Source organism: Glycine max, chromosome 1 (assembly GCF_000004515.6).
Source record: "Glycine max cultivar Williams 82 chromosome 1, Glycine_max_v4.0, whole genome shotgun sequence".
Classification (NCBI taxonomy): domain Eukaryota; kingdom Viridiplantae; phylum Streptophyta; class Magnoliopsida; order Fabales; family Fabaceae; genus Glycine; species Glycine max.
The window spans coordinates 43,095,249-43,167,337 of record NC_016088.4 but is presented as its reverse complement, the minus strand read 5'-3'; the positions used below and the strand labels follow the sequence as shown (position 1 = coordinate 43,167,337).

Here is a 72,089-nt window from a genome sequence, read left to right as displayed (position 1 = left end):
GTACACGACATGACATCGGTGAAATGAATTTCCCGATAATCAAGTATGCACTCAGAGAACAATTTGAAATGCATTGAACCGAAATTTAATCAAATTAATGAAAATAATAATAACCTTCACGAATGAATCTAACATAAAAATATCAGTCTCCCCAAACTGTCCAAACGGACAATTCAAGACTAAATACAATGACTAATGCAAACTGTCCGCAAGAGTCATTGCATTCAGTCTCAAACGGGAATCTAAGGTTCACTCAGCATGAACAACAGTTGTTTATATAGCAAATTACACTGATCACATACAAGAACATACAAAAGTTAAAATTCAATTACAGGCAAATATAGACATCAGCAGTTGTTTATGTAACTAATTTAAAATGTTGGGTATGAAGGGTGCTTATGCTTTATTATTGTAGTTGGGTATATGTGTGTGTGTGTGTGGGTGTGTCTGTGGTTCCTTCAGGTTTGACACTGCACAAAGTCTTGTGTCAAGGTTCCTTCAGCTTTCTTCTTTTTTCGAGGACGAGGGTGAGAGCCCCGTCGAGTCTGATGAAACAAAAGTCCAAACTTGGAGCAGCCAACACTACAGGAACGAACCTGTGGTTGCTGCTCCATGATTGCAAAAGTATTCTAGTTTTGATGACCAGAGTGGGGAGAAGCCTCTACTTTTGCCCATTCGAAGCTTGAAATCTCGCTTATCTGAAGAAGATATTGATGTTCAATCTCTGAACATCTCAATGAGTTCTAAAAAAAGATTTTCAAGCTATTCGAATAGAAAAGCAGAAGTTGAAGCTATTGATGCTGATGATGTCGATGCTGAAGTTCAGTCTCAAAAAAGGTCAACATCTTCCAAAAGATTTTCAAGCAATTCAAACAGAAACACAAAAGTTGAAGGTTCTAGAGCTGAGAACAAGAAGAAAGAGAGTGTGGTGCTTCCTTCTCCCATTCCATGGCATTCAAGATCAGGAAGATTGGAACATAAGCAAGAAGAATTTGACGAAGCCTCTAACATGATGTTTCCTTCTTCAAAGGAGGAATCTCGCCCTGTGAAGTCTCAACCTTCTTGCGCTTCTTCGCGAGACAATTCCATGTCTTTTTCTCCTTCTTTCTCATTGGAATCTCCTGCGAAGAATGCAGAGGATTCAGTGAGGAAGAAGGGCTTCTACAAGTCTTGTCCTCCACCACCTCTGCCACCGCCACCAACAATGTTTTAGAAATCAATGTTCATGAAGCCAAGGTTCGATGGTTCATCCAACGAAGCACCTTCCTTCAATAAGGAGTTGAAGAGAAGCTTCACAAGTGAGAGAACCACACCAGTGGGAAAGAAAAGTGATGAAGAAAATAAACCCATGCAAGGCACATTGTTTAGAAGTAACAAGTTCATGGGGCATGCAAGCGTGCCTCTTGTGTCACAGCCAGCTGAGAAAGAAAGCCTTCTTGTAGAATTTGACGATGATGATGACGACGATGACACAGAAACCGAGGACCAAGACGTTGAAGGAGAAAGAATCGTTGCTCGGAACAATGACAATGGAAAGGGTCCACCTGTTATTGGTGGAGAAAGTTCAAAACAGATGGTGATGAAGGACCAGATGTGGATAAGAAGGCTGATGAGTTCATTGCTAAGTTTAGAGAGCAAATAAGGCTTCCGAGAATTGAGTCAATCAAGACGAGTACAAGGAGTGCAAGAAACTCTTCAAGGTAATAATATTGAAGATGGATACATATCATATCCTTCTATTTACTACATTAGTTAAATGGAATGTAATTAAATTGACGTGGATGTTTCTGTCCACAGCTTAAGGTTGTAATTGGATTGTTGTCCTCTTCCCCTCCCCATAAATATCTATGGTATAGATAGATTTACTGATTTTACCTGTGCTTTGCTATAACTTCAAAAAAATTTGTGTATTTTCATCTTTTTGCTGTATGTGTGTGGGTGTGTGTGTATCTGTGGTTGTGTATGTGTGTGTGGGTGTGTGTGTACCTGTGGTTGTGTGTGTGTGTGTGTGTGTGTGTGTGTCGTTGTGTGTGTGTGTGGTTATGTATGTGTATGTGTGTGTGTCGCTGTGTGTGTGTGTGGTTATGTATGTGTATGTGTGTGTGGTTGTGTGTGTGTGTGTGTGTGTGTGTGGGTCTGTGGGTGTGTGTGTGTGTGTCTGTCTATGGTTGTGTGTGTGTATGTGGGTGTGTGTGTGGCTGTGTGTGTGTGTCAATAGCACAACCTACATTTCAAAGATAGCTTTAGGGGAGGACTATTGACAGATACTCATTAGCTGTGTGTGTATGTGTCCCTATAGTGTGTGTGTGTGTTTCTGTGTGTGTGTGTGTGTGTGTGTGTGTGTGTGTGTGTGTGTGTGTGTGTGTGTGTGTGTGTGTGTGTGTGTGTGTTTGTGTGTGTGTGTGTGTGTGTTTCTGTGTGTGTGTGTTTCTGTGTGTGTGTGTGTGTCTGTGTGTTTCTGTGTGTGTGTGTGTGTGTGTGTGTGTGTTTCTGTGTGTGTTAAAGATGCACACAAAGCGATGCATTGTGTGTTTGCATAGGATACTGTCTTCCATTGTGTTACTTATTCTAATGACTGTGCCGCGAAGCAAAATAGGGAATGAAAAGAAAGAATCGTGAAGGGAAAGGTTAAACCAAAATCTTCGAAAAGAGAAGGGCAGTGGCAGTCACAACATATATATAGAGAAGGGCAGCAAATAAAATTACAAAAACATTGAACACTAACAATGAACAAGTTCTGAGAGTTAAAATCACAGTAAATACTTCAAAGATATCAGTCCAATGAAAGAAAGGTCATGTAGAGAGGCATGAACATATCAGCCCAATGAAAGAAAGGTCATGTAGACAGGCATAGCATAAGTTACAAATATACCAGTAATGCATACAACAACAATTTCAAATTAGTTTTTGAATCAAAGATATAAATACCTGAGTTCGAGGCTTCAAAGATATAATCAAAGCGCTTCCACAGCAACGCCAATTAGCAGTAGTAAATGATAACCCTAAAAAAAACCATACAGAAATTAGTCACAATGTATTTAAAGCCTTTTATCAACAATATGAGTCTCACTTCATGGTGATACATTGACTCTCAAAAGACATTATACTGAGAGTGTATTTAAAGCCTTTTTCAGCAATGTGCACCTTTTGCCACAAAATGAGGAAAAGACCCCTCTCAATGCACAGTGCTGGCTATGGTGAAGTAGTTAAAGTCTGATGCACAGGTGAGGCACCACTGATGACCTGTTATAGGAGGTAACAGTCGGTTACATGAAAATTATAAAATTTGCAAATGAGGATCTCCTATGTTCATCCTATACTGTTCATTTGTCTTCTTCCAAAGGAATTACCTCTGAATCCTTTCTATCACATTCAACACAAACTACACTAATTTCAAAGTACCAAGTTTGATTTGTAAGAAAAATAAGTTCAGAATACAACTTTCCAAGAAAATTTCAATTCATTCTCAGTCATTCTATCAAACAGTTCATGGACAATTTTTTAAGAATACATATCATACTTCTATCGAGTCAAACTAAAGCAATAACTAATTAATTTAATTAAACAGGGACCAATTTACATGTGAATCATTAAAGGTAGATGATGGCATTCAAAGAATGATAGCGCCAGTTCAAATTTTAAGAAGAAGAAAAAAACAATTATACTATATTTCAATTATAGACAATAACAGAGTAGAAAACAAGAAAGAGGTGTTACTGGATATGGGACTCATGATTTAAATGGGAACACAGAACCACAAGGACCAGAGAGAGTGAATTATTATGCGCAGAAAGACAGGGAAAAGTTAGTAAAAGTTGCTTAGACTTTTCTCCAACTTCCATGAATCGCCATGTGGCTTAACTTACCACCTGCACCTCACACTGAAACTCAAACGCAGAATTATAAATTGTAAATAATAAATATTTTAATTTCGCGCATGAATTCTTTAGACCCTCTCTTCTCTCTCTCTAACACAGTGACGCAGACAAATATTCTAGTTTTCTTAAAAGCATATAACATCTGTTTTCGTTATTCTTTAGCCCATAAAAAGCTTAAATGCAAGAAACAACAAATAAACAAAATGATCCAAACAAACAATAATTATTAATAATAATATTGAATCATGAACTTTAGAGATTTAAATCTGCTGGGAGAAGACAAAGTGAAAGGCTAAGAGTTAAGAGAAGAGACGAGGGTAGTAGTGGCCACTAGGAAAGGACAATGTCACAGTTTCAAGTTGTATATACTTTTGTTTATTGAGCCTTGAATGTTTTGTAAATTATTGTAACTAACGCAAGCGCTTCCCACTTTTTCACAGTGAAAAGCGTTTCTGGTGTGCTCTTATGTATTAATCGTAAGTAAGAAAAGGTTCCCAAACGAATATACGTTTTTCCAATTGCTGCTTTATGGCTATGCTCCACTGCTTTTCAAGGTCTGTTCATTGAGGGTGGGTGGGTCCACGAGCCTAGCAGTGTTAAGATTGCAGTCTTCAATCATTTTAAACATACATTCTCAGAGCAGAATCCCTCTAGGCCAACCCTGGATGGGGTCCAGTTTCCTTCCCTTGGCCAAGGGCAGAAGGAAAGCCTTGTTGCTAGATTCTCTGAAGTGGAAATGAAATCAGCAGTATGGACAGTGTCCCCTCTGTTCAGCCAGCTGGTGGTTTACTTTCTTTATGGAACAATTCAGCTTTTCATGTGGAAAGGAGAATTAAAGGCCATAGCTTTTTATTTTTAGATGGGAGATGGGTTAGTGAAGACCTCAGACTTTTCATAGTCAATGTCTATGCCCCTTGTGATCTAGCTGGGAAAAGAATTATGTGGGAGGAGTTAAGACAGCTGAATCAAACAGAGGGGATCACTTCCCCTTTTTCTGACCAAGAGATTAAAGAGGTTGTTTGGAATTGTGGTGGAGACAAATGCCCGGCACCTGATGGATTTAATTTCAATTTTATTAAGGCTTTTTGGAGGGTTTTGAAACCTGAATTCAGGAGATTTGTAGATGAAACCAACTTTCATGGAAGGTTTCATAGAGGCAGCAATGCTTCCTTCATAGCCCTTATTCCTAACTAAGCATATCAGAGGGTTGGGTAAGATCAGTAGTTTTAAATTGGCTATTGGGAAGCAACCGCAGCAATTCAGATAATGGCTTAATATCTGAATTCAATGATTGGTTTGCTGTAATGGAGGTTCATGATATTCCTTGTGTGGGTAAACCCTTTACTTGGGTTAGGCCTAATGGTTCCTGCAAAAGCAAACTGGACAGAGTGTGTGTTTCTTATGGCTGGTTGTCCAAATGGCCTGACAGCTCCCAATTTAACCTTGAGAGGAATTACTCTGATTAGGATGATGAGGAACTGATTAATTATGACTAGGTTACCACCAAAGCTAGCCTTTTCATTTTCTAGAAGGGTGTTCCTTGATGTTTAGGGGGGCATGGTCTTTTGCTAGTGTTGTATATATAATGAATGTCATGAAGAAAAACTGGTCATAACTGATAATAAGCCTAAAGTTTAAACTAAGCATTAGGCTTTTTTCTGTTTGTGGATTCAATCCAAAAGAAAATTAATTTTTTGCAGCCTAGCTAGCTGAGTCTATTTCTATCTAATATATAAAATATTTTTGGCCGTTCAAAAATAAAAATCTTAAGTGGACTGTTGGTGTCTTGTAGGGGATTTTAATTGTATTAGACATCCCTCTGAGAGAATGGGTAGCAATCACAGTAATTCAGACTCTCAGAATTATGGACTGGTGGCTAAAGGATAAAGGGTTCCAGAATTTGGTCAAACTTGAATGGGGTAATTATCACCCTCAGGGATGGGGGGGTTTAGTTCTGAAACAGAAAATCAAGTTCACAAACAGAGAATAAGGCAGTGGAGTATATCTCAGGGTCATATCAATACTAGAAAAGTCCTTAACCTAAAGAGGGAGCTGAATGCTTTGGAGGATGGTCTCACCAACAAAATTTTATCTCAACATGAAGTCAAAATTAAGAAATCACTCCAGGAACAACTCTGGAATGTAGCCTATGCAGTTGAATCTATGTTGAGACAAAAGGCTAGAGTGAAACATGCTACAAATCTAGGAACAACTCTGGAATGCACCAAAGACTCTAGGGTTCACTCTATGCTAGAAATCTACCAAAACATGCACACAAAATTTCGTTGAAAACAAAAATCCACGCCTACAAACAACAAAAACTGGATACAAACTTAAACCAACAAAAATTGGATACAGAAAGAACACTGTACTTACCTAGGATAAGCTCCAGACAAGGATAGATAAACCCACCCAGTTGGCCTCACGAGTTCCACGGTCTTAATCTCCTAAAAATGTTCCCAAAGTCAACACCAAATAATTAAGCATAATCATCCCAATCAAACCCAAACCAATAAAATAAAAATTTACCTTCAAGTTGTGAAAACCACCACAAGCAAGGATGGAAACTTTGCTCGGCGTGTAACTCTCGTCAAGCTTGAAAACCACATAAAGCACAATCAACTGCCACAACAATGCCACCGCACTGATTAAGAACTTAATAAGAAGAGCAACAAACTAAGGTAGAGCTCATACCTTGTTAACTGGCAGCGTAGAAAGCTTTGAGCTTTGAGCACCCACGACTATTCCAAGAGCAGTGTAGGGTTTTCTTCGACCCACAGTTCCAACAGCAATGTAAAGTTTTCTTCGACTTTTCTTCGATAGAAGGTTCTGTGGGTTCAAGCGAGCGGTTTTCGACAGTATTGAAATGAATGTGGGTGTCGACCGAGCGGTTTCCGGCAGATTTCGGGTGGGAGGAGAAAGAGAAGAGAGAGTGCAGCAGGGTTTTCGAGTGCGCGAGTTGTGAAATTTCAACACGTTTTAACATATTAACATAACAACATCAACATCGGTTTTTTAAGGATAACCGATGTTAGGATGAATCTGTTAACATCGGTTTTGTAAAAATCGATGTTAACTTCAACAAGGTAACATCGGTTTCTCAAAAAACCGATGTTCAGTTCAACTCCTTAACATCGGTTTTGTCAAAACTGATGTTAACACTATGAAGTTAACATCGGTAAAAACCGATGTTAACATATTCATCTTAACATCATTTTAGCATCGGTTATTTAAATAACCGATGTTAACATTAAGTAGTTAACATTGGTTTTTAAAGTAACTCCATTTATTTACAAAAATGCCACCGCGCTTTCGTTAACATCGGTTTTAACAATAACCGATGTTAATTGACCGATGTAGAAAGCCTTTTTTTTAGTAGTGTTTACATTTTTTACAATTGTTGTTTCATTTTAACATTGAATATTCTTTAATGATTGTTATTAATAAATTATTTATTCTTAGTTATAAATTCATTTTTTACAATTGATAGTTTACTAGCTAGTTTCTGCTAAAAATTGTTTGAAAGCTGAATGCAAATGATATACATTGTAGTGTGTGTGGTCTGATTTGAAATTTATAAGTTAAATTTTGGAATTTTTATAAAAACAGAAATTGTATTTAAAAAAAATTCTTAATAACATCGGTTTTTTAAAAAATATGATGTTAATATACACAAATAACAAAAACCGATGTTGTTTGTGTATATTAACATCGATTTTCTTAAAAAACCAATGTTAATATCCAAAAATGTTAACATTGGTTTTTGTAAAAAAACCGATGTTAACTTATACGTTAACATCAATTTTTGTTAAAAATCGATGTTAACGTTTGGATGTTAGGATCGGTAAAAACCAATGTTAGCTTATACATTAACATCGGTTTTTATAAGTTAACATCGATTTTCTATAAAAATCGATGTTAATGTATAAGTTAACATCAATTTTGTACAAAAACCGATGTGAACTGTTAACATTCATACTTTTTTGTGGAATTTTTATTATATAACATTGATTATTTGACTAACCGATGTTGTCAATTTTATGTTAACATCGGGTTTAGAAAACTGATGTTAATGATAGTACTTTCAACTTCAGTTAAAAACCGATGTAAAAAGTCATAAATAACCGATGTAAAAAGCATATTTTCTAATAGTGACATGAGTACCCCATTCCCAAGTTAAAATTTATGGCTTAGTTGTATTTTTTTACTTCTAATTTTTTTAATGAATTTCATTTCTAACAAGTTTTACCTTCTGTTTAACTTTCTAAAATTTATAAGAATTTATGGCTTAGTTGTATCAAATCATCCATTAGTTTAGCTTTCTTGTTTTTTCAATTGGGTTTGAGTATCTATTCTCCAAACTCCATATAAATATAAGCTTTTTTGTTTGTCTAATATATAATCTGAATTATGGGTTAGCCAATGTTTCAAAATTTTCTTTAGAGTTTGACTCACTCAAATGTTTCCTCTTTTATCTTCGGTTAGAGATTAATTGATAATTATGGCTCTTGAGCATTGGAAAATTAGAGATTTTGATCAAGGGGCCACTAATCCACGTTCTAACTAAGGCTTTTTGGGGTGTTTGAAGACAACACTGCACTGCACTAGTGCATGTTACAAATATATATAGATAACAACACAAAAAAAATTAATGGGGCACCCTTTGAGTAGGTACTTTTAAAAAAAAACACATTCTAAGACGATTCTTTGAAAAATTGGCTTAGAATGCTCAATATATTTTTTAAAAAAAATTACATTCAAAACGGTTCTTCAGAGAACCGTCCTAAAAAGTGTATCACCGTCTTAGAAAGATATCTTTTTTTAAGACAGTTCTTTATAGAACCATCGTAGGAAAAACAGACTTTCTATGACGTCTCCTACAATGACGGTTAATAACTGATGTAGAATGTGCAAATTAACCAACGTAGAAATTGTTTTTTGTAGTAGTGACTGGCTCTACAATAAAAAAGGCTATTCAGAGCGACATTTGTTATTGACATATATAAAATGATGTTGCAAAACCAACTTTTGCCAGCAAACCTATTTTTGTTACATGTCAGTGCAAAAATTTTACAGTGACATTACTTATGTTTTATCAACAATTATTGTTGCTGAATTTTTGCACATTTGATGTTGCCATAATTATTTGTAGTAACTATTGTTCTCATATTTTAAATATTTTAACAATTTTTGTATGCTAAAAAAAATTATTTCTAAACAACTAAAGTGATTATGATAAAATATTTTTTTAGTCACATTAATTATTATAATTTTTTTCTTAATAACAAAATGTCGTCATCGTAAATTACCATTTCTTAGCTATTTGTACTATTGCAAACATTTATTTCAATATTAAATTTTATTTTAATAATAATAATATATCATTTTAAAAATTAATATTGACAATTTAAAATTAGATCAAATTAAAATTAATGGCCAATTCCACCTGAGCAATATTGTTCATTACTACCAAAACAAGCCCTAATACAACTTGTAACTACGGACCAAAACAACCACTAAGTTCTACCAAAGCTTTTATACACATTGCATCCTTCTCACCTAAAACTGAAAATTAGTCTAAACAATGTTAACTGCAACATATCATTCTAAAGTCCAAACACACACCAATCCAAACTGCATAAAAGAAAATCTTGCATCTTTCGGATAGCTTGTTGGAATTGCACAAAAAACCCTACACAATACTGCACTTGTGCCAAATTCTGATCACCAATATTTGATGGTAGTCAACCGCTTCATGCAGATTCCATGTACATAGTTTACACATACTTTTTATGTCTCCCTACACCACACTATGTTTGCTAAGCAATGTTGTTGATAGTCATGCCTATTATTAGTTCTTGGTTTGCACATTCTCGAGAGTGATTCAAATGCTTTCTTGAGTCTTCACGGAGTTGTGGGGGGACACAAGGCCTGGGAAGCCACCTCTTCTCTTCTTGCCACTGAATTATTCCTGAAAAGGAGATTGAACCATCTGCATCTAGCTACATATATACCAGAACTCTATAACAGTGAAACTAACTAAAATTTATTGTTATAAAAGAAAATGTACATTAAGGTCTCAAATGTCTTGGCCAATTACCACTGAACCATGAAAGAAGAATAATACTCACTAGAAGCATGTCATCAAGATTACAAAGAGCTGGAAGTTGATAAAAAATACTTGTCCTAGGCCTGGAAGTCATTACTTGCAGAATTCACCCTATTAAAAACATCATAACTACCCAGTTGAATAAAATCAAACTTCAGTTGCGAGCTTAAAATTTGATCCAACATCAAAAACCTCATATACCTGTCATTGTTTGCTCACTAGCAAACATTTCCACTGCAAAAGAAAAGAAAAAATAAGAGAAAAGAGAGAAGGAAATGAATCTCACCTTTAGGATTCCATAATATGGTTTCACGTCTATTTGGTTCAACTTGGTTTTCTTCAGTATTGAATTTATTTCCCTACAAATGAATGAGCAGAAATCAACAGAGGGAATTGAAAGATAAGGAAATAAACGATAAGAGATTACAATTGAGGGGTGAGAGGAGGGAATCAACATTGTGGGGTTGTTAGGTGAACAAAAGGGGATCAGGAGAGAATGAACAAATTTATATATGACGATTAACATAGTTCAATTCATGGTGAAAAACTTAGCGTGTATTAGAAATATGAAAATGTGATTTCAGAGCCAATAAAAAGGAAAACTTGGCACCTATTGGCATAGCATTTTAGCATTCCCTCTCGTGAAGAATTTTTTGGTACAGTTCTCGTCAAGATTGTGAAATAATGTTGAGTATTTTCCAAATCAAAAATATATTTAAGAAAATTAATTATCTATATATATTTAACATTAGTTTATTTTCTTTTATTTGATTTCCATTCTTATTATATAAAATATACAATACATAACATCATAACATATAAAAGATTAAAATATATAATTTATAAATAGATGATATATTTACTTTATATATGAGCCCAAATTATATTTTCGGATGACAATAACTAATATAAATTAATTAAAATTTAAAATATTAGTGATGGTTATAATTTGAAATAAAAAATTATTTAATTTACATTTAATAATAATAATAATAATAATAATAATAATAAATTCTTTTTTCCTAATAGATAGTAACAAATTCTTAATATCAATAATTTGAATTTCAAAAATATATAATCTTGAAAAATTAATCCAACACTTTGTCATAACAAATTCTTAACTTATTATCTATTTAAAATTAAACATAATCTTATATCATAATTTAAAATATATATTTAAAATTTATTTCCATGTACCAACAAAAACTATATGTTGAAAATCTAAAATACGATTTTTAAATTTAAAAATATCAAATTATTATGAATTTTAATTATTTTTTTTAATGGAAATGAATTTTAATTATAATATAAGCTATAAAATTATAAATACTTATTCTGTTATTCGTTATGAATATAAAGGATAACATGTTTTTATCCCTCTAAAATTACTATATAAAGTTTGATTTTAATCTTTCTAAAAAAACTTATTTGTCCATAGTTACTCTAAACTTGAAATGTACATTTTTTTGGGTACTTTCTAAACAATTTTTACTAACATATGAAAGTGTTATTTAAAGCACTTTAACAATAATAAAAAAGTGATACATTTTAAGTTTAGAGGACAAAAACATTATATTTTCGAATTAGAGGGAATCAAAATAGACTATAAAAATCAAACGTTAATAATTTTAGAGCGACAAAAACATACCTAATTATAAATTAAAATGGATATCTTGAGTGAGAATATTGTTAGGACTGATATACTTATAACTAAAATGTGTGACGTGTGTCATGAACGGATAAATACTATCTATGAATATTTTAATAAAATATTTTAAATGTATAAATATTTTCTTAAATTTATATTAGGAATTATTCATATTTTAAATTCTTTTTGATATATTTAAATAATGGACTATTAATAAAATATTTTAAGTTATTAATTATTGTTGTCAATTATAATTATATAGTCAATTAAATATTTGGTACACTATAGTTTTTTAAATACAATTAATAGAAGAGGATGATTCAGATGAGGGTCATCTCTCTCCTACATTAATCTGCACCTCTTGTTGTTCTCTCCTTTGTGCAGCATTGTTCCTTCTGCAAGTTGCTTTGATCTCTAGATTCAAGGGAAAAAGGTTTTCTCCTGCAAGTGTACCTTGCATACAAGAAAGAGAAACACTACCGTGTAGGTTATCAAGGTAAACGAATCAAACAAAAATTAAATAAAGAATTAAAGGATAAAGAAACATTTCCCTCAAATTGGTATTTGTAACAACCAAGTACGAAGGACAAAGTCCTCGACAACGGCGCCAAAAACTTGTTAACTCATTCGTAAGTACACCAAATTGTCACGAGTAGTAAAGTTACTCGGAAGTCTGAGTGTCGAATCTACAAGAACTTTATCTGTACATAAAGTGATGCAAACCCAATTTTTAAACAATTATAAGAAGTAGAAGAGATAAATAATTGTAAGTGTGAAATTGGAAGATAAAAGTAAGAGAAAAGAAAATAGGAAAAATAACAATAATTGAATGCAAAAGATGGATTTAGAATGCAAATGTGTTGGGGCATAGCATGTCAAAACTACTTGTGATGCAATGTTAATAATTTTCTGTATCTAATGTTATCCTAGTTTCCACTCATATCTACTAAGACATTTTATCTTTGGTTTCCTGCATGAAGAGCCTAATTTATTTATTTTTCTCTCCCAAATTTCTTTGCAAAAATAAAAACAATAAATTGCATTAAGATTAGATATGCATAAAATAGGATAAACAAATATCAATTTATTTCTAGCAATGATTTCATTTAGATGTCTTTTCCTATTTCTTAGAAAATAACCATTTTTCAAAGCATTATCCTCTAAGCACTACATGAACATGGATGATCATACAATAATCAATAAACAAATAAGCACAGAAAAGAGCAACAGAAATTGGATTGTATTAAATAAATAATAAGAAAAAGCTACATTACAAAAGTTGGTCTGCCAGACTCCCAACAATGGGGGTTTAGCCTCTCATTATCATGAGAGGCTTTACACTTTAGGGCTAATGTAGATAGAAGAAGGGATGAGATGGATAAAAGAAAGGAAGGAAAGAATGGTTGGAGAAGGAGGATTTCCCCTATTAGAGTTGCTCAAGCTTTGGATATATTCAATAGAGAGCTCTAAGACTCGATGTGTATTTCCCTTCTGCTTCCTACTCCTTTTATAGGCCTAAGGTAGCTTAAAGTCCATGTGACCTCACGCTGATCGCATACTCCTAGGCTTAGCTGAAATGGCGGTGTAATCACGCACTGAACGCAACAACGTTTGGGCTTAGTGGGAATGGCGATGATCATGCGCTTAGCGCGGAATTTGCGCTAAGCACGCCTTTGGGGTTTCTCGTGGGCCTTTTTCGCGCTAAGCGTAAGCTGACCGCTAAACGAGAAGGCGCGTTGGGTCTATCTTGTGCGTTAAGTGAGCTTTCCCAATCAACAACTTTTCTTCAAGGTTTTCTTCAAGTTTTTGCATTAATTTTCCTTCAAAGTACATGAAAATTTCTTCTTTTTAATCCTGTTGGTAAAAAATTACAATGATATTAAATTCTTTATTATTTCATTAAAAATAACAGTAAAGTGAAGAAATTCTAATCATTCTTAACCAAAATTGACTATCAATTAAACTCAAATTTTGTAGTTATCAAACTCCCCCAAATTAAAATCTTTGTTTGTCCTCAAATAAAAGACATGTTTTGAATGTACCGACACATGAGATAACTGCAAATCATTTCAAATCCTTCAATGACTGACCCTTGAGCTTGCATTTGTCTTGATCTTATGATAAAAGCATGAAGGGATGCACATGGAGATGGAAAAGCATAGCAAATAAAAACTTTATCAAGGCAAACTTACCATACTTCATTCCTTTCAAGGCTAGTGTTTCCCTCAGCGCGCAAGTGTCTCATTTAAAAGTGTTTTTAAATTCAACAACCGAACTAATGTTTCCAACTTTGCACTTCTTCTCAGTTAAGGTAATCATACATACATATTGTGGATCACTAAGGGCTTTTTAGGCTTGTAACATGACAGAACTAACAAGGAATTCATGGTTTTTCTTTGGATTCAAAGTTAGGTTCTAAGAGAGCACCTACCTCATGTTTTTCTGATAACCCATGATTTTATATTTCACAACCCCAACTTTCATGTCTTCCATTCCTAACAGAACACACAATCTCTTTGGCACTTAGTTGCTATCAGCTCTTTATTTGAAACATACATTTTTTAGACCGGATTACACTGGTACTCTTTGTTTCGTTGTTGCTTTCTCGTCTTGTTCCGAACTCTATTCATATATCGGGTGTTACTCTTCTCCCAGGTAAGCAATACTTAGGGCCTGATGTCTCTTATACTTTGATGATCCTCCATATAACTTGTTTCCATAAGGTTGAAAGTGTTTCTGCTCTTGTGTCTGAGTATAGAAGTCTCCACTTCTATGGTATTTAGGTAGATTCACGTGAAGTTTCTGATGGCCAATACACATGTTGTCGAGTTCATCCTCTAAAATTTTTGGATACTTTATCCCAACAAATCAAACAAACCCTAATCCTTTTACGATTACTCCATGCAGCTATGAAAATCTCCTACATATTATTGTATCAACCAAAAGAAACCCCAAGTTCCTTAGTCTCAAACCCATCAGGAAAGTGGGAGAGGAAATATGTAACAAGATTTTATCTTTTTTATTCCCTACGTTTTACCACCGACCATCTATCCTCCACAACCTGAACATTCCCAACACTTGGATCCACGGTCACTTTGTCACTATGTTTCCCTAAGATTCCAACAAGTTGTTTCCCTTTACCCCTCTCATCACATGCAGGATCCATTCCCTTTACCCAACAACCACAATAATTAGTTTTCACCTGCAAGTGATAGCATGCTCGATACATGTGTTTCTCAACATCTTCGTAGCTTCTGTGAATCTTACTCCTTTCCATTCAAAGATATATCTTAATCTATAACTTGTCTCTAGCCAATTCAATCTCTACAAATAACTTGTTCCTTTTTTATTTTATTTATTCTAGCATGTTCTAAATGATTTGTATATCGTTGAGTGGCTAAAGAAATTAGGAATGCTCTTACGTAATTGGAAGTACGTTGATTATTGAAGTGTCTATTTGTGAAATATGCTCAATATTTTTTAGGTCACCGTGTAATTTTATCGATGATTGCTATGGAGGTAATTTTTTCTTTAATCCTTGAGCAAACATTGCTTATTCTAAACAATAATGACAAGGAGCAACTATTGTGGAGTAAATATTTGCCTTAATCTTTAAGTTTGCATTGATTATATTCTAAGCAACACTGACTTAGGGGAACCTAACTTGGAGGAAATAATGGCCTTAATCCTTAAGTCAGCATTGCATATTCTAAGCAATACTAACATAGGGCAGCCTCGGCTCTTTCTATCTAATCTGGGCTAAAAGCCAAGCTACTTCAAAGAACATCGGGATTAATAGCTTAAATTGGCATCTGCACTCAACCTAAAAATACCTAGATAAGAGTGATCACTTGTTCCCACACATAATGACCTAAAAGCTTTTTTATCAAATGTGCCCATATATAAGAACTCTTCTCCCATATATACATTTGGGACTTCACACATTTTTAGTACTTTCCCATAAACATGCATTCGAACTTAAGCATCAAAGTCTTTACAGGTGCCGTGTCAGCATCAAATTAAAATTAGGTAATGCTCCTATGTATAATTATCATTAAGGAACTGATATCTCCCTTAATTATTTTTTATTAGTTAATCTAGGTAATCTTTCTTTAATAAGTTGTCAAAGATAACATTAGACATATTCGATATTTGGTTAGACCGAGTATTTAACAAGGGATCAGATATTTGATTAGGCCGAGTATCTGATACTATAAGGGGTGTCAAGTATTCGGCTAGACTAAGTACCTGATACTACAAGAGGTATATTTTGGATAGGGCAAGCACCCGATACTATGAGAGGTATATGATATTCTGAATACCTATCTGCGGTATAGTAATTATTGCCGATCTTTCTGATATCCATATTTTATAGTAAACTAATCTTATTATATTCATTGTAGTTAGAATATTATAAAGCATGAGACAAAGCTTGTCCCTAATTGTTGTAATATTAGTATTAAAATTTGTTAAAATAATAGTTAAAACCATTCGACATTCATAAACGCTGCCTACAAAATTTGAAGTTGTTTTAATCAAACATGTCACACTACACTGAGTGATATGCCAATTAAAATACTATAATAGACATTTAATTGCTTGTTTCAGATTTATGGTTGAAGCATTTGTAGAGTTATCTTTTAAAACTCAACGTCAAATGATGCTTATTTTTATTGAAGGAATAAATGTTTAAATCTACTTTTTGAAAGTCATTATCGTGGCTTCTGGATCGCATATAAAAGGGTCGGAGTTTAGTTAATTTGTTAGTTAAACAATGTGCGTGGACTGTAAAGTTATTAGATTCAAATTTTAGGGATCATAAAAAAATGTTGATCAGCGGGTTCAATTAGAAACCAGTCTAGTGGTGATTGATATGTTAACTCCAAAGTATAATAAGAATCAATGTTGAAACCCATTTTATGCTAATGAAAGAGATTCATGAAGAAACATTGGACTTCTCTTCATTCAAATACTAATTACCATCAATATTAATTCCAACACCACTTTAAAAAAAGTTTTCACAGAGGGTTATAATATTATTTTCATGACTCTTCATTACAAGCAATTACATGTCTATTATAGTATTTTAATTGGCATATCACTCGGTGTAGTGTCACATGTTTCACTAAAACAACTTCAAATTTGTAGGCAACTTTTATGAATGTCGAATGGTTTTAACTATTATTTTAACAAACTGTAATACTAATATTACAACAATGAGGATCAAGCTGTCTCGTGCCTTATAATATTCTAACCACAATGAGTATAATAAGATTATTTTACAATAAAATATAAATATCACAATGATTGGCAACAATTATTATACTGGATAGGTATTCAGAATAGCAGATACCCCTATAGTATCAGGTGTTCGTCCTATCAAAAATATGATATCTCTTATAATATTAGGTATTCGGTCTAACCGAATATCTAGTATTTCTTGTAATATTAAGTATTTGACATGACCGAATACTTGATACTTATGTTATATACTCGGTCAGATCCAAGATCAAACATGTCTCATATGATCTTTGACGACTTATTAAAACAAGATTACCTATATTAACTGGTAAAGAATATTTAAGAGAGAAATAAGTTCCTTAATGATAATTATAGGAGTATTACCTAAGCAGACAACCTTACAAAAGGACCATAGATCAAAAGTCCAATATTAAGTGCTTTTTGTATATACCCAATCCCCTACTTGGTCGAGTACTATTTGAAGGAGGAGGAAGAATATCAAGAAGAATATCAAGAAGACATCAACAAGGAAGGAAATTTATATCGTGCAGGTACAATTATTATAATACTTTTGATTAAAAATAAATTGATTCTTAACTCTTTGAAAACACTGAATTAATGGATTTCCTACTGTTCCATTTAAGTGAATAGTCCCAATAACTTCTCCCTCCTCCCCCCTAGTCATATATATAGTATAAACATTCCACTAATTGTCTCACCCTTTATTACCAAATATATAATCTCATTTAGTAGATCTGTTATAGTTTACAATTAATTAAATATGGATTCGAAGACGAAGATAGCATTACTTATCCCAGGCATGCTGGCCATGCTCCTTCTGTTCTCAAAGGTGGCAGCTAGGGATTTTAACGAGGGTAAGCCACATTTAAATTTTCCTTAATTATATATTTTCATGAAGTATTTTAAAGATAATACCAATAAATGCTTTCAAAACAGTGCTTACTGTTTAAAGATTAGAGATATTAAGGGGATTTGTGGGTTTGCAACGTGTATCGATGTCTCAGGACATAGAATACTCGATGTAAGTACTTCTTCATCTAAGTGGGTGCACCTTGTACTACACTTAGTTTGTTAATCATCATTGGTTTATAAAAAAAATGCTTTCAAAACACTAGTTAAACATTTAAAAATATAATTAATTTATGAAAAAATCATATTACTAATATATTTTAATTTGTTCTTAACTTTTATAATTTTTTAATGTCTTAAACATTGTTTGTCCTTTTGTAGTTATACATTTTTTTAAATGGTCCTTCTAAAATTTTCTTTTTTTTGCTTTGGTTCTTACTATTTTGTTCTAGACCTTGTAATATTTCTAGTTTTCTATGTTGTTGTAATACCTAAAAAAATTGGTTTTAGTTTCTATCTATTTTTTTCTTTACAGGAACTAATTCAAAATCAACAAAATATTACACAGGCTAAAAAATAAGATATATGACAAGAGTTAAAACAAAATAATATGATAGGAAAAATGAAAAAAAAAATAAAAATACCATTTGGAAAACAATTGCAGGAACAAAAAAAAAAGCCTAATTGAAGAAACTAACAAGATATTTAACCCTTTTTATTATTTACAAACTGAAACTGTGAATTTAAAGGATTCGTTGGATCATAAAGGAAGGACTTAATCCCCTGCCGGCATTTTGTATCTTATCATTTAACCTTTTCATACTTCAATATTTATGTTCACTTTAATTATTATATATCGTTTTAATTTTATCCTCAATCACATTTATGATTTTCTTTCTATGGTAAATGGTTCATGTGTTTGCAGGTGAGGTTGTCAAAGAGACTAATGAAGAGGGTAATGCCAAATCAGATGGTGGTGGGGGTAACCTTCATTTTATGTCTTGTTCACATCCAACTCCAAGTGGACATTGCCCATGTGGCTGTTGTTCGGGGTTCACAGAGTCGGGAGGTTGCGAAAAGTGCTGTGCTAGCCCTCCAGGTGGTGGTTATCCCTAGACGTGGTTCGATCTGCATACTAAATAATATACTTTTATGCAGTAAAAAAAGTCATGAATAAAATCTCGTCTTGTGAGTGGCATGGAACCACTAGAGATATTTCACAATTAAAAAATAATGATTGTACCTGTGTGATCATAAGTTTAAGAGCTATCTCAAATATATGCTCTTCGAATATAGTCACAAATCGTGGGTTTAAGGGTTTTTATTTACTTCCACCGTTATTTTATAATATAAGTTAAAATATGTTTTTTTTTTATAAATATCGAAAATTTTAAAATTTATTCCAGTAAAATTTTTGTTATATTTTTTATCCTTATAAAATTGAAATGTATTGTTTTTTTCTTGGAGTCGGGACAAATCCAAGTCTACATGACATTTATTAGAAATTAAATTATAGACTAAAATATGTTTTTCGTCACTATAAATGTCAAAATGTTCAAAATGTTATTATGGTTATGAGAGTGGGTGATTTCTGTGAGTTAAAAACGGACACAAAATGCAAAAAAAAAATCCACAAATTTGTAAATCTCTTTCTTAACCTCCTCCTTCTCTAACTTTCTTTATCTTCTTCGAATTTACAAAAACATTTTTTTATTTTTCTTTTTTAAATTCTATATTCAACTACAATGTCTAATGCCACTTTATTGACTTTGCCATCTTCTTCTTCTTTGAATTCCCCTTTGTTTTGAAAATCTAACACCTTTACTCTCAAACTCAACGTTATGAATACTAATTTCAATGTTCTATTGGAATCAAATGTTGTTGACAAACTTAACAACCTGACTTCCATATTCACCTCTCTCTAAGAAAGTTAGGTAAGAATGAGGTTAAGGAAGAGCGATTTACAAATTTGTGTTTTTTTTATTGTTTTTTACCCCCAAAAAATAACTCACTCTCACAATCATCAATAGAACCAATAAAAGAGTAACACATAGGTTCAACGAATACTTGAACCTACATCCTGGCCAAAAAGAAACAAATTTTAATTTTTCAAGGATAAAAAAAGATTCAAAATTTTGCAGGGATGAATTCTAAACATTTTTATATTTATAAGGATAAAAACATATTTTAGCATGTAATTTAATTTTTTAAAAATGCGACATAGGCTCGAATTCGTCCAAGCCTGGCTTCAAGCCAAAAAACAACACATTTCAATTTACGAGGATGAAAATATATCGAAAATTTTGCAGGGACGGATTTTGATCACGCTCTTTGTTGTTAAATTTGTATTTCTATTTGTTGGAGTACAAGTATGATGTGAAGTCTCACATCGAGTAGAAATGGAAAAGTTGAGCAGCACATAAGTGAGAAGAAGACCCATAAACATGAGCTTTAAGGTTTTGAGTTAAAGTATGGTGTTATGTTCACTTATTTGGTTGCTCATGGCTCATTGGTAAAAATCTCCCTAGTTTACCCCCCCTCTCGATTCTCCAAAAATTGGTTTACTCCCTCATATACAACTAAATCCTATATCCACAAAGCTAAAATCAAATTAACAAAAATGATGTGTGGATATGAAAAATCCACTTGATATCTAGTAAGAAAAAGACATAATAAAGAGAGAAGCCCTAGATATATTAGTTGATATGGTTTGATAGGTGATTGGTGAAGAAAGATAGAACAAGAAGTCTATTAATAGTGTTTAAAGTGGATAAGTGTATCATTACTAGAAAACTAATCACCAAGATATGTATGCTATTTGATATGTTTTGCAAAATATTTTTTGTTTTTAAAAATCAAATTACAAAAGCTTCTCAACATCATATTGTTTTTCAAAAGTGTATTTTAATTTTCTGCTTTTGAAACAAAATTCTCAAGACATTTTTAACATGTTTAACTATATTCTTTTGATCTTGTTAGTTGTTTTTTATAAAGAAAAAAGAGGGTGCAACTTGTCTCACAAAAAAACTATACATTAGCTTGGCAACACAATTTCCAAAATCCATGACCAAGATCCTGACGCCTCCAAATTCATTGGAAAAGTCATCTAAATTGTGGTCACCCATAAATAGAGGAGTGTGTTGAAAGTCCTACATGATGGAAAGTCGTAGGCAAAAAGGAAACATGTTGATTGAAGTCCCACGTTGACTAAAAATAGAGTCGAGATAGATTATATAAGTAAGGAGAAATTATTACCTTGCAAGTCATGCAGGTTTGTAGAATTGAGTTAGGTTCATAACTCATTTTCTAGTATGATCGACTTTTATGTTTGTCATGTGAAGTTTTAAAAGACCAGACGAATCTGCCTTACCCTCCATGAGACATGTTTAAAGGTTGGACACATGAGAACTACTTGTGCCTTCACATTTAGAGTTAAATAAATTAGTAGTATTTTTTATATTGATTTGATTATAATATGAGTATTATTTATTTTTCTTTTTAATAGTAATTTTCTTTTATAATCAATTATTTCTATTTTAAAAGCTACAAATGATCGTATTTACAGTTAAATAAATTAGTAGTATCTTTTATATTGATTTGATTATAATTGATTTAATAATTAAATATTGTTTATTAACCTTTAATGGAGGTAACTTGACTACTTGAACATTGAAACACATCAATAAATCTCTTTTTATGTCACTATTATTTATATATGGTCTTTGTTTTTCTCATTTTTTGTTCATTCTTCTTCCTATATTGTTTATGAGATTCTACCGTCTGTTTAGTCTCAAGTGTACGTGCCCGTATATGCCATTGTTATTTGATTCAATACCGGGAAGAAAATAATTGAAAGCTCCAACTTCTGTAGAATGTATAAATTATAAATTCTGTTAGAGATACAAAATAAAAAGTCAGGATTAAACCCATATTTAACATCCCCTACCCCCTCCCAAAAAAATCAAAATCTAGCATTATTTACCATCCAAAAATGGCCTTCAGAACCTAAGAAAATAACCTGATGAGAAATAGGGTAAGCAGTAGATAACATTGGACATAAAGAGCTAACATATCCAACACTAAGAAAGAGGTAATTTTACCAGGCCCAATGACCCCAAGGCTCTATTCTCAGAAACCGCAGAAGACTGTAAATATCCTCGAGGCTGTTCAATAGATTAAAAAGGGCTCCATGTCAGGAAGAATAAAAACTAATTTACAACGCTAGACTACTAGAAAATAATCTAATCTAAATACATGAACAGCAGTTCCATGGAAAAATTTAAGTACATACTCATTTGGAGAAAATCCAAAAACTAATTTTTTAACTTTTCAAAGAAAGTTTTCCATACCAAAATCACTTCCGGAATTTGGATGGAACAATTAAAGTGAGTAAAGTATTTTAACTAAGCTATTAAAATGCTTCTTATATTTTAATTTGTTTGGATAAAGTATTTTAAAAGTAATTAAAATGTCATCATTTTTTTAAAGCATTTTAATAGACTAAATTAGAAGAATTTTAAATTCTCACCAAAACCACAGGAATTAAAATTTCACATCCCTCTCTTCCACGGTCAGCCACTCACTCACGCAACAAACGCTCTCTTCCGCTTTTCCCCTCTCAGCCACTCTCTCTTCCCCTCTCAGTCACTCTCTCACACTCTTCCCCTCTCAGCCACTCTCTCTTCCCCTCTCAGTCACTCTCTCACGCTCTTATCCTCTCAGCCACTCTCTTACACTGCAGACGCAAGTAAGTTTCCTTTGCGATTTCGATCCACACTCTTGTTGTGTCAAGTGTATTCATTTTTTTTTGTTAATTTGTGATTTATTTTTTATTTAGTTGTTTGATTTCATTGATTTTGTACTCTGGGTACTCATTGTTTGATTTCGTTGCTCATTGTTTGATTTCGTTAATTTGTACTGTGTGCATTTTTGCAAATTTATTAGGAACAGACCTTGCACTCTAGGTGCTTGTGTTTATTCTTCAATGAGAACTTTGGTTTCTTCACTTTGTGTTTATTCTTCAATGACAACTTTCTTTTCACAATATGTTTTTCTGGGATAGGGTTTTGGTTTGTAAATTTTTTTGTATTAATTGAAGGGTTTCAATTGTGTGGTTAGAGTTCCAATTACGGTGTATCATTTGCTATTTTGATTTTGATTTATATGCTCTTGCATTGTAATGTTTGATTCTATTCACCTCCATTCATCTTAAACAAAACTTGAATTTCAGTACATTGTATGGAGGGCCTGTACATTTTTCCTTGCTTCAAGCCCAAAGGGCTCTTCCATGAGGGGACATGTTCAAAATAAAACTATTGGAATTAGTAGTTAAATGCCTATTGTTCACCAAAAATAAAGTAGTTAAATGCCTATTGGAATCTGTAGCAACTAGCAATTATTTTTCAGATTCATGTACATAGCTATTCTTATACTAGAGTATATTGTCTAAGGAACTAGGATCATCCTTAATCTCCTTATAATCATTGTCAAATTGTATATAAATACTAGATCAGTTGAATAACTCCCTCAATCTATTCAGAAAATTCATTCTCAGCTGTTAATTTGTGATTTATTTTTTATTTAGTTGTTTTGGATAATTGAAAGATTACCTCATTAGATTCTGTTGGAACAGGGGAATGTCCCAGAGTCAAGTTTAGTAGTCAATCATCATTACCGAGCATCAAAGTTAGAAATTGTTTCACTAAATTGTAAGTATATAAATATTGCCAATACTAAGTTAACAAGAGCTTTAAGATATTAATTTCTCTATTAGTGTACAAACTGATTATAAATAGGTGCTGTGCAGATTAACTATTTCCCTTTTTACTACTTATTTGCTGCATCAAACATAAGTGATAATTTATATTTTATACAATCAATATCACTAGAAGGTAAAGTAAAATGAGCCAAGAAATATACGTACGAATGGTTTTTTGTTTGTTTGTACATATATTAGCTGACCTTAAATGTTGAACCTTATCATTGCTTGAACAATTTATGTGAGGAAGGTGCTGCATATCTAGCAGAGAACCCACGATGTAAAGATTCTTCATCATCCTCTACCCATCCCTCGTCAAAGTTTTGAGCATAGCTTAAAGGGTCATAGTTAAAACCACCAATGGGTTTATAAGAACTTGTTCTCTTCGCCCATGGAAGCTTCAACTTGAGACGCCCCCAACATGAAAGCCTCCCTCCGTTTGTTTTGCTTCTAAGAGATGAACTTTTTTCCATGACTTCGAGATAGCTTCATTCATGGAACGAAACTTTTGTCTAGCTTGTAGTGTTTGTGCCTGGTGGGGGTGTTATCTTAATTCTCAATTTATTTGCTAAGAATTTTAAGTGTGTGGTAGAGAATAATGTATAACTTAAGAAAAAACCCTTTTTGGGTTGGTAGTAGCTAGATGATATGTATGGAGAAGCAATACTATTAACATCTGGATTAACCTCTTGAGGAATAATGTAGTTATCTCTATTCTTTACAATAAATATTACAAAAGAATAGAATATTTTATTAAAATATAAAATGATAAGTAAGACTCAAAAAATATTATTTACATACTTAAATTTCCAAAACAAAATAATTACTTAATATTATTTTTTAAGAATAACCTAATTAAAAAATCTAATGTGGAAAAATCAGGGGACCAAGGCCCCCCTCATGTAGCCGTAGGTCTGCCCCTGATCATGTATGTTTGAAAAGTTGTTTAAAAATATGTTATTTCCAAAATGCAAAGATATATTTAGATTCATATTATTTAATATATTTTTATTTATTTATAAGAATGGAAGATAAATATACTAAAAGAATTACATCAATTTACGCATCTATTAAATAACTGAGCTAGAAGTCCCCTTAGTTCATACTATTTAATATGAACAAATAAATTTGATGTCTTGTAATTAAATCTACACCAACTTGAAGAAAGCCACAAAAAGATGAAACTGAAGAAATAATGCGTACAATGTCATGGGAGGGGGGAAAAGAGTGCAGCTAAAAAGTAATAACAGGAACTATAGTCAACAACCCATGACATGCTCCCTGAAGTCATTGTATCATCATTGTTTAAGACACTATTGATCTATAGTCATACCCAACAAATTTTATAAACCATAAACCAGTAATAATAGGAACTTTATTATTAGCATTCTAGAATCAAAATTTCAACCATTATGCAGTTGTTACTCATATATTGGCCCCTTTTCCATTTCAACTTCCTCAGCTACTTGGTCAATTCATTGTTGTCCAAGTGATATGTTCCTCTAAATAAAGGGAAGGTCTTAGATAGTCTTCTAGTCTGTGTTTGATGAGTTAAAGTTGCACTTTTTTTACTGTTGAATATTGATACTCTGATTTTGAAGTCTGTAGATATGGACATTTATTTTTGTTTTGAAGTCTGTGTTAGTATTTTTTTATAATTTTTTATATATGCTGAATCTAAAGCACTTCATTATAGAATTAATTAATCAATACTTTACTTACATACTTTTAACTCTAACAGATAATTTTAACAAATCTTAAAAGTAGTATATCTAAAACCTGTACAATCATATATACCATATCAATCACATCCCCTTTGCAATTGCCTAAAGTGTATTGGTTGGATCAAAGGGACTAGCAAGTAACAACAGTGATTTATACGTACGGGATAGGGAACCCTGCTAGTATCCGATTTTTATGAATGAAACTTGTATGTGATACATCTATTATCTATCAGCCACAAATATGTAACAAGTTGGTCGATGCTTCCATATGGAAAAGCCACAGATCATTAATATGAGTGGAATTAAACTTGAATTTCTTAAGCTCCCTATGCCTCGAGTTTAATTTTTGATTACAGGGGTCTAATCAAACCCAAAAAGAAAAAAAAAACTTCTTTTTTTGTTGTGTATATATAGTTAAGAGACATTTCTTGTCATCCAATTTATATTCTGCTAAAGTTAACCTCTAGGCTCTTGCTTGTGACAGCCTAATGTAGAAAAATATGGGCATTAAAATTTATAGCTTATTTACATCTTTTCCCTACATATTTGTTTTAAATCTCAAAATATTATCTTATATCATTATCATGCAGTTTGGATTGAGAAGAAATGGATCCTAGCATAGTTGACACTGCAATGACTTCAAGAAAACGTAAAAGAGAAGAGTATAAGAAGATAATCTTATTAGCTGCTGCTTGTGTTGTTCATATGGTCATTGGTGTAGTGACATGGTATCATAATAATTATTTTGTTAAGGAACCAACCCGTAATTGGGAACAAGAACGTCACAGCTTCCTTAATCGTCTTTATAGAGGAACAAATAAAGATTGCATTGAACAATTGAGGCTTAGTAAAAATGCATTTTTTAACCTTTGTAGAATTTTACAAGAAAAGGATGGATTAGTAAGAACAAGAAATGTTCCAACAACTGAAGCAGTAGCAATGTTTTTACATATCCTTGCTCACAACCTAAAGTATAGGGTAGTGCAATTTAGTTATTGTAGATCTAAAGAAACCATAAGTAGGCAATTCAATGATGTCTTGAGAGTGGTAATGAAAGTGAGCAAAGACTATTTGAATTTTCAACCCTGTACTTTAGAAGGTGCGGAAGCAAACAAGTGAAGATGGTTTGAGGTAAGTTTATCAATTGTTAGGAGAGATTAGTTAATTATAAAATTTTCTTAGAATCTAAAAAAATTTTCTTGTTTGTAGAGATGTATTGGAGCACTTGATGGGACTCATATTCCGGTTACAATTTCTCCTGATGAGAGACCTAGATATCGTAATAGAAAGGGTGATGTCTCTACAAATGTGTTAGCTGCTTGTGGTCCAGATTTAAGGTTTATTTATGTGTTACCTGGGTGGGAAGGGTCTGCAGGAGATTCTCGAGTATTACGAGATGCATTACGTCGTCAAAACAAACTTGAAATTCCAACCGGTAATATTTCTTAGAAATAATTTTTTTTCTTTTTTTTTGGTCTAGTTTAATTCTATGTTTTTTATTTTAAACATTGTAGGTAAGTATTTTCTTGTGGATGCGGGATATACCAATGGTCCAGGATTTTTAGCACCATATCGAGGGACTAGATATCATCTCAATGAGTGGATTGGAAACATCCCTCAAAGTTACAATGAGTTATTTAATCTTCGTCATGCAAGTGCCCGAAATGCAATAGAAAGGTCATTTGGGATCTTGAAAAAAAGATGGAGTATATTAAGAACTCCTTCATTTTTTGATATAAAGATACAAATAAGAATTATCAATGCTTGTTTTGTGTTACACAATTTCATAAGAGACGAACAACAAATTGATCAACTTTTAGAAGTTCAAGACTTTGAATTCTTATCTGTTGTTGATGAAGAGTTAGTCCATCAATCAAGGGAAGGAGTTCAAAATAATGTCATAGATGATATCACAACTATTCAAGCTACCGAGGAATAGACAAGATTTCGAGATACATTAGCTATGAATATGTTTGCTAACTATCAAGTTAGGAGAAACTTTGCTTAAGGATAGTTCTTTTTTAAATGTAATTTGCTATTGCAAACAAACTTTGTGTGCTTTGTTACTATTGTACTTTTCTATTGAAGATAGACTTTTATGTACTTTGCTATTGCATAAAAACTTTGCTTGAAATATTTTCTATGATTGTGTAGTGGACTAGTCAAATGAATAAAGTAGGTTATATCTAATATTTGTTATGTGCAGGTTGAATAAGTGACATTAACTTCAATGGAGTCATCTAATGAAAAAATGATGGACAAAAGAAAAGTTTTAGGAAAAAATAATGAGGAAACAAGAAGTTATTTTACATGGAATTTTGAAATGGAACGTGTATTGACTGATGTACTTAGAGATCAAAGGAATTTGGACAACAAGGGTGACGAAGGTTGGAAAAGGTCAGCATTGAATGCTGCAGTCGCAGTGTTGTCTACAAGCTTCATGTTAATGTCACATCAAATAATGTCAAAAACCGTATCAAATTATGGACATCGTGGTATGGTATTGTAAGTGACATCCTTGGCCAAAGTGGATTTGATTGGGATGGCACTAAGCACATGATCACAGTTGAGAATGAAAATGCTTGGAATGAATATTGCACTGTAAGTATTCTTTAATATGTTGCTATTTTTTATTTAAAGTAGATTGGATTTGACTTTTTTTTCAGTTGCATAAATCAGCTAAACCGTTTCGATTCAAGGTGCTTCAAAACTGGGATGATATAGTGGATTTGTGTGCTAAAGATAGAGTCACTGGTCATGGAGCTGAAACTGTTGTGGATGCTGAAAAAGCGAAGAGTAGAGAAACAAATGAAGTGGAATTAATGGGATTAGGTGCTACTGCCATAGATTTAGAAGAACCAAGCTCTAATACAAAAGGAAAAAGACAAGGTTCGACTTCTTCTGGCACACATCCTCACAAGAGAAAGATGGGAGAAAAAGAAGGAATAGCAGCTTCTTTGGATAAAATGGCCAACTCTTTTAACCGAATGGTAGAAAAAAGGGATGGTAAAGTTGATGATGAAGATATTCAAGAAGTATGAAGTGAGACAGCTTTGATACTAGATCTTAATAGACAATAATGGGTTAAAGCTATTAAATGGTTAATTGACGATTTAAAGCAATTAGCTATTGTGAAAGCCCTTCCAATTCACCAAAAGACAGATTATGTTTTAACACATCTTGGAGAATGAAACTTGGTGAGTAACCTTTTGTCTACATTTCCCATTTCAACTTCCAAATTATAAATTTGTGTCTTTTTTATGCCTAATTGAGCTCATATTTTCACTATAGTTATTTGTCTTTCCTCTTGTGACTTATATTATCTTGTTTCTTCTCCCCTAAATGGCAGCATTGGATGTTAATTATTCAGGTTCCTCGACCTTTTACACTTGATGATGAATGAAGATTAAGGAATGAAGAACATTGTTTTTTTTTTAATTTGGACCTTGTAATTCCTGTTTAAGATCTTTGTTTGGAACTTGATTAATTAGGACCTTGTAATGCTTGTGTTGATTCGTGTTTATGCGTTGGTGCATTATTAACAATTTGAATTTTCTTCCCGTACGAACAATGAAATTAATATCATTTAAATTTTGTACGAGATAATTGTCCTTAAATTACATAATTATTTAATTTTAATATGTTTTTTAAAATTATTGCAAGACTAGGTAATTAATTTTTTTTAACAAGAATAAAGAATTACATATCATTCATCTTTTAATTTTGCAGTATTATTTAATCCAAGTTTTTTTTTTTGTGTTACTACAAGAATATTGTATAAGATTCAAAATTGTTTAGCATTAAAATTATTTTGATTATTTAATTATTAAATATTTAAAAAATTTATTATTATATATTTTATAACATTAAATTTATTTTGAATATTTAACTATTTAAAAAATGACTCATGTTTATTTTCATTCAATATTGAAATTTTAATTTTTAAATAAATATTTAAAAATGAAAATTTGAATTTCATTGATATGAATTACTTTGTCCAAGCAAGGAAATTAAAATACAAGAAATTGAATTGCCTTATCCAAACAAAATATTTACAAAATGAAAGGAATTTAAATCAAGGCAATCAAAATGCTATGAATTTGAATTTCCTAGAAATCTTTAAATTCTCCATCCAAACACATAGTAAAGCTTATGCCGACACGCTAAAGGTTTGACAGCATTGCAAGGTACATGAGTATTATAGACCAAGGGTTATCAGCTTAAACACTATGAATAATAATGATACTACAATGTCACAGATAGATTCATGAGCATGAAGCAAACAACACAAATACAATAGGAAGACAAACACACCGCACATATGTATGATATATCAACATAAATACAATAGGAAGACAAATGCACTGCACATATGTATGATATATCAAAACTTATAGGAATCCCTCTTACGGGTAAACATCATTTAGTAATGAGAAACGAAACATTACAAGCAAATTCAACAAAATTAATTAGACACTTTGATGCACCACTGACATCTATCAACATTACAGAGCCAGAGCACACATCATGGACAAAATTTTGTCCCATAAATCATTTTGGGTATCAATTTTTCCTTCATTTACATAATTATTTGAGAGAAGGTAAATGAGATTGTATATAACGGAACTGTAACATATTTCCAATAAATTTTTAAGCTTACAAATCTTCCATCCAGATAGATGAATGTTACAAACCTGTATGCATTCATCAATAGGTAGACCTCATGGTTGCACAAATTTCTACTTCTGGCTCCTGGAAGGCAGCAAAAAGCTGAATCATTTTTATATTATATATGCCAGCATTGCCCTTATAACTGAAATTAAATTCAATCACATATTAAGTTAACACAAGGCCATGACTACATAGAATATTTTGCTGTAGATCTTTTTTGTCTACCACTACTTTGAAGAGGTAGGTGTGCAGAGGAATAGTGAAAGAAGAAAAACAGAATGAAAAGGATAGAGCAGTGATACCTCATCCTATTGTTCCTTTCCTCTACTCTCTCGCGGGCTTCATTTGATATTCTATCTGATTGCCTCCCTTGCATTCGTAATCCTATCCACCTACTTCAGGTTAAGGTGGTTACGATTCAGATATCTAAGATACTCTCTCCTTGCTTTTTACCCTCATCACTGGTACACACTACTAATCTTCAATACTAAAAAAATAGTTTTTTACGATGCACATTCGATGAGGGTTTTGTAAAACTCATCTTAAAAAGTAAGGCGATGACAATTTTGTAAATATGAAGTTTTTCAACGAAGACGCTTTTACAAAAACCGCCCTGGAAATTACCATTCCATGACATTCTAAAACGGTTTTTACAAAAACTATCTTAGAAGGGAGTGTGTTTTTAATGTCTCTCTCCTCTTCTAACTCTTGTTTCCTCTTCTTTCCCTCTCCCTATTTGTTCTCCTTCTTCCTCCTCTTCTTCCTTTTCTTTGTAGTTGTATTTGTCACATAAATACCATCTTTTCTTCTGTCTCTATCCTCGTTATTTCTTTCTTGTTCTTAAAATACCTAGCCCCCTCTCATTTTTGTCTCTTGCCACGTGATTTTTCCATTCAATTTAAAGTTCTTTAGTTTGTGTATTCATATTTTTGATGAATTTGCAGTTTTGGATGTATCGACAGTTGAATTCTGTGTTTCGGTCTTTAGGTATTGTTGATCTGTTCGTTTCTAGATCTTTTGGTCCAGGTTTTGTGGACGACATCGTCATGTCTTCCCTCAGCAGAGAGGTTGTTTTACTCACACTATAGTTTGTTCGATGAAAAGAAAATTAAGGCTTGTTCACAAGTACATTAGTTTACGAAAAATTAAATTTTTATTCCAGGTTTTTGTTTTTTTATATATTTAATTTAATTTATTATTATCTATGTGAATTTGTGAACTTGAAGGAGCAAGAATCGAGATTTTTCTTTTGTCGCAACATGGGTCATGACGGGAGGACGAAATAAAATTAGATAAATAGTTTTCCAAAAAAAGGAAAACTTGGGGAGTCGCCACCAATGTTTATTTAAGGAAAACATCGGGAAAACTTGAGAGTCATTTACGCACGGGAAAAGTATTAGTACTCCACATGCTTGTCATGAAGACAACCACCTTTAATCAAGTGTGCTAAAAAATAAAGGAATTTTATAATTATTATCATCCCTTGAGAACATGAATTATTTTTTTATATTTTTGTTTATTTAAGAAAAAAAACAATTTTTAAGAAGAAATTTTATGTTTTTTTAGTTTTTTAGGTCGACAAGGGGTTTGTCCTTACTCCTACATATCCCCATGTGCAATGAGAAAAATCAGGCTTACATAGTTATTTGTAGAAAAAGAGCTTCTGTGTTGGGTTGATTTTATTTATTTATTTATTTATATTTTTTTTTTGAAAGATTTTGGTTCTGGGATAAACTTTGTGAATTCAAGCAAGTCGGAGACCCAGCATGGAGTGCATGGAATGTAAACCTATACTAAAAAATACAAATGTGGATTTGCAAAAAAAAATTAATAGAATGCAATAATAAAAAGAAAATTGCAATAAAGAATAAAATAAACAACAGAGACGATAAAGAAATACAATAAAATAAAGAGTTATCCAGTAATTTTTATAATTATTCTTACTTTTTTTTCTGTTGTCAAAGTCAAAGGGTTGATTTTGACTTAGAAAACACTGACGGAGTGTTGACATGTCAGGCCTAGTCACCAGGCTAAGTGGCAAGGGTGCATATATAAAGGAAAGAGTATAACTATCAGTATTTATTTTATCTTAGATTTCACAAAAACGAGCTAGACCCAAAATGGAAAAGGGTGCATATGTTAAAAAAATGTGTACATAACCATCTTTATTTTATTTTAGACATAAAAGAAATGGGCTAGGCCCAAAATGAGAAAAGGGTGCATGTGTTGAAAAGGGAGTGTAAATAGCGGTTTGTATTTTATTTTAAACTTCACAAAAACGGGCTAGGCCGAACATATAAAGAAAAAGGGGAATGTGTTAAAAAGGGGGTGCCAGTAGCAGTCTCAATTTTTTCAGTAAAACAAGCTAGGCCCAAAATAAAAAAAGGGGCATGTGTTAAATAAGGGGTGTAAACAACAATACTTTTTTGTTTTGGACTAGGGTTAGAACCGGGTCTAGGCGACCCGACCCAACCCGCAATTAAGCAACAGGGTTGCCTCATCCCCAAAATGGTGTGGAAAAAGGGGAAACCAACAAGGAGGGTGGCGCGCCTCCACAAAGGGTGGCACACCTGCTAAGCGCCACTGGTGCATGCCCCAACAATGCAAGGCCACCACGGGGATGGCAGCGGCAGTGCAGAAGAGGTGTGGCGACCCAAACGAAAAAATGAAGAACTAGAGGAGATGTCAAAATTCGTGAAAACCCAAACCGAAATGCAACAACAAAATTAAAATAGTAATTAAATCAACATAAACCTCGCCAGTGGCCAAGGTGCCCACCATCGAGATAGGACGGAACGAAGTAGTAGATCAAGAAAAGACAGAAAGAAGAAAGAAAGAATGTGGAAGAGAAGAAGGGGAGAGGAAGGGAGGAGAGGGAAACGTGAGAGAATGAGGGAATGAGAGGTTACCTAGTGACCCCTTTCTCTTCTTTGACAGTGTGGCTAAATGGCACGACGTAATTGGTTTGTCTTCGTCCTCGGGATCCATGCCCTCTCTGTGCCATTAATGAAGAGGCTTTCCTCTTTTATTTACTTTTTCTTTTCTTTATTGTTCTTCCTTTTTTGTCTTTTCTTTCTCTCTTTTTTTACTGTTCCTTTTTCGTTTTTTTTGTTCCTTCTTTTCTTTTGTTTTTTTGCGTTTCTTTTTTTTATTGTTCTTTTTTTTCTCTTTTTTGGGGGTCTGGACAGAATTAGGATCTAACAACTGCCTCTCTTTACTTATCTTTTATTGAAAGTAAAAGATAAGTAAAGACAAAGACACTAATTATGTTTAGATGATTCTTTGAAAGATCACAACATGAGAACGAAGAATCTTTGGGAAAAAAGAATTTGGTGTACCAACAAAATAAAGAAACTTGAGTTCAAAGACAAGGCAGGGAAATGAGTCTCATGAAACAAAAAAATATAAGACATTGAGTTCTATGAAACATAAAGACAAAGAACATTGAATCCTATATGGACGTTGAGTCCTATAAAAACATAAAGACAAAGGATGTTGAGTACTATGAAAACACACAGACAAAGGACGTTGAGTCCTATGAAACTTAAAGGCGAGGACGTTAAGTCCTGTGAAAACATAAAGACAAAGGACGTTGAGTCCTATGAAACATAAAGACAGAGGATGTTGAGTCCTATGAAACTTAAAGGCGAGAACATTGAATCCTATGAAAACATAAAGACAAAGGACGTTGAGTCCTATGAAACATAAAGGCAGAAGACGTTGAGTCTAGGGGTAGGGAAACGGGTTGGCACGTCCGCGTAAGCCCGTATTGGCAACGGACCGGACCATCCCACCTCACACTCTTACACGGACCTAATAAATTGGTCCGCTCCCGGCCCGCGGACCCTGCAGAAAAAAATTTATGCCCACCCCACACTTTTACATTCAATTGACACATGACATATTGCAAATATATTTTGTACTAAGTTTATGCCAGAAACTTCTGATGAGCTTGTAGCCTCTGGAGCTGGAGATACTAGAGTAATCCTATGATGATCCTTTCAATATTTTTAGTGGGCAATACAGTTTTAATTCTCTAATTCCAGCTCTTGTAATTACTTGTTGAGTGATTTGAGAAAATTGGTTTTTCCTTCATTTTTTTATAAGTACTTGTTGAGAAATGTTTATCACATTGAGGGGCATTGCTTGCAGAAAAAGAAGTGAAGAGTTTATTGTAAGGGCATATAAAGGTGGTACAAAGAAGGAAACTCATAAATCAACCTTGTGCTATTGGAATTGCTATCTCTCAGTTAAAGAAAGTTTTCAATCCAGGTGGTTCCTCCGTTTCCTTATTGAAAAATTTTAGTGTAAAGATTTTTTTAAAACTTTAATTATATAATTTTTTCATGCATGCTACTACACACTTTTGGAAGACAGATGATATCAACAACAGTGTAATAAATTATGAGTTGTAGTCTTTTTCTTGGTTAGAAGGAAAACTCTAATTAAAATGTGTTGTTCATAATATTTTAATGCTAATACTTTGTCCTTGTTCAGAAAATCTGGTGATGACAATGTTCCACCTCTTGCTCGTTCTCATCCTTTACCTTTATTAGAAAACTCAAAAGGTCACTTTCTTTCCCCTATTCTCCATTTTTAGCATGCTATTTCTCAAGGGCGTGATCTCATTATTTTAGTTTGAATTTGAATTCGGGCTTCATTCTAATATTACACTTGACTCGCTAAGGACCATCCTTTTGTTCATTGTAGTTTTTTAAGCAGCAAAATAAATTTCTTCAAGTAATATTTTCTGACAAATTTGCAATTTACCTCTAATTATATTTGAAAATTTCATTTTATTTTTAAAAATCCACAACAATTTAAAGAATTTAAGGAAAACCAAACAAATATACAAATCGAGCTTCTCTCGGGGAAAAAGGTGGCTCTTTTGGATGCCTCAGGGGTCATTCCCTCCCCAAATTTTTAAAACTCTTTAAATTTTGAACTTTCCCCCCTCGAATAAAATTTCTCATCCAAACCCCTTCACAATTTTCCTCTAACTTTACCTGTGTCAAGATAAATTACAAGCAACAACAAAGTCTAAGCTCATTCCTTAATGTAGTTTTTGGTTCACAATGTCACGAACATATTTGATGCCAAATCATAAAACTAATATATTTCACCTTTTAAAATAGTAAAAAGAAGCCTTTATTGAGTAGAATAAAAATGTTTTACTTGAATCTATAAGTGTAAACTATTTATATAAAGGCCAAGCTTTACAATGTGATATTGAGATTGACAGGCATGTCACAAATGATTTTTTCAAATTCAACTTTAGATAGGATTGTACAAAATGAAGATGGAGTTGATGAGTTCAAGCTTACTATACACGGTTTCATTGAATTTTTTTTAATTTTTTATTACTAAATAGTTGAACTAATAAATACATAAATAAATAAGAAAACATAAACCTAACAGCGGGAAGTAGAGAGTGGGAAATATCTAACTTTTAAAGTCACATTTTTAGCAGCTGAAAATATATATGGGTATAGAATCTGAGATCTCAAAGAACGGCTTGTAAAATGATATTGTGAACATATCATGGCATTGTAAATTTAACCATTTTCAAATTTAATTTGTTTATCACTTTCAAACTTTTCCTTTATATATACAAATTTAATTTGCTTATCACTTTCAAACTATATATATAAATTATTTTTCTTTCTCTAAAGCCATTTTTATTGGACCTAAATTTGGGGTCAATGGTCAAAACCTCAGCTTATTAGTAAAACTACAATGTATCACTATTTTTTTATTCGATGTCTATTTTTTTGCACTGTTTAATTTATTCACTGATCGTTACGTTATATAGTCTCAATTAATTTAGATAACATAATTTATCTATTGCAAGCATGTCTCGAGCTCCCAACACACTATTAAGGTTAGTATATGTAAAGTAATGGATGCTTTTTTGGTTCCATGTGGTGTGTGGCTAATGGTTAGTTCTTGTCTATGTTGTGCAGAGGTGCAAGCACTTTGAGATTAGTGGTGACAAGAATGGCAAGGGAACATCACTCTTATAGTTTAAGAATTAGGATTTAGAGTTTTTATGTTCCATCTAAGGAAGAGATTTCAAAAGCCAGGGTAGATGTCTTCTTTGTGTTTGATATAAACTTTAGGCCCCTACTAACTCTTTTAGAGAATATAATCCTGTCAATAAATTTATAGCAGCTTATGGGTATATAAGACTTGTGGTTTCCATGTTAATTATGCTAGTTTCCGGAAATATATTATACAAGAAGTATTCTTAATACTTTTTTTTAATAAATTTTGGTTACATTTCTGAGATTGAGCTCATTATTCACTGAAATGTTTTTATATAAAAAAAAAAATGACTTATATTGCTTTACAAGTTTATTTTCTTATTCCATGCTATTACTATTTTTTATTGCTAAAGAGCTTTATGCAATAAAAATTAAGATGATAAGAAATTTTATGACAAAAGGGAAAAGGGAAGGAATGTAGGCTCAAACTAATTGACAAAATATGATATTGCTTTCTTATTTCCCTTTCCTATTTCTCACACTATTTCAAGAATGTTTCCTTTGGTGAGTCCTCTTATTTTTCGATTATATGAAGTAATCATAGAAATATACATTTCCCTCTTATGTGATACTTATAATTGACCTTAGTCTATTTGTACATAACAATTGTTGTGTCTTTCATTCATGTTTTGTCTGGCTACTAGCTTTTATATGATTTTCATGAAAATTTAGATAATCACTATATTATCTATAAAGGATATAAAAAAAAAAGACACCAAGGTTTTAATTCCAGGTTGATTCATTTGCTTATTTTCCTCCAAATTTTTAACATTCAATTGAATCCGATACATGCACCTGCTACTATTGTGGTATTTGAACGAAGGTTTGAACTCTGTACTTTATACTTCATTATCATTTGAGCAAAGGTTGATTCATAGCCTTGGATTTGTTAGAAATTAAAGCAAGTTGAATTGTTAGAAATTTTCAATAGTTTCCATGTAGCAATAATGTTTATTTGTTTACTATTATTACTTTGTAAAGTTGATTTTGTGTTATTTTGTGATTGCTTTATTCTTTATTTTTAAATTTTTTATTTTAAAAAAACACATTCTAAGACAATTCTTTAAAAAATCGTCTTAGAATTCTTAACATATTTTAATTTTTAAAAAAAAAATACATTCTAAGAAGGTTCTTTGATGTATTCTATGACTGCTTTCTAAGACGGATTTTTGGAAAAATTATCTTAGAATCCTTAACTTATTTTAATTTTTTTAAAAAAAAAATACATTCTAAGACGGTTCTTTGAATAAGCATCTTAAAATGTTCACATTCTAAGACGGTTTTCTCAATATATATTTTTTTCAAAAAAATAAACTCTAAGACGATTCTTTGAAAAATCGTCTTAGAAAATCTACCCTTCTAAGACAATTTTTAACTAAGAACCATCTTAGGTATCATTCTAAGACGGTTTTTTGTTAAAAATCATCTTTAAATGATACCTTTTTCTAAGAAGGTTTTTTAGGAAACCTTTGTAGAAAGTAAAGACTTTTTATGACATTATTTACGACGATGATTAATAACCGACGTAGAATGTACGAAATAACCATTATAGAAAAGTGCTTTTCTAGTAGTGAAAACTGTCAAAAAATTTATTTACCTTATTTGCGAAGGAGGAAAAGACATTAGTTCACACCTATAAAGTAAAGTAAACTGATTAGAATACACTACGCACTCTCAAAGATACAGTATACCCCTTTTCTCTGTGTTACCTCTAATTTCAACAAAAAACAATTATTTGATTTTATATTTATATGAACTCTCTAACTTTTGCTCCTCTGGATACTATACAAGGTGTTATTTACTTTATTCTTTCCAAAATTAGCTGGGTGCTCCAAAAAACAAGGTATGATTCCAAGCCGTAAATATAAATTTCAATAGTTTTTTAAACACACACTACAAGAAAAATAACCTATGCCTACAGACGTTTTTTTGCTACAGACATACACTAGTGTAGGTAAATCTCAAAAATACTTTTACCTACAACTAACTAATGTAGCTAAAACTCAACCACTTATACCAACCATTATTTGGTGTAGGCAAATTCATTAAAATTAAAAAAATACTTCTACCTACAACTATGTTATGTAGGTAAAACTCCAAAAAACTTGGGCCTATGAGTGATTAGTGTAGATAAAACTCAAAAGAATTACTACCTACAGAAGCACAGTGTAGGCAAAATTTTAAAAAACTTATACCTACAACTACGTGATGTAGATAAAATTTCACAAAATCTATGCCTATAATTAGTTGGTGTAGGTATAACCTCAAAAGCCTTATACCTACGATTGTTGGTGTAGGTAAAACTCTTTAAGACTATTTGAATTTGAATACTAGTCTCTTGTTTTTTTTAGTAAATACTCAATCTCAAAAAATAATCATTCAATTTAAATTAATTTTTAGTTAATAATTGTTCAAAATTTTAAAGAGAAAATATATTAATTAGTAATATTAAATTTTAATTTAGATTAACATCATTTTTATGGATTAATTTAGATTATTTGTGTTGCAGCATAAGAAGACAATCCTAGCATAATTAACGCTTCCCCCACGCGTATAGATCACTCTTGTCCTCTGCTAATCATTATTTAAAGTAAAATAAAAAAATATAGGTCATCATTTGTATTATAAAATAGTAAAATATAATGCATAATAATATAAATAAAATAAACCGTGTCAATTGTATATGTAACAATAAACGAGTACTAGAAATTAAAAAATAATATTAAATTTAGAGGAAAAAAGTAATATATTGGTGGTTGTAGGCTTCCAGTGCATTAGACATTTAGTTATTAGTTAAAATTCTCATAAGAGTCAAAGTTATTGTTTTGGTTCATTAATGCAGAATTAGTACTCTCAATTTGGTTCTTCAAAATTACTTGTCATCATGTTAGGTTTTTTAAATTGTCATTAAATTAATCTTGTTAACATATATATGCTATGCTTGTATTCTTGTGTTTTATTTTTCATATTTTGTTTCCAGCTAGGCAATTAAAATAATTTGTCCTTTTCACTGCTAACATTATTAATTTTATAGTTGCTAACACGGTTGTGATTGACTTATACCTGGATATTTTAGTTATATTAAGCACTAATTTATTATGTCTATTTTATTCTACTTTTTCAGTTTATTTTATCAAATGGATAAGAGTTGGATAGACTACAATTCTCTTAATAAAGAGAAGTATATTAGAGGAGTTTTAAACTTTCTAGATTTTGCATTTGCGAAATCGTCAAAGGATGGAAAAATTTTATGCCCTTGTACCAAATGTGTCAATTGCAAGTGGCGCTCTCGGATGAATGTTTATGAGCACATTATTAGTAATGGATTTCTAAAAGGATATGTTACTTGGATCTTTCATGGTGAACAAGTTGGCCCATCTAGTTCTTTAGATACATCCCAAGTGGAAGGGGAGTTTGATCATGACATGGATACATTGGTTCATGATGCATTCACAATGCATGCAACTAATGAGAGTAATGACACAGATATAAATATGGAGGATGGAGATTCTAGAGAATTTATGAATGGACCTAGTGTTCAACAATCTGAAGACAATAATAATTCAGAAAAGTTCTATCAGATGTTAAGGGAGGCAGAGCAAAGTCTTTATAAAGGTTGTAAGAAGTTTACAAAATTGTCATTCCTTGTACATTTGTATCACTTAAAGTGTCTAAATGGGTGGACTGATAAAAGTTTTTCGATGTTGTTAGAGCTGTTAAGGGATGCATTACCAGAGGAAAATACTTTGCCCAAATCATTTTATGATACAAAGAAGATTATTTCAGGGTTGGGTCTATCTTATGAAAAAATTCATGTTTGTCCCAATGAATGCATATTGTATAGGAAGGATTTGGCTGATGCTGAAATTTGCCCTAAATGCAATTTGTCAAGATGGAAATATAACTCTGATGATGTTGAATGTAGAAAAAAGATACCAGCAAAGATTCTTCGTTGGTTCCCTCTTATACCTAGATTGCAAAGACTTTTTGTATCACCAAAAACAGCTTGTTCTATGATATAACATGAGGTTGGTCGAACTAAAGATGGACTCCTGAGGCATCCAGCTGATTCATTTGCTTGGAAGAATTTTGATTGTCAGTATCCTGATTTTGCTTGTGACGCTCGTAATGTTCGACTAGGTTTGGCTACCGATGGTTTTAATCCTTTCAAAACTATGGCAATTTCCCATAGCACTTGGCCTGTTATCTTGATTCCGTACAATCTTCCTCCATGGATGTGTATGAAGCAACCTAATTTTATACTTTCATTGCTTATTCCTGGTCCAAAAGGTCCAGGTATGAACCTTGATGTTTATATGCAGCCTCTTGTGGAAGAATTAAAGGAATTATGGGAAATTGGGGTAAAAATGTTTGATGCATGTAAAAAAGAGTCATTCCAAATGCGTGCTGCAATTATGTGGACTATTAATGATTTTCCTGCTTATGCAAATTTGTCTGGTTGGAGCACTAGAGGCCAATATGCTTGTCCATGTTGTGGTTTTGAGATTGGCTCAAAGTGGTTGCGTTATGGTAGAAAGTTTTGCTATATGTGTCATCGTCGTTGGTTAGAGCCCGATCATAAGTGGAGATACAATAAAAGAGATTTTGATGGAACCCAGGAGTTTAGAGCTCCACCTGATCTACCTAGTGGAGCTTTTTCTTTGAGACAGATGGAATATCATGGAGTTGGGGATTGGTCACCATGGAAAAAGAGAAGTATTTTGTTCACATTGCCTTATTGGCAACATAGTGTGCTCCGTCATAATCTTGATGTTATGCACATAGAAAAGAATGTGTGTGATAACATTATTGGGATGTTGTTACAATTAGAAGGTAAGTCAAAGGACAATGATAAGGCACGCTATGATCTTGTTGATATGAATATTAGAAGCCAATTACATCCAAAGATGCACCCAAGTAAAGGCAAACAATATTTTCCTAGAGCTTGTTACCAAATGACTTCAAAAGAGAAAGAAACATTTTTGGAAGTTCTCAAAACAATAAAAGCTCCTGATGAATATTTGTCTAATATTTCAAGATGTGTGCAAGTGAAGGAACACAAAATATCCGGTCTCAAAATTTATGATTGTCATCTTTTAATGCAAGAGTTTCTTCCTATAGCTATGAAAGGTTGTTTGCCAGACAAAGTGAGTTTAGCTATATCCGATCTTTGTTGTTTCTTTAAGGAGTTGTGTGGCAAGGTGCTTAATGAGAGTAATTTAGAGCACCTAGAGAATCAAGTAGCTCTAACATTATGCCAATTAGAACAGATTTTTCCTCCATCTTTTTTCACCGTAATGGTACATTTGGTAATCCATTTGGCACATGAAGCAAGAGTTGGAGGACCTGTACATTACCGATGGATGTATCCTATTGAAAGGTATGAATACTTTTTAATCATTTTAAAACATTCTAGAGTTATAAAGTAAAATGATATTATCTTAATTTGTAACCTAAAATTTTCTTTTTAGGTTCCTTTTGACTCTAAAGTCATTTGTTCGTAATCGAGCACATCCAGAAGGATCTATTGCAGAAGGATATTTAGCTCATGAATGCTTGATATTTTGTTCAAGATATCTATCTAGGGTGGAGACTCATTTTAATCAATTTGCTCGAAATGATGACTCATGTTTTGTGGAAAATGTAAGTGTTTTAAATCCTAGAGGTAGACCATTGGGGAGAAAGAAGCAAGTTGGATTCAATGTGAAGAAGAGAAAAAGAGCTTCTCTGATTTCTCTTGATAAGAAAGCATTGGTTCAAGCACATAGATATGTGCTTTTCAATAGCAACAATGTTGACCACTTTCGAAAGTAATACAATTTTTTTCATGTTCATTTATTTATTGAATATTTGTATAATATCTTTCTATCAATGATAATGCTTACTTTTTCTAACCTTTTTTACATAGAGCCCATACTGATCTTATCAAGAGACAAAATCTTCGATTATCTCCATATGAAGTTGACAAAATTCATAGTAAAGAATTTCCAGATTGGTTCCGTGAAAGAGTAAGTTTAGGAAGAATCAATAATATTAAATTTTTCATTCATTTAAAATTTTAACCATTTGAAATAAAATTGTGGTAGGTTGCTCGATTGGAAGAGCAAGACAGCACTCTAGTGACAAATGATATCAAGTGGTTAGCTCGTGGTCCACTAGAAATAGTGAGAAGATATAGCGGGTACATTGTTAATGGAGTTAGATTTCATACAAAGACACGTGAAAGGTGCTAGAAGACTCAAAACAGTGGCATTGTTGTAACTGTTAAGACATTAAGTTATGCCAGTTCAAGAGATAAAAACCCAAAGGAGGGAGAAATCCACTACTATGGTGCACTAACAGATATAATTCAATTGGATTATTCTGGAAAATATAAGGCTATACTTTTCAAGTGTGATTGGGTTGATATAAACAGGGGTTGCAAAATTGATAACTTTGGTATGACATTAGTGAATTTCAATTATTTGCAACACACAGGGAATGATATATGTGACGATCCATTTGTTTTTGCATCTCAAGCTAAGAAAGTATTCTATTTGGAGAATAAAACACAAAATGGTTGGCTTGTTGTTGTGCATGCTAAAATCAGAGATGTATATGATATGGGTGATGAGCAATCCAATGACACGGATCAAGGGAATGAACAAGTCTTACAAGAGATAAATCATAATGATTTGATCAGACCAGAAGCCGATGATAGTGATGATATCATTGAAGTTACAATACCTATGGAGAACATTTTACCACATGACAAGGATGATAATTATATAGATGATGATGAGAGCGATGCAAACTTCTTTTGATTTGTTTTTATTTGTTCTATTTGAACATTTGGTTATAGTTTGAGTATACATGTGTTGAACATTTTGTCACATTTATATACTCTTATTCCTTTCTTTAGTTTTTTGTTCTTATTATTCATTACTCTTGTGTTTATTTTTTGTTATGTATAAAAATCACTCACAATATAATGATGTTATCCGTTTTTTATCAAAATTTGTTTCGTTGTTTCCTCAATAGTTTGATTCTTTGTGATTGGAGATTGGTGAAAAATAGCTTACAAGCAATCTAAATTTGCCTTTTAGGTAATTACTTTATTCTTCTTTTATTTTTTGGCATGGTGTTTAAAAAAATCATAGTCAATAATGTAGTTATATCTAATTTTTATTTTATTTTATTTTTTGGATTGATTTATTCAGCATACTATGGGAAAGCGCAGAAAGTTGAATATCATTCAAAATGATGGTCAATCACAAGCAAAAGAGCAATCAATTGAAAGCTCTACTGAAGTGAACCAAAATAACAACTCTATACTTGAAGAAAATGCACAATTTGAAGGAGGTATAAAGATTTTATTAACTTAATTTCTTTATTTTATATTAAATTATTTATAACACAATTGTTTATTAACTAAATCAACAATCACAAACAGAACAACACATACAAGAAGATAGTCATGTTCAGTCTCATACTTCTCTTGAAAGTGCAAGTGAAAGTTCAACTAAAGGTATTTATACACATATGCTTTTTTGGGTTAGAATTATATGTACAATTCTGTTTGAGTTGAATATCTTTTAGAATATGATAAGATTAAATTTACTAGTGAGTTTCTTTTTTCCATATAGTTCAAATGTGTGTGTGTGTGTGTGTGTTTGATAAATGTCATATCCATGAATGATTTAGATAAAAAGAGAACCAGAGGTTATACACATATGCTAGATGTGTGGGACTTGCCAGATGGAGAATTCATACTTGTTGAAGTAGATCATTGGGGCAATCCTATGGGTTGGGAAGGGAAAACTCTACTGAATGCAATTGGGAGCTTGGTAAGGAGACACCAATGTGCTCCTATCAATTTTCTTAGCTGGAAAGATATGCCTAAGGACTATATTACTGACATGGTTGAATTAATTCAGGTCTGGTATAAAACTTTATAAGTGTTGTTTCATCTTGCTTCTTGTAAAATTTTATGTCTTCTAATGTCTAACAAAATGATCTTTTTTGTTTGTTAATGATACTCATAATAGAGTAAGTTTCGATTTGTTCCTGAATTAACTGAACAAACAAAGAAAATATTGATTGATGACATGAGTCTGAAATGGAGGCAATTTAAATATGAACTGAAATCAAAAGGATATGATGAGAGCAAAACTAAGGAGGAAATGATTGCTCACATCCCAGATCCAAGGGTTGATCCTTCTCAATATCGTGATTTAGTACATTATTGGTGTTCTGAGAAAGGACAGGTATACATGACAATGTCACCAACCTTTTGCTAACATAACAATTATATATTATATGTTTATTTTTATTATTGACTTTTTATATTTGTTGGTTATAGAAAATAAGCAACATCAACAAAAGGAGCCGCTCAAAATATGAGGACTTGCATTGCATGGGAACTAATAATCTTCCAAGACGGATTCATGAGATGGTTTGCCTTTTTTATATTTTTTTATTTTTAAATTGCTTAATACAAATAGGATGATTGATCTTTTTAACTAATGTTAGACTACAAAGGCTAAGGGAGTGCAACCTTCTAGGGCAAAAATTTATATTGACACTCGAACTCGAAAAGATGGAAGCATTGTTACTGAAAAGGCTGCTATTATAATTGTAAGAATTTTAATTTTTATTTCAATACTTTTTCTTTGTTTTGCTCAATTTTCTAATAGAAGGTTATGGGGTGAGGGGGAGTAACTAATGTGGAGATGAGTTTTGTTTAGTGATATTGAAGTATTCAGGATATTGATGTATGATAATAATTTATAAGGTGTATTTATGTAGGATGAACTAAAAAAGAAAATGGTTGAAGCAGAGAGTTCGCAAAATTTACAAAGCACCCAAGATTCTACTGATTTGACAAATGATATATATTCAAAAGTCAAAGGACCTGAAAAAAGAGGACGTGTGCGTTGTCCTGGCAAGCTTCCACATCAAGCAAGTTCATCTCAAAGCTCTTATACAAACAATAGAATTCAAAAGTTGGAGAATTTGCTTGGAAACCTTGTAGCTGTGCTTAAAGTATGATTTGCAGAAGATCCACAAATTAATCAAGTCTTAGAAGCTATAGATCAAGAGGTATGAATTTATAATTCTACTTATTCAACGATTTAACTATGATATGATACTTTACAAAGAAAAAACATTCTTTTAATTTAGGTACCTACAAATGATTCTACCGGTAAAGATCATCAAACTACAAACAATCTTAGCTAGAGGTGAGTTGAAATATAGTACTATATTTTAACTATATATATATATATATATATATATATATATATATATATATATATATATATATATATATAGATAGATAGATAGATAGATAGATAGATAGATATATAGAATATATCATCATTATGTTATTTTAATAGCAGTTGAATGTTATAATTTATGCTTCAGTCTTGTTCCTTTTACTTGAATGATGATTTGGAAAGCCCTCATGCAATTGGACCCTTCTTTAGGCTCTCATGGTCAAGGAAAAGATGATGGCAGCATCAACCACATGATTATTCTGTTTGTGTCCCCACTATAAATATATAATTGGGTCATCTAATTGATCTTTTCTGGATGGGATCACCTAAATGAATTATTGATTAACTGGACCAGCTTGTGATAATATATTGTTAAATTTACACGTCCCATTTTTCTTTTTTGAGGTTTGTTTTCTTGTATATGTTATTGGGTGATATATACTTGTTAAATACATACTTGAAAGACCTATGCTAAAGCAAGAGTATTTTACAATTGGAATGAGGGTGGGAAAAATGTGAAGCAGAAAAGCAACCTTATTTTCATGTGAATGTTTGGCTATTATTGTTGCATACTCATTTTGTTTGACCATTCCATGTCCTTCCTAGGTTTTAATTATTCTCATCTGCATATCAACTTCATAAAATGTAACCCTTCAACAATTTCTAATTAATTATAAGTTGATGTAATTAATTAGTTGTGCAGAAGTATGCTAGATAAAGTAATCTTTTTGAACTTTCAACAGAAAACACAATCAATTTGGCTTTAGGGTCATCTTAATTACAGTTGTCACGTAGCCCTTTGAAGTATGCCATATCTAGTAAAACTAAAAGCTAAGAACAAATATCTTTCTTGCTGTGAAACAGGCTTCATGGAGTTGCTATAATTTGTTGCTTCTGAGAGAAAAAGGTAGGAGCATGCCAAGCTTATGATGGAAGAAACAACTAGTTAAAACAAGATTCCAAATTAATTGCTGCACATGCAACATTTTAATACTACTGGGCTCTTTTTTTGTTCCATGATATTACATATAGAAGAACCATGTTCTAAAAACATTCCCTTTTTTGTTCTTAAATCTTGCCACTGTAACCTTTTTCTAGGCAAAAGTGATGTTAATATGTTAGTCATTAGTCATAACTCCATGTGATTAGCACACAGCATATACATTTAATTTGAATTTCAAATTGAGAGCAAATAAATTCTGAGGTCAACCACTAAAGATATGTTTGGATTTCTTCCATTCAAAGCTCACAATCTAGTTACAACAATCACAAATTAGGCTAACAAAAATTTAATTGTATGTAGCAGGTTGTTGTAACTTTTCAAATTTAATTAAGCTCATGTATATTTAATTAAAAATTATAATAAAAAAATAATGTAATTAGGAACTAGTTTTATTATTATATGACATTTACCTACAGAAGACCGTAGGTACAAGTAAATTGACTTTTACCTACAGTTAGAGATTATAGGTATAAATTAATATCTTTTACCTACACATTTAAAATAGTAGGTGTTACCTATAGTGATAGTTAAATTTGACTGTAGGTAAAAATATATCCGTAGGTAAAGCCTATAGTGACGACTATTAGTTGTCACTGTATACCCCCTCAAAGTTGACGCAAAAAACGTCTGTAGGACAAAGTCCTTTATACATCTACCTACGGATTTTGGACTTCTAGTGACAGATTTTGACTGTAGATATAAGTCATTTTCCTTGTAGTGACACAAGTATGTTAAATGATTTGATTAGTGTGAGCACTTTATTATTCTAAAGATGATGAAGCAAATTAAAATTTAAAAGACCAAACTTCTAAAATGGTTCCCCAATGATTACAGTGTCATTACTTTATTCTTCTAAAGTTTTTGTCACCAAGTTAGTCCCTTAAAGATCTAAATTTGAACTAGCAAAAAAAAAGAGAATGCAATAAACTTCACGTTTCAGTGAAATTAAAACCACAACATCTGTATGAAATACCTTTGAATCGATCTGGCGATATAATAAATATTGTTCATGAGAAATAGATGTGTCAAAGTAAGGTCTCTATACTGCTTTGATTTCCCATCTAAATTGGTTTGAAGAGCTTGCAATATCCACATTGTCACAGATGCTACCTGTGAAGAATCACCTTTACCTTCAATTCCTTGAAAAAGTTGGTGTAAGGTAGATCGATAGCTACAAATATTTATTGAATTCTGGTATGGTTAAATAGGTCAAGATCTCAAATAAATAAAGGCACAATTTACAAACATGAACAAAGGAGAAACTACACAAGGTTTAAGGAGAGTGTCCACTGTTGAATAAGAACATTCTTGTAGCCTAAGTCACTCTCTCACAAAGTACACATCCTTGTAGCCTATTATTTATTTTCCCTTGTTCCCCCTCATCAACATTGTTTCAAAATAAATAAATAAACTTCTACAAGGGACACATGATGTAGAAATGGCCTCTCAATTTAATTTAGAATGAGTCATTCACACCAATATTTTCTCAAAGTTTCTTATTCTTTACTAGTCATCACCACATGGCAATCAAAAGAGGCAGTAACAAGTAACAACAACCAGTGTAAATGTAAACTCTTAAAGCTGAGTAAGTTTGATTGGTGGAAGACGTATTTGAAGTCATCACCTCTTTTTTCTACATAGGAAAACAAATGAAACAATTGGTGAAAATTTAAGCCATAGTGTCATACTATGAGACTAACAATTGTTAGGCATTGAAACACAAGGATTAGAATAGAGTATACACACCACCAATCACTCCCTATGTTCTTCAAGTAAAATAATATCCATAATAAGTATTTATTGAAGATATAGTTCATCCTCAAGAACTTGTTGATACTCTTTTTTTTTCTTGGATGGATAGTTGACTTTGTAACATCCCAATTTTTGTATTCTAGATTAAAAAGGATTGTTATTTATAAATAAATATAATTTTAGAAAAAATAATAAGATTTTATAAATAAATAAATAAGGAGATATAATTATTAATTAAAATAATGATTTGAGAGAAAATAAAAAGGGTATTTCATTTATTTGTTTGATAGAAAATAAAATAGAGTTTGTTTTTATAAAATAAATAAATAAATAAATATAGAGCAAATAATAGGCTGAGTCCCTAAGTATAAATAATTATGTTAAGTCAGATGCCTCTTTTTGGCCTCATTTTCGTTTTTTCCCTTCTCTCAAAACCCTTTCTTTTTCCCGTAGCCCACCAAACCTGTCTCAGAAAAACAACGATCTCAGACTTGTTCACCGTTGGATCGTCGTGAAATTTGAGTACCACGTTCGCAACCCAATTCTGAACATCCTCACCGTTGGGAATTTCAAAATCATATATGAGCTTAGAGGAAAACCCTTCGCATTGTAGCATTTTAATTTCCCGTAGAAACCCAAAACTGTCTCGGTAGAACTACGATTCCGGTTTCGTTAACCGTTGGATTTTCATGAAATTTGGATATGTTGTTCGAAATTCAATTGTGCACACTTCCAACGTTGGGATTATCGAGATAATATTCGTGGAGGGAGAAAAAGGAATCGCATGAAGACAGTACAAGTGGAGGTTTCAATCTCTTCTCCGTCTCTCTGACGTTTGGGAACTCTATCGGAGCAGTCGGAGGAATAACTGAAGGAATCTCAGGGAACCGCTAGAGATGTTGCTATCACTGGCTGAAGACACGTGAGTCCGCTCAGAGGTAAGGGATGAGTTTATCGCAATTGGGGGTTAGAATGAACATGTGTAGGGATCCTTAGAGAACTAAATTTGGGTTTTATTTTGGGATGTTTATTAAATTTCAATTTTTCCTTTATGATTATAAATACAATATTGATGTCCTAATGGAAATTGCATGATAAATTATGCTCTTGATATTTGTATATTTCGACCTATGATTTTGATATAATTGTGTAATATTATTTGAGGGGTTTTAGTCCTCATGTTGTGATAGTCTTTTGTATAAATTGTTATATTGAGGATATGAAATGATGATTCAAATTGTGAGTATGTGATGAATTGTGGAATAACATGTTGCTTTGAGATTATAATATTGTTATTGAGATTGAGTATAAGTGTAAAGTTGAACATGTGTTAATTTGTGAGATACGTGTAAACATGTGATGGTGGATTGTGACACTATGAGATGTGAAATTGTGAATGAGTTTTAGTTGTGGATAAGTGTGTAGTTAACACTTGATGTAAAATTACTTGTGTTGTAAGCTATGAATTGTACAATAACCCGACCAGTGTTATCTTGAGAAAAGCGTTGATGCGCAGTGTTAAAGAGAAAATGTAGGTTTCCTATTTAGGAACCAGTGTTAAATCGTAGCACAATTGTGTTGAACATGTTTAAAACACGAGTGTAAGGTTGTGGGTATTGTATAATTCATGAGCAGTGTCTGCATGCAAAAAAATTATTTTAGGGGTTGGACCTGAATCAGGAGGGAGAGACCCTGACAGACTCTTCGGAGTGTAGGCCTTGGGGGTCACCGGGTTTGAGTGCTCCTTTAAGCTTATGCTGATCTCATATGGTTGGAGCATTCTCGCAAAACATCGTGACCTTGACTGGTCTCCCTATGATCTTACTTAGTGAGAGTGACCTGACAAACCCATTGCGTGGTGTGTCTTGTTATGTACTCCTAAGCGCCCTAGGGTGGTTTTTCACTGACATGGTACCACATTGCATATAGGATTGAGTCTTAGCACAACTGTTGCATATGCTTGCTAATTGATGTGTTATTATTCTTGATCGGAGTGTGGGATTCTTGTGTAATGTTATTGATGATTGAAAAGTGAATTTTGAATGACGAAGTGGTGAAGTTACGTGAGCTATGTTTAAGCAAGTGATATCTCATTTATATAATATGTATATTTAATTGTCTTGTTTCTCTATTAGCTAGGAATGTGATAACTCACTCCCTGTGTGTTGTTGTGTTTGGATCCTGTGATGATCTTGAACTTGTGTTCGGGGGAGCAGATGAATAGGTGGATGACTATGAAGAACCTCATGTTAGAGGACACAGGAACACAACGCTCTGATAGAATGTGACATTAGGATATAGGTTCTATATTAATTGTATGAAGCTTAGACGACCTTGTTGAGTCGAGAATACTTTATCATTTATTTGGACAAGTTTGAATATGATGTAGAAGAAAATGAATGTGATCCTTTTTTCCCTTTGAAAGACTTGTAAAAAAAATGTTTTAAAAATACTTTTAATTAATATTTGAATTTTTTTATTCCTTATTAGTATATATGTGAGGGGTAGAGGGTGTCACATTTAGTGGTATCAGAGCAGGTCGAACCTTTCGACCAGTGTGTTATGTGCTTACCATATTCTTGTGTGCACTCTGTGTGGTTACTTATGACTAGTTTTGTTGAACATGTTTGAATTATTATTTGTATTTCCTCCTACATGATTAAATGAGACTTAATAATAATGCTTGTATGTGTCTTGCATCCTTAATGTTGCTATACCATAAATCCACTGTTGAGTCGTGAGTTATGAGACTGGTCATCTCTATAATTTGCGAAGTGCGGTTGGACATTATGGCAAGCCATTGGGTGATGCAAGTAGTCTTGATATTGATTGATAATGTGTTAATGAACCTTTATCATCCTGTGTGTATGTTGTTAGTTAGCTTATTTCTCCTTTGATGCGTGGATTAGTGTTGCAAGAACCTTTTGGACCATATATATATCTTGGATGAATGTGTCTTTCTTGATGTGTAAATGCATGACTACTTAACTCTCTTTATTTTGTGCGTAGTCGTGAATGTAGTAGTTGAAGTTTATGATTCCTTAATACGTACTTATTAACTATTTAATTCTTACTTCATATATGTACGTTGTATACTTATTATAAGAACCTTATAATTCTATGTATACTTGTAGTATGGTGTTTTACCTTAATTGCATAAAGAGTATGGTTGTTTGAGATTCTTGTTCTTAGCAATGGTGATACTCTATAGTTCAATGACTCATATAAAAAAAAATTATTTCATAAAGAATACTCTTTAGACCGTACCTTCTGATTCTAGTGCAACTTATCCTTTGTGTTGCGTGCTTAAGTCAAGTAATTCGATTACGCTTCCATGCTTGAGTATAATTCATTCTTTGTGTTGTAAGCCTACATCAAACAATTGGATTATTGATGTTTCTGTCACAATCAAGTGATAGTTGATGTCTCCATATGTGCATACACTGTGATTATGTTTTCGTTTCTAGAATTCATTTGGAGTATCGACTGTTGATTCTGGATGAGTGATCCTTCTTGATTTAAAATTATTGTCTCCTAATCAATCGAGTGTTCATCTTGTTATTAGTTGCTCATCTTCCAATCATGTCTAGTTAAACTGCTTGATAATCTTTCTTGTTGTTACTTCTATTACGAATAAAGAAAGACTTCGCCCTTGACAATCACGTTAAGATGTTTTGAGAGGAAACACTTGAGTATGCATTATCCTTGTTATCCATAGACGAAAGTCAAACTTAGTAAGTCATGTATTTGTGTTCCTTGAGGATATGCTTATTTACCACCTAAGTGCAAGATTGAGAATCTTATAAGTGCAGTACCCATAGAAACTTGTAGCCGTAGTTCGTGAGAAATATCTAGTATAGAGTTGTTTGAGAACATAGTGTAGTTGGAAAAGTTATAAAGTATAGTTAAGAGATTTAATGTGGAACCTTAAGAAGAGTGTAAGGTAGTTAGTAAGACATTAATTGTTAAGCATAGAAGGATTCAAGAGTGAGTGTTCTTGCGAAAGGTAGGTGACCTAAAAGATTATTGATGATAGTTGTATGATTAGCGAGATAAATATTAGTTCTTTTTACCTTAATATGGAAAAAGTTTGTGGATGCTTTAAGAAATACCTTAGTACCTATTGTGACCTCTATGTGTACCTGGTCATGTCATAATATGATTGATGTCCATGTGTGTTCGTGGAATGCGTGACAGGATCTCTCACCTTGAGTTAGCTCTTGTTGTGGTTTTGATGATTAGTGTTTAGTATGTTTCCAGTTAAGTTGAATTATGATGTGTATTATAAGGTTGTTATAGACCCTTTGGCATCATGAATTATAATAATAATGCCTGCAAAAGTACAATCTAATTCTTAGTTTTAAACAGCAGAGGCTGATAAGAAAAATATACACGCGATCAAGAAAATGAAAGAAAACAACCACTCAAATGAAAACTTTAAGATCATTGGACAAGGTATGACCAACAAGGATCCTTCCATTTATCAACTCTGTCACTTTCTTCTGAGCAGCCCAAAAATCCTTTGCTACAAATTTTATCATCGTGTTGAAATGTATTAGTTTATTAGCACAAGAATCACAATGGTAATTAGTGATTATAGAAATAAATCTCACAGACCTTGCTTGCAAGCAGAAACGATGGCCACTGAATTATTTTCAAGCTAGGATCTAATGAGTATGGAACCATCAAAAGATCCATCTCCCTGCTGGAGTAATGCAATCATGGTTCAATGATCAAAAGATGAAGGACAAATAATAGAAGCTAGGACTTACGAGAAAAAACAACTAAAGAGTTTGGCTTCGAAGCCTTTCCTATCACTTATGATATCTTCCTCACGGAAACTGCAAATAACTTCATTCCATAATTGAGCAAATTTAGCAGCTTCACTCCTTCTACTTGCAGAAATCTACACAAACACAGAAAATATGAGAAGATAAATAATTACGCAAATAAAAAAAATAAAAGAAACAAATCCAGAATCTCACCTTTGGAATTCCACTTGGGTTTCAAAGCTTTCGGCTTAGCTTGGTTTTCGTCGGCGCCAAATTTGTTCTTCTGCGAATGAAAGAACATAAATCGATTAATTAAAGGAACTAGGGGTGGGTAAGCGGGGCGGCCCGCCCCGTGTAAGGCCCGCCCACATAAGCCCGCATTGGTAGCGGACCGGTCCAATTCGCCCCGCTTCTTACACGGACCAAATAAATTGGTCTGCCCCCGCCCCGCGGATCCCGCGGGTCAAACGGGTCGGTCCGCGGGCCTAGTTTTAAAAGAACTTTAATTTTAGTAAAAATATAATATAATCAAATTAAGTTCAATGCAAATATAAATAAAATCTCAATAATTAGTCAATTACATCAATAAAATAAATAATGTCTTAATAAAAGAAAATCCAAGCAATAAATCTAAAATATGAAATTTAAACATCTCCAACAACAAATGATTTCATATTTGAAGTAGCTTGAGCCTTCTCCATCTCCATATCTTCATCTTCTTTTCCTAAAACTTGAAATAATAATAAATATTAGAATAAAATCAAGTTAAATGATTAAAAGACAATAATTATTACATATTATTTACCCTGCATATCAAATACTAGTAATCAATTTTTAGTATATATTGTCAACAAGAAGCCTAGTTTGATATTTGTTAAGCACACGTGAGGAGAAAAAATGTTCTTAGCCTGCTACAACTACTAAATATGATATGAGCTATTTTTTATAATAAAAATATATTGAAATATCTTTAACAATATTTATTTAACAATTATTTTTGGCTTAAATGATAAGAATTGATATTTTTATTATTTATGACTTTCAGATATGAAAATGACAGATTAAAAGAGAAAAAAGATCGAGAAAATATCAAAAAAGAAGATTTTTAGCAGATTATCACTTATCTTTTTTATCTTAATCTTTTATTTTTGTTATCTTATCCTTTTTTATCTTTTTCATCTTTTAATTTAAATCTTTTATCTTTATCTTATCTAATATATTCTTTTATCTGTTATTTTAAAAAAAAGTTTAAAGTGAAAAAGAGAAAATCAAACCTAATGTAATGGGTCAGGATCACACAAATTAAACCTAATGCGGGCAGCGGGCAACCCACGGACCCCGTGGGCCAAACCCGCATAGTCCGCAGGTTAAGCGGGGCGGGCCCAAAAATATAACATAACCATTGACTGTTTAAAAAAATTGGTCCGTAACCCCCGCGGACCGCGGGCCCCGCGGGTCAGTCCATGGACCTGAGTCCGTTTACCCACCCCTAAAAGGAACTGAACCCAAAAACGAACAGGCCCGACAGGATCCACCCACAGACCCAGCTTCCCTCCATGAGAGCAGATCCAACTCGAGTGGCGTCCTAGTCTAACCTCTCTTCGACGACAGAGACGACAATGGCGACACTCATGATGGCCATGAGGTAGACCTCGAGGGCGGAGGCGAGTAGGAGGAGCCTGGCAACGGGGGAAGGGGCGAGGAAGTGTGGGAGGGGGGAGAAGGCGAAGATTGTGGTGGTAAGGTGAGGAAGAGGGAGCTGCCAGTGGCTAAGTGAGTAGAACAGATAGAACATCGCAAGGTGTGAGTGAGCGAGCATGATAAAAAATTAAACCCTAAATCAAAGAAGATTCTCATGGAATCATCTTTTAAAATATTAATAATAATTATAAAATTGTCACCGCGTTTAAAACTAAGGTGGTTATGAAACAACCATGGTGGAGCACATTTCTTAAAAGACTCCATTTTTAGTGGTGTGAATAGTTAAAGAAGACCTAAATTAAATTTGAGCCAATTAATACAATTCAAATTGAGAATTAAAATGAAATAACTTAGGAAATTAAATCTAACTCACAAAAATTCTTGGTTACATGAATGGAGTTTAAATGATTTCACATTGAACACGGGAGACTGGGGCCGGTCAACTATTAAATATATATGCAAAATATAAAATTTCGTAAAATTGAGAAGTCATGCAAGCCAATTTTACCGAAATCATTAGTCACCACCACCTATACAAAGTACAGTACTAACGGAAGAAAGTACAAGTACGTACCAAACAATGTATAGTCCTGCAATACAAAGTATACTCCTAGTGCCAGGAGCTAGCGAGTGTCGCACTGGTGATACCGTCATACTTATTCAGCGTTACTCCCTTCCAATTGGGAGGCAGCGGCATATCTATATACCTGCTGCAAATGGATTCGTAGTGCCAGGAGGGGTTGTTGGACTTGCGCTACAAGAAAAAAAAGGCTATTCACAGCGGCATTTGTTATTGACATATAATAAATGATGTTGCAAAAACAACTTTTGCCAGCAAACTTTTTTTTTTTTGTTACAGGTCCCTGCAAAAATTTTACAGTGACATTACTTTTGTTTTGTCAACAATTATTGTTGCTGAATTTTTACACATTTGTTGTTGCCATAATTATTTGTAATAACTATTGTTGTCATATTTTAAATATTTTAACAATTGTTGTATGCTAAAAAAACATTATTTCTCAGCTAAAGTGATTATGATAAAATATTTTTTTAGTCACATTAATTATTATAATTTTTTCTTAGTAACAAAATGTCGTCATCGTAAATTACCATTTCTTAGCTAATTATACTATTGCAAAAATTTATTTCAATATTAAATTTTATTTTAATAATAATTATATATTATTTTAAAAATTAATATTGATAATTTAAAATTAGATCAAATTAAAAAATTGGCAAATTCCACCTGAGCAATATTGTTCATTACTACCAAAACAAGGCCTAATACAACTTGTAACTACTGACCGAAACAACCACTAAGTTCTACCAAAGCTTTTAGATACATCTCATCCTTCTCACCTAAAACTGAAAACTAGTCTAAACAATTTTAACTGCAACATATAATTCTAAAGTCCAAACACACACCAATCCAAACCGCATAAAAGAAAATCCTGCATCTTTCAAATAGCTTGTTGGAACTGCACAAACAACCCTACATAATGTCTCCCTACACCACACTATGTTTGCTAAGCAATGTTGTTGATAGTCATGCCTATTATTAGATCTGGGTTTGCACATTCTCGAGAGTGATTCAAATGCTTTCTTGAGTCTTCACGGAGTTGTGGGGGGACACAAGGCCAGGGAAGCCACCTCTTCTCTTCTTGCCACTGAATTATTCCTGAAAAGGAGATCGAACCATCTACATGAAGCTAGATATATACCAGAACTCTATAACAGTGAAACTAACTAAAATTTCTTGTTATAAAAGAAAATGTACATTAAGGTCTCAAATGCATGTCTTGGCCAATCACCATTTAACCATGAAAGAAGAATATCTAATACTCACTAGAAGCATGTCATCAAGATTACAAAGAGCAGGAAGTTGATAAAAAAATACTTGTCCTAGGCCTTGAAGTAATTACTTGCAGAATTCACCCTATTAAAAACATCATAACTACCCATTTGAATAAAATCAAAGTTCAGTTGCGAGCTTAAAATTTGATCCAACATCGAAAACCTCATATACCGGTCATTGTTTGCTCACCGGCAAACATTTCCACGGCAAAAGAAAAAATGTCACTGTTCGCTCACCATCAAACATTTCCACTGCAAAAGAAAAGAAAAAACAAGAGGAAAGAGAGAAGGAAATGAATCTCGCCTGTAGGATTCCATAACATGGTTTCACGTCTGTTGGTTCAACTTGGTTTTCTTCAGTATTGAATTTATTTCCCTACAAATGAATGAGCAGAAATCAACAGAAGGAATTGAAAGATAAGGGAATAAACGATAAGAGGTTACTATTGAGGGGTGAGAGGAGGGAATCAGCATTGTGGGGTTGTTAGGCAAACAAAAGGGAGTCAGGAGAGAGAATGAACAAATGTATATATTACGGTTAACATAGTTCAAATTTGAAAGATTTTTTCATGGTGAAAAACTTGGCGTGTATTAGAAAGATGAAAATGTGATTGTGAAATAATGTTGAGTATTTTCCAAATCAAAAATATATTTAAGAACAATAATTATCTATATTTAACATTAATTTATTTTCTTTTATTTGATTTCCATTCTTATTATATAAAATATACAATACCTAATATATAAAAGATGAAAAATATATAATTTATAAATAGATGATATATTTACTTTATATATGAACCCAAATTATTTCTTTCGGATGACAATAACTAATACAAATTAATTTAAATTTAAAATATTAGTGATGGTTATAATTTGAAATAAAAAATTCTTTAATTTAAATTTAATGATAATAATAATAATAAATTCTTTTTTCCCAATAGATAATAAAAAATTCTTAATATCAATAATTTGAATTTCAAAAATATATAATCTTGAAAAATTAATCCAACACTTTGTCATAACAAATTTTTATATCATAATTTAAAATATATATTTAAAATTTATTTCCATGTACCAAAGAAAACTATATGTTGAAAATCTAAAATACGATTTTTAAATTTAAAAATATCAAATTATTATGAATTTTAATTATTTTTTCATGGAAATTAATTTTAATTATAATATAAGCTATAAAATTATAAATACTTATTCTGTTATTCATTATGAATTATAAAGGATAACATGTTTTTTATCCCTCTAAAATTACTATATAAAGTTTGATTTTAATCTTTCTAAAAAAACTTCTTTGTCCTTAGTTACTCTAAACTTGAAATGTACATTTTTTTTTTTATTTTAGGTACTATCTAAACAATTTTTACTCACATAAGTGTTATTTAAAGCACTTTAACAATATACAAAGTGATACATTTTAAATTTAGAGGACAAAAAATGTGTATTTTCGAATTAGAGGGAATAAAAATAGACTATAAAAATCAAAACTTAATAATTTTAGAGTGACAAAAACATACCTAATTATAAATTAAAATGGATATCTTGAGTGAGAGTATTGTTAGGATTGATATACTCACTACTAAAAATACCATTTTTTACCACAGAGTATTTAAGTCGGTTATAAAAAACCGTTTTTATTTATATCATAGTGGCAAATTTGTAAATATTGTTAATATTTTAAAAACGGTTTTTGAAAACCGCCTTGGAATACTTTAAAACAAGGACGGTTTTCGGAAAACCCGTCTTAAATGTTTAGTATTTTTAATTAATATAATTTATCACTTTCTCTTTCTCTCTTTATCGGGCAGTGTACATGCCGCTCTCTCTCTCATTCTCACATTCGTTGTCGCCTCAGCTGCTTCATCGTGGCGCTGCAGGAGATGAGGGAGCCCAAAAGCCTCACATAACGTGAACAAGGAGCATGAAGAGGTTCTACGCTCCAAACCCTCTATCCTTGCCCTCAGCGATGAGCTCGATAAGCTCCGGCAACCTCTCGCCACCGCTCTCTCCAAAGAGCTCCAAATCAACGGCACATCTTCTTAAAACCCTCACCATGAGACTGAGACCGAAAACGAAACCTTAGTTGAGAGCTCTGACTCGATTGAGCCGAACTCGAACTCGAGGAACGACATCGTTGTGGAGGACCTGCTTAATTTTCTCTATTTTGGTTCATTTTTCGATGTGAAGAGTGACTTTGTGTCCATGATGCTTACCAAAACGCATGAGCGTGGCTGCTGCTTGACCTATGACTACGTCACCAACGACGACACCGATCTGCTCGGCGAGAAGGACTTGGACTCGATCTCTAGACTAAGAGGGTTGCTCGTTTCGCGGCCCGCGGATTCGAGCTTTTCACACAAGAACGCGCTGCACCGCTGCGTGGAACATGCCAAGCTGTGGCTTGCTAAGTCGGAGCAGCCCATTGGGCCTAATGCTGATGTTACTTGTATGGTTCTGTTGAATTGCTCTTTTTTTCTTTCATGTTGAGTTGTTTTTTACTTGTTAACTTGTTATTGAGTGTTTTCTTTTTTTTTTTTTTGTAGATGCTGCATTAAGGGAGAAGTTGAACAATATTATGTCTTCGGAGTACTTTACTACCACACCTGAGATGAAGGCTCCGGTTGAAGTTGATGTGGCGGCTGCTGGGGGCAATTACGTTTCCTTCCATGTGCCGGTGCATGGGTTTGTGGTTCCGGTTGAAGTGGAGCAGCCTGTTTTTCAATCTCAGGAGAAGGTATAATTTATAGTGCTTGTTGGATTGGTTGTTTTTGAAAAGTTAGTGTTTGGAATGTGTTGCTTGTTTTGAATTGGTAAAATGGGAATTCAACTGAGTTAAGTTCATGGCTTGAATGTTGTTGTGTCTTTGTTGGAATAAAGTTTAAATTTTTTGGACTGCTTTGGGACTGAAGTACCGTAGATGTCAACATTACTTTATTTGGTTGGATAAAATGTTGTTGGGAAGTGATAGAACTTTTGTTGAGAGGTGATTTCTGTTTATGGTTGCACAGGTAAGAGTGTGTTTGTAATTTGAATGTTTGTTGGATAGAATGTTGTTGGGAAGAAAGCTTGCTTGATGATGCTATTGCAGACTTCATTATCAATCTTCTCTTTGCGGGAAATGAAACAACCACCAAAACAATGCTCTTTGCAGTCTATTTCCTTACTCAATGTCCTAGAGCCATGAAGCAACTGCTGGTATATATAACAACTACTGTTGAAATTTTTTCCCTATATGTTTATTTGGTACATAAAACATTATCTTAGGGGATTGCTCTGATTTTTATATTTAAACTGAAAAACATTTTTTTTATTAGTTTTTCTCTTGGACAGGATGAACATGATTGCTTTGTGGTTCCATTTCTTTCAGCAGTCCATTTAGATGAGAATGTATACAGTGGAGCTCTAAATATTAATCCTTGGAGATGGATGGAACCTGAAAACGAGGTTAGTCCACATACCAATTTGGTGCATACTATATGTAATTTTTTGTACTTTAATTTCTTTTCTTTCTTAATTCCTATCCTCTGAATGTAGGAAAAGAGAAATTGGAGAACTAGTCCATTCTATGCACCCTTTGGAGGAGGGGCTAGATTCTATCCAGGAGCAGAGTTGGCTTGCCTATAAATTGCTTTTTTTTCTTCATTACTTCGTAACTACCTACAGGTAATGCCCCTCTTTCTCTCTGGTATTTGAGAATGAGAAATGCCTCCTCTTTATTCTTTATTCTTGATGTCATGTGTCCCACTTCTTATCTATTGTGTATTTGGTTCAACTTTGAAATGCATTTTATAACTTTCATGATTTTGTTTGATTTGACATGAAAATTTGAGAATACTTTGTGAAGACATAAGGCTCTCTTAGCAGTGAGAGTATATATTCTTGTTTCCTTGGTCCTAATGAACTACTCCATTTGTTTCATCTCTTCAAAAGTCTTATTTGCTTAGCATTTTTGTATTCAGTTATAAGGTCACAACTCACAAGTAATGACAGATTTTAATTGAAGAGGTGTCATAATTCTAGTGTTTGGCTTTTCAACTTGTACTCCACAAAATAAATTGAAAGGAGTAATAATTAATGCTGTTTTGATACTTAGAAGGTGGTGAAATGCTAACTAGTAACTACTGAAATGATGAATTTGTGTAGAATTTTGTTTGCTTTGTCACTTGTCATGTAGCTTTGGCAAAATTTAATTGCATATGTTCTTATGCTTGGCTTTCTTTGTTAGAATTTCAAGAGGACGTCTTGCACAACTGTGCTTACTCTAGCTTACCAAAGTCTTGGAGTAGTATATGGTGACCTCAGTAGTGCCCTTATTTATGTTTACAAGACCACATTCTCAGGGAAATTAAGCCTCAAAGAAGACAATGAAGGAATTTTTGGGGTGCTTTCATTTATCTTCTGGACATTTACCATTATTGGTCTCTTCAAATATGTTTTCATTGTGATGTCTACTGATGACAATGGGGAAGGTAGAATCTCACTACTTGATTCTTGTGTTTTAGATTATTATGGAATGTGTCTATCCAGCTCCATCCTTTCAAGTCTTAAGGCTACTATTTGGCACTTCCTTCCAGTGAAGCCAAGCCAATGATAACTATTTGGGAAGGATGCACAACTTTGTAATCACAGTGTTTCCCAGGAAAAAAAATCACTCCACTAACTTTTGGATATTTGTCTGTCATGCATGTCACATGAAATCACAGAATGACAAAAGCATAGTCTATAACTATGCTACTATGGTGATATTTTTAGACTTATGAGTTAGTAAGGTGAGTTGATATGTTAAGGTCATAAAATCAATTCTATTGCTCATGCTTTGCCATTTTGTGACAGAGACACCCGCCTGCACCTTTGGCAGGGGAGGGTGTTGCTTGCCTAGTTGCCTTCCTGTGTTATTGGTTTATTCATGGACAACATTCTCAATTTATTATTTGGGATTTTCTTAAATAAATTAGGAAGCATTGTCATTTAACTGCTATGTTATTTCTAAATATCTAATTTTCATTTAAGAAAAAGACAGAGATCTTGGCTAAAGCTAGAAATCTGCTTCTAGAATGTGACTTTTCAATTCCTCAAGTGAGTTTCCAGACTGGGAAAATTATTCTTTTTGCTATTGTGATTTTTAATTATTTATGGAGAATGTTTTTGTAGGAGTATACAAGGGATGGTTCTGTTTGGAAGAGTGATGAAACTTCTGCCGAGTTATCTAGCCATGTGGTAGATTTGCTTTTCTTATCAGAGAGGTTTCTAGTATTCAAAGCAGCCAGGAGCTAGTTCATCAGACATTGAAGGTATACAATCTAGAATAATCAAAATATTTTACACTATGCAGCATATTTTATTTGAAATACAAACTGTGGACTATATATATATATACTGTTTCAATCAGTAGATGTATGCTAGTTTTACCAGGTCTAAAGTTTTGCGTAAATCAATTTTATTTCTTGCTTATGTTCTTCTAATTTGCCTAATTTCGTGATTTTATGTTCTATGCATCTAATACACAAGTAATAAAACAAATTAAATTATTTATATCACTATTGTAAAAAGTAATAAATAGGTAGTGAAAAGAAAAAGAAAAGCTGCCCCTTTCACTGTTGAAAGCAACAAATGCTAGCTGTCTCAACGTGGAGAGAAAACTTAAGTTGAAAAATTGGTTCCAAAAAGGTCACTAGTTACTCTAGATTCTTTTAACTAATTTATATCTTTTTAAAAAAATAATTAATTTAATTAATTATATTAAATTTTTTGGTTATTTATATTATTATTTTAAAACTATTATTTTTATCTCTTTATTCAATTAATTATTTTTTATTAATATTTGGAGAGATATATAAAAAATAATTAATATATTTAAAAATTAGAAAAAAAATTAAATAAAATCTTATAATCAACAATAAAGTAGAGAGTAATGATAAAAAAATTACTTAGTGAGGGGTCGAGAGGACCAAACAAACTATTTAATTAATGGTCATTCAATTTCAAGTGGAGGATAATTTTATAATTTTTGTGCTTGGACTGTAATTATGATGATATGATGTGATGTTAAGTGGTTAGTAAAATAAATAAATAAATAATTTAGGTGGCTTAGACTTTGACTTGTATTAATCAGATTTGTTTCTCTCTTGATATCTTCCTCGCCCAAATTCTTGTCCGCAATGTTTGGAGTAGAGAATGAGCCAGCGTTAATCAAAAGAGGTTAATTTCTATTTGATATATAGTGGAACAGATATTTATCTTATCAATAAAAAAAAATGTAATAATTTAATTTTAAAGATGTTTTTATCAGAAATTGTAATAGATATCATTTTAAAGATGATTTTATAAATATATATATATATATATATATATATATATATATATATATATATATATATATATATATATATATACCTACAGTCAGATTATGCTTTAGTGGAAGGAGATCTACTTGAAGAACAACACCACAAGTCTAATAATCAGTAGATGTATGCTAGTTTTTTTTTTTAATTCCTAGTGTCATCCTTAACACATTTTATTTTAATGTTTGTTTGTATTATTTGCTTAAAACATTACTGGGTTCAATGCCTCAAATGAGTCAAGGAAAACATATCTTGTTGATTTAGCTCCAAGATTTCAGCTGTTGGCCGAAGAAATATTAGAGACAAGTTCACCTTGTTATTTATAATTTGAAGGAGGTACTTTCTTTTAATATAAAATCATGGTTCCATTTCTCTTTTTAGCTAATTAGTTATTGCTTTATCGATAACTAGCCAAAACATACCAACGCCCCTGTGTGCATTTTTATTGCATTATATTATTTTTTTAATTGATGTGTATACTAATTTTAATTTAATATATTTTTTTAATATATCTTGATTTATACAATTTTTATAGATTGTTTGTAGTCTATCGTATTTTAGTGATGTTAAAAAAATACCTAAGTCTAATAATTAGTGAAATAAATAATTATCTTAATTTTTATAAATAAAAAAATTATAAAATAATACAAAGAAGAAGAGCCCGTTAAATGGAACAATTTTTCTCATGTGAGCACTGCACCGGTTGAGAATCCTGAAACTTTTAATATATTTTTTTATTAGTTAAAATTTATTAAAAATAATAAGTTTTATGACTCTTGTATCTTATTTAATTGACTAGTTTCCTCTAAGTCTGTTATTTGCAGATTTGCCGCACCTCTCATTGAGTACCATTGATCTGCTAGATAGTGTTTCGATTATAATGGATAGAGGGTTAATAGGAATGTATCATGATTGGTGTTAGTCCTTTACATTTGATGTCGTGGGCTTGTGACTGTATTTAATTTTCCCTTGTGTGTATTTCTATTTTATTTAACTAAACATTGTAATTCATCATAGGTTTATGTTACATTATATATATATATATATATATATATATATATATATAGAAATCTATTTACTTTAATTGTTAGTCGTTCATTAACTTCGTGCATTAGTGTAGGATTAATATATTCTAATCTGATTTTATGTAATATAAATATTTTTCTAAGATGGTGTTGATATCACGAATGTCTTAGAAAGTCAGGCTTCAAAGACGGTGCTAACATCACGAACGTCTTAGAAAGTCAAGCTTCAAAGACGGTGCTGACATCACGACCGTCTTAGAAAGCCAGGCTTCAAAGACGTTGTTGACATCACGAACGTCTTAGAAAGTCAGGCTTCTAAGACAGTGCTGACGTCGACAACGTCTTAGAAAGCCAACCTTCAAAGACAGCCGTGACGTCAACACCGTCTTTGAAGCCTGGTTTTCTAAGACGGTCGTGATGTCAGCACCGTCTTTGAAAGTTGAGATTTTCTAAGACGGTGTCCTTTCGACCGTCTTTGAAAGTGAGACACTTTCAACGACATTAGATTCAAAGACGGTCAAACACTGTCGTTGTTTGTCTCTTTCCACCGTCGTTGAAACCGCTTTTTCTACCAGTGACTTATAACTAAAATGTGTGATGTGTGTCATGAACGAGTAAATATTATCTACGAATATTTTTATGAAATATTTTAAATGTATAAATATTTTTCTTAAATTTATATTAGGAATTATTCATATTTTAAATTCTTTTTGATATATTTTAATAATGGACTATTAATAAAATATTTTAAGTTATTAATTATTGTTGTCAATTATAATTACATAGTCGATTAAATATTTGGTAGACTATAGTTTTTAAAATACAATTAATAGAATAAACAAAAATTATTTATGAGTCATGTATAATTATGTCAAATAATATTGCTATTAGTCTAAAGTGGGTGCTGAGGTTTTTTATGTGTTGTATCTATTTCAAAAATAACATTTTCCAAAAAAAAATTCTAGAAATAATTTTTAGTTAATCGCTCATGATTTGAGGCTAAGGGTACTTCATATGAACCCTCCTCCCTTGATCCATTGAAACGCTTTTAAGGACAAAATCTTAAGGCTCAAACCAACACTAAAGCAAAACTACCTTGGATGTGGTAAATCTAATGATGCACTAGACTTGAGGTCAGAACATTGACGTTAGAAGCTAGGAGGGCCTAAGCCACATACAAAGGCTGACAAAACCTCTAGTCCTTTGATAACTCATTGGCAAGTGTATCAAATTATCCTACAGTAAAGTAAAATTGAAGTTTGAGTGTCAAGTCCAAAGGGACTTTGTTTGTACTTAGATTGATGTATATCTAATTCTCAAGCAATTAATGTATTAATCTAAATAATTGTAATCAGAAATAGTAAAAATAAATTGACATAAAATTGACTAATTATCTAAAACAGGAAAGAGCAAGAAAAACAAATACTTTGGGGCGATAAAGTGATGATTGATTCATAATGCGAATATGTTGGGGCCTAGCTTACCAAAACTACTCTCAATGTAATGTTAACGATTTTTCTTTATTTAATATTATTTCAACTATCACCTACATCTTCCCATATACTTTAACCATGATCCCTAAAGTGAAATAGTCTAATTTACCTAATCTCTTTCCTAATCCCTTAAGAGAATAAAACAGTTAAATTGTATTATAAACATAGATGCATAAAACAGACTAAACAATATCATTCTATTCCTAGATATGAATCATTTAGATTTCCTTTCACAATTCTTAGGAGATAAACATTTTTCAATGCCTAAATCCTAAAACACATACATGAATATGGGTGACCAAACCACAATCAATGAAATTAAGCATAAAAAACAGACTATAATAAAATTAAAATAACATTAAATAGATAGTAGAAAAAATTTACATCAAGAGCGTTTGGTTGTTAGACTCCCACCAATGGAAGGTTTAGTCTCTCATTGTCATGAGAGGCTTTACAATTGCAAGAGGATAATGGGAAGTGAAGAAGGTAGAGAAGAATGAAGATGAAGGGAAGGAACGACTCCTAAAGGTTGGTTTCACTTATCCTGCATGAATCCTAGCTTTTGCTTTCTATGGGAAACTTTAATATCATGGATATTCATTGTGTCCTTTTCCTTTCCTTCCTCCTCTTTTTATAGGTGAAGTCGGCTTAAATTTTATGCAACCTTGTGCTACGCGCGACTACTGTGCTAAGCGAGTGAGTCGATGGTCACACACTTAGTGCGTGACTCACGCTAAGCATGCCTTCAAATATCAAGTTCTTCATGTGACTTCTTTGCACTAAGTGAGGGTTGCCTGCTGAGTGACTGTGTTGCGTTGAGCACGTATGACGCACTGATCGATACTCTTCATCAGATCTTCAACTTATCTTTCAAGCTTTACTCTGTATTTCTGCAGCCAATATAACACTATAAATTCATCAGTTTAAACACCTATTGGACTAAAATTTGAATGATGTTATAATTCTAATTATTCACATAAAATAAGCAATAAAAGATGGGAAATATAACAATTTTTATGACTTAATCCCAAAATATATCTATGCACAGCAGTTATCAAACTCCCCCAAATTTAAAGCTTTGTTTGTCCTCTAGCAAAAGTAAACTAACTACACTAAGTTAGATCCATGACAAGGTTTCAAAGGTACCAATCGCATTACATGAGATGATTGCATAACATTTCATCAATTTCAATGGCCAACTATCTAGTTCGCATTGGTCATGATCCCCTAATAAAAGCATGAAAGGATGCACTTGGACATAAAATAGGTTAGCAAGTATGACAAGCATCACAGAAGATTCACCATGCTTCATTCCTCACAAGGCTAGTGTTTCTCTCAAGCACATAAGTGTCTCAGTTATGAGTGTTTAAATCACAACAATTGAAAGTAAAATTCTCAACTTTGCACATCATCTCATTTAATGCAATCATACATATAGAATTTGGATTACTAAGGACTTTATCAAGCTTGTAATGTGGTCGGGCTAACAAAAAAATCATGGTTTTTCTTGGATTCAAAGTTTAGGTTTTAGGAGAGCATTCCTTTCCTATTTTCTTAACAAACCATAGCTCATATTTCACCACCCCAACCTTATTGTTTTGCTACACTTAATAGCACACAAAATTTATTTGGCACATAGTTGCTTCTAGCTTTTATTTATCAATATAAATAAACACACATAATTTTATTTTATTTTGACAATTGAAACTCCCCCAAATTTGGGGAAATTGTTCCTGATCCATGAGTACTCTCCTATAAACTAAGATAGAGTGCTTACACAGTATCATTCAACTCAAGTGTCAACATCAAATTCATTCACATTAGGCTCAATAAGGTGCAAGGGATTCATTCATTCACTAATGGCAGGGTGGCTATTTGGCTAAGTAGCCAAAACAAAATAACAACAGGGCCTTGATCATCTCTACATCATGTATGCATTCAAACAGTCCAAGAATCATGCAAAATAGGGAAATTAAAATCAGTTGTTCTCTCACAATTAAGCTTCACACATCTAACCTGGTATTCTGAAGCACTTAGTTTATCGTTCCATGGTTTTCTGTCAAACATCCTCTAGCGTTACAAGCTTGGTGAAGTACTGAGGGGTCTAGTTATGTTTGTGAAGTATTGAGGGGTAGCAGAGCTAAAGTAATCATCTAGCGTCATCCTCTGTGGAGAATCTTCTACCATGATGTGTTCTTCTAGGTCGGGATATGGATTGATCACAAGAGAGTGAGAGGATCATTTAGATGAGGGTCCTCTCTCTCCTTGATTAATCTACACCTCTTGTTGTTCTCTCCTTCTTCTTGCAGTGTTGTTCCTTCTGCAAGTTGCTTTGATCTTTGGATTCAAAGGAAAAAGGTTTTCCCCTGCAAATGTACCTCGCATACAAGAAAGAGAAACACTACCGTGTAGGTTATCAAGGTAAACAGATTAAACAAAAATTAAATAAAGAATTAAAGAATAAAGAAATATTTCCCTCAAATTGGGATTTGTAATAACCAAGTACGAAGGAAAAAGTCCCCAGAAACGGCACCAAAAACTTGTTAACTCATTCACAAGTGCACCAAATTGTCACGAGTAATAAAGTTACTTGGAAGTATGAGTGTCGAATCCACAAGAACTTTATTTGTACTTAAAGTGATGCAAACCCAATTTTTAAGCAATTAGAAGAAGTAGAAGAGATAAAGAATTGTAAGTGTGAAATTGGAAGATAAAAGTAAAAGAAAAGAAAATAGGAAAAATAACAATATTTGAATGCAAAAGATGAATTTAGAATGCAAATGTGTTGGGACCTAGCATGCCAAAACTACTTGTGATGCAATGTTAATAATTTTCTATATCTAATGTTATCCTAGTTTCCACCCACATCTACTAAGACACTTTATCTTTGGTTTCCCGCATGAAGAGCCTAATTTATCTATTTTTCTCTCTCAAATTTCTTTGCAAAAATAAAAACAATAAATTGCATTAAGATTAGATATGCATAAAATAGGCTAAACAAATATCAATCTATTTCTAGCAATGATTTCATTTAGATGCCTTTTCCCATTTCTTAGAAAATAACCATTTTTCAAGACATTATCCTCTAAACACTACATGAACATGGATGATCATACCATAATCAATAAGCAAATAAGCACAGAAAAGAACAACAAAATCTGGATTACATTAAATAGATAATAAGAAAAAGTTACATTACAAGAATTGGTCTACCAAGCTCCCAACAGTGGGGGTTTAGCCTCTCATTATCATGAGAGGTTTTACACTTTAGGGCTGATGTTGATAGAAGAAGGGATGAGATGGATAAAAGAAAAGAAGGAAGGAATGGTTGGAGAAGGAGGATTTCCCCTATTAAAGCTGCTCGGGCTTTGGATATATTCAATAGAGAGCTTTGAGACTTGGTATGTCTTTTCCTTCTTCTTCCTACTCTTTTTATAGGCCTAAGGTAGCTTAAAGTCCATGCGACCTAACGCTGAGCGCGTACTCCTAGGCTTAGCGGGAATGGCGGTGCAATCACGTGCTGAGCGCATCAACGCTTGGGCTTTGCGGGAATGACGGCGATCACGCGCTTAATGTGGAATTCACGCTAACACTACTTAAAAATAAGGTTTTTACATCGGTTATTTAAAACTTTCAACATCGATTATTAACCGATTTTGAAAGTAATATCGTTAACATCAGTTTTTCAAAACCGATGTTAACTAATAAATACAACATCGGTTATTTAAATTGCCGATGTTAGATGATAAGAATTATGAAAAAAGAAAGTTATAAATCTACATATCAACATCGGTTTTCTAAAAAACCGATGTTAACTGTTACTAACAACATCGCTTTTTTAAAAAATCGATGTTAACTGTCATTAACAACATCAGTTTTTTAATCAATAAGTTTTACCTATAAATATAAATAATCATTAGTATGGGAAAAAAACCAAAACCAAAGTGCCAAACAATGATAGAAAGCAAATCTCAATGAAAACCTAAGGATGCACATATCGCATAAGTCTATTAAAGCTTGCAGCACCTCCCTAGACTGCTGCCCCCTGTGTATGAACAGTGGCCAAGTATGTCCCCAAAGGAGACCATTGCACAAAACTCTCTGTCCAAAACTGTAATTAAAAAAATACATGAACACCCATGCCAACAGCAATAAAAAAAATCATGTAAAAGTAGGGCACTTGTAAATATTAAATAGTACAAGATACTGAAATAAAACATTCACTCATTGCATGCTTATAAACAGGATTAGGCTTTAAATGCCTGGCATCGTTCCACAAAACCTTAGTATCTGAACCAGCATGAATCACAAACTGGTCCCTGGCCTTTGCATCAGTGAGCCAGTGTTGAAGATTTTCTTGTAAGAGATACCAACACCAAAGAGCATCAGAAATATCAATAAGGTACAAGGTTCTAGACCAAAATCTACTAAATCATAAATCATAACTAAAATACAAACATATATTTTTCCAACTTTAAGTTGTACAACAGGTAAAGCAACTGTATTCACAATTCAACATAGAAGAGTGGTTCGTCAAAAAACTTGAAAGTGCTTTAACTCATCTAAATACTAATATAATAATAAATATCAGCAGAACCACATTAAAAGGGAGCCAGTACCTATATATTGCATAACATATTATGAATATGCAGCTAGCAGAAAGCATCATATAATCCAAATTATCATAGTAGCAAAAGGCAACAATTGAGACAAAACTAGGCATAAGTCATGGCTACAATAATACATTACAATATAAGCATAACAACCTCTATAGAATAAGAGGCAAAAAGTAGAAAAATAAGCATATGTAAACATATGAACCTTACCCCTGGAGCATATGGCTTAGTTTCAGGAGGAGCCCACTCATTAGGCACCTTCATGAATCTGTCAAAGTCATCAAACATGCTGCACGGAAAATATGTGTGCCCGGTCTAATTTGTACCCATGAGTCTTCTCTTTAGCAAGCTCAGCTTCCTAAGAAAAAATAAATGCCCAATTTAATCACACCCAAATCAGAAAACAACATACAATTCAACATCGACTAAAAACATAATTGACATAAAAATCACTAACAACACACAATATAGGACAACAATTACTTTTAGATTACATTGAAGAAAGAGCGTGTATACCTGAGGGGTATTGTACTCAATGAAGTAGTAACCTAGGGTTTTCTCAGTTTCAGGATCAACCGGCATCCAGAGGCCATCCAGAGACCACTTCTTCGAGCTTCTCAAACTTCTCCCTTAGAACCACGGGGAGGTTATCCACAACAATAATGTTAACAAATCCAGACTCAAACTCGAGATTCTCCTCCTAGTAAACCACCTCGTCATCACTATAAAAAAGAAAAGAGTCAGAAAACCGCAACCCTAGGGTTCCGTTTCAGTGACTAGAACCTAAAAAAGGTGAAGTAGTTGATACCTGACGATGCCGCATTTTTCGCCAGGTGGGAGGCGAATGGCGTCGAGATCGAGAGTGGAGAGATCGACGCCAAGATGCAGCGCCGTGTCCTTGATCTCCTTCATTACCATGACATCCACCATGATTGTAGCAAGCACAGTGTTATCGTTATGGAGGCAGATGGCGATGCGAGAGAAGGTTTGGTTTCTAGGGTTTTCTCCAATTTCAGAAATGCAAAAAATGGTGTGCCGCAAGGTGTAAGGATTGTGTTTTACTCTTCCTTTGGTAAAATTGGAGCTTTATATTCTTTATAGGTTGCTCTCTTTATATTAATTCTAGGTGTCCCTCTCTTTTTTTATATTAACTCTGGAATTATTATTAAAATGTTGTCAACATTTTTTCTTATACTGACACTAGGTGTCTCTTTTTTTTATATATTATATGTAGTATAAGTTTAGTGAGTTTACAGTCAAAAAGTATAGTGAATTTTATATTTATTATCTTAAGAATTATCTTTCAAAAGTATGATTTTTTTATTATTTGCAGTCAAAAAGTATAGTGATTTTTTCATTATTTGCAGTCAAAAGTATAGTGGATTTTTATATTAACTCTAGAATAATTTATTATTTTAATAAATTATATATATTTAATCTACAGTTAAATTATATCCATAAGTAAAAGGAGTCATTGTAGAAGCAAGCTTTATGATGATGAACCAAGCAATTTTGATGATGCCAAAAGCCCAAGTGATTGATTCAAGACTTCAAGATCAGAAATCAAGAATCCAATCCAAGATTCAAGAGAAGAAATCAAGAAGCAACAAGTCAAGACTTCATATAGGATAAGTATTAAAATAATTTTTCAAAAACCAAATAGCACAGTTTTGTTTTACAAAATAATTTTCTCAAATTTTCTAAGTTACCACAGTGATTACTCTCTGGTAATCGATTACCAGTTATCAGTAATCAATTACCAATGACCAGTTTGGTTTTCAAAATGTTTTCAAATGATTTGTAACATTTCAAAATGATTTTGAACTAGTGTAATCGATTACACTATATTAGTAATCGATTACGCGTGAATCTGAACATTGGAATTCAAATCCAATTGTGAAGAGTCACAACTTTTCATAAAATACATCGTGTAAATCGATTACACCATTGTGGTAATCGATTACCAGTGAATAGTTTTGAATAAAAAGTTAAGAGTTATAACTCTTAACATGGTTGTCTCAAAAGTCATAACTCTTCCAATGATTTCTTTGACCAGACATGAAGTGCCTATAAAAGCATGACTTTGGCACACGTTTCAAAATATAATATATTCTTCCAAACAATCCTTTTTCGCAATCTTTCTCTAACCATTGCCCATTGCTTTTTCTTGCCAAAAAGCTTTCTAAACTTTGTTTTCTAAATTTTGTTTTCAAAACTTTGTTTTTTCTATAAGTGGAAATTCTGCAGAAAACAAAAATGTGTTATCTCTTCTTTCCTTCCCCCTTCTGACAAAAGATTTCAAAGGACTAATCGCCTG

At 32.6% G+C, this 72,089-nt stretch overlaps 3 protein-coding genes, 1 long non-coding RNA gene, 1 other non-coding gene and 1 pseudogene across 17 annotated transcripts; all 6 read left to right on the top strand.

Annotated features, from left to right (window-relative positions):
* The first annotated feature begins 17,157 nt into the window (after window positions 1-17,157).
* Window positions 17,158-19,081, top strand: LOC100527289 (uncharacterized). The gene is made up of 3 exons (NM_001250687.2): window positions 17,158-17,427; window positions 17,630-17,751; window positions 18,672-19,081. Exons 2-3 carry the CDS (start codon window positions 17,658-17,660, stop codon window positions 18,860-18,862), a joined length of 285 nt encoding a protein of 94 aa, NP_001237616.2. The 5' UTR covers window positions 17,158-17,427; window positions 17,630-17,657; the 3' UTR covers window positions 18,863-19,081.
* Window positions 19,082-39,236: 20,155 nt separating this feature from the next.
* On the top strand, window positions 39,237-41,757 carry LOC102662047 (uncharacterized). The gene is made up of 4 exons (XM_041014672.1): window positions 39,237-39,558; window positions 39,655-39,864; window positions 39,988-41,323; window positions 41,415-41,757. The coding sequence occupies exons 1-4, from the start codon at window positions 39,237-39,239 to the stop codon at window positions 41,755-41,757; spliced, it is 2,211 nt and encodes a 736-aa protein (XP_040870606.1).
* A 128-nt stretch (window positions 41,758-41,885) lies between these two features.
* Window positions 41,886-42,124, top strand: LOC121174400 (uncharacterized). Its single transcript, XR_005890497.1, has 2 exons — window positions 41,886-41,951; window positions 42,030-42,124. It is a non-coding gene; the product is annotated as an uncharacterized lncRNA (long non-coding RNA).
* Window positions 42,125-43,827: 1,703 nt separating this feature from the next.
* LOC102667599 (uncharacterized) lies at window positions 43,828-45,030 on the top strand (annotated as a pseudogene).
* Window positions 45,031-58,073: 13,043 nt separating this feature from the next.
* Window positions 58,074-63,649, top strand: LOC100779117 (uncharacterized). Of its 13 annotated transcripts, none has more exons than XR_005888602.1 (7): window positions 58,075-58,743; window positions 58,841-59,031; window positions 59,628-59,741; window positions 59,832-59,960; window positions 60,523-60,766; window positions 61,449-62,974; window positions 63,463-63,649. XR_005888602.1 is itself a non-coding variant. In XM_014774790.3 (5 exons), the coding sequence occupies exons 1-4, from the start codon at window positions 58,500-58,502 to the stop codon at window positions 59,919-59,921; spliced, it is 639 nt and encodes a 212-aa protein (XP_014630276.1). In that variant the 5' UTR covers window positions 58,075-58,499; the 3' UTR covers window positions 59,922-59,960; window positions 60,523-61,748. The 13 variants fall into 13 exon arrangements, 4 of the variants coding, with proteins under 4 accessions (XP_025984052.1, XP_025984048.1, XP_025984050.1 ...); XR_005888603.1 differs by having other exon boundaries at window positions 63,449-63,649; XR_001388009.3 differs by having other exon boundaries at window positions 60,523-61,373; window positions 61,449-61,588; window positions 62,469-63,649.
* Window positions 63,650-63,933: 284 nt separating this feature from the next.
* MIR4374A (microRNA MIR4374a) lies at window positions 63,934-64,100 on the top strand. The gene has a single exon (NR_048700.1). It is a non-coding gene; the product is annotated as a microRNA MIR4374a (primary transcript).
* Window positions 64,101-72,089: the final 7,989 nt, after the last annotated feature.

Bases quoted from the DNA above. Each gene is read 5' to 3' on its own strand.
- LOC100527289 (NM_001250687.2), top strand. From the start codon at position 17,658: ATGGATTCGAAGACGAAGATAGCATTACTTATCCCAGGCATGCTGGCC. The intron at 17,752-18,671 runs GTAAGCCACATT...ATGTGTTTGCAG, and splicing joins AGCTAGGGATTTTAACGAGG to GTGAGGTTGTCAAAGAGACT.
- LOC102662047 (XM_041014672.1), top strand. From the start codon at position 39,237: ATGAATGTTTATGAGCACATTATTAGTAATGGATTTCTAAAAGGATAT. The intron at 39,559-39,654 runs GTTGTAAGAAGT...CGATGTTGTTAG, and splicing joins AGAGCAAAGTCTTTATAAAG to AGCTGTTAAGGGATGCATTA. The intron at 39,865-39,987 runs GTAGAAAAAAGA...GTCGAACTAAAG, and splicing joins TAACTCTGATGATGTTGAAT to ATGGACTCCTGAGGCATCCA.
- LOC100779117 (XM_014774790.3), top strand. From the start codon at position 58,500: ATGATGCTTACCAAAACGCATGAGCGTGGCTGCTGCTTGACCTATGAC. The intron at 58,744-58,840 runs GTATGGTTCTGT...TTTTTTTTGTAG, and splicing joins GCCTAATGCTGATGTTACTT to ATGCTGCATTAAGGGAGAAG. The intron at 59,742-59,831 runs GTTAGTCCACAT...CTCTGAATGTAG, and splicing joins GGATGGAACCTGAAAACGAG to GAAAAGAGAAATTGGAGAAC.